General features: G+C 42.9%; 6 protein-coding genes and 1 long non-coding RNA gene across 7 annotated transcripts in view; 4 read left to right on the forward strand and 3 right to left on the reverse strand.

Annotated features, from left to right (window-relative positions):
- Nucleotides 1-19,099: 19,099 nt before the first annotated feature.
- Nucleotides 19,100-29,453, reverse strand: unc119a1 (unc-119 lipid binding chaperone a1; the record flags this gene model as incomplete). Its single annotated transcript, XM_084467173.1, has 5 exons — nucleotides 29,073-29,453; nucleotides 20,497-20,610; nucleotides 20,149-20,242; nucleotides 19,386-19,558; nucleotides 19,100-19,212 (listed from the first exon to the last, which is right to left on the reverse strand). Exons 1-5 carry the CDS (start codon nucleotides 29,347-29,349, stop codon nucleotides 19,100-19,102), a joined length of 771 nt encoding a protein of 256 aa, XP_084323299.1. The 5' UTR covers nucleotides 29,350-29,453.
- A 1,211-nt stretch (nucleotides 29,454-30,664) lies between these two features.
- crybb1l3 (crystallin, beta B1, like 3) lies at nucleotides 30,665-31,948 on the reverse strand (the record flags this gene model as incomplete). Its single annotated transcript, XM_084466344.1, has 5 exons — nucleotides 30,665-30,833; nucleotides 30,939-31,081; nucleotides 31,384-31,516; nucleotides 31,662-31,780; nucleotides 31,883-31,948. 5 exons carry the CDS (start codon nucleotides 31,946-31,948, stop codon nucleotides 30,665-30,667), a joined length of 630 nt encoding a protein of 209 aa, XP_084322470.1.
- Nucleotides 31,949-33,234: 1,286 nt separating this feature from the next.
- On the forward strand, nucleotides 33,235-34,581 carry LOC311341684. Its single transcript, XR_014633354.1, has 3 exons — nucleotides 33,235-33,366; nucleotides 34,096-34,265; nucleotides 34,431-34,581. It is a non-coding gene; the product is annotated as an uncharacterized lncRNA (long non-coding RNA).
- Nucleotides 34,582-35,121: 540 nt separating this feature from the next.
- cryba1a (crystallin, beta A1a) lies at nucleotides 35,122-37,606 on the forward strand (the record flags this gene model as incomplete). Its single annotated transcript, XM_084466680.1, has 5 exons — nucleotides 35,122-35,160; nucleotides 35,263-35,381; nucleotides 36,238-36,379; nucleotides 36,654-36,796; nucleotides 37,289-37,606. The coding sequence occupies 5 exons, from the start codon at nucleotides 35,122-35,124 to the stop codon at nucleotides 37,434-37,436; spliced, it is 591 nt and encodes a 196-aa protein (XP_084322806.1). The 3' UTR covers nucleotides 37,437-37,606.
- A 2,859-nt stretch (nucleotides 37,607-40,465) lies between these two features.
- cpda (carboxypeptidase D, a) lies at nucleotides 40,466-58,608 on the forward strand. The gene is made up of 21 exons (XM_084466758.1): nucleotides 40,466-41,220; nucleotides 41,692-41,939; nucleotides 46,084-46,226; nucleotides 46,803-46,972; nucleotides 47,144-47,589; nucleotides 48,613-48,804; nucleotides 48,970-49,137; nucleotides 49,528-49,637; nucleotides 49,743-49,845; nucleotides 50,378-50,520; nucleotides 50,893-51,062; nucleotides 51,258-51,554; nucleotides 52,451-52,646; nucleotides 52,922-53,057; nucleotides 53,328-53,474; nucleotides 53,620-53,718; nucleotides 53,852-53,901; nucleotides 54,034-54,165; nucleotides 54,443-54,628; nucleotides 56,350-56,452; nucleotides 56,769-58,608. The coding sequence occupies exons 1-21, from the start codon at nucleotides 40,613-40,615 to the stop codon at nucleotides 56,993-56,995; spliced, it is 4,074 nt and encodes a 1,357-aa protein (XP_084322884.1). The 5' UTR covers nucleotides 40,466-40,612; the 3' UTR covers nucleotides 56,996-58,608.
- Nucleotides 55,097-56,043, reverse strand: LOC311341951 (uncharacterized protein; the record flags this gene model as incomplete). Its single annotated transcript, XM_084466759.1, has 2 exons — nucleotides 55,097-55,657; nucleotides 55,837-56,043. 2 exons carry the CDS (start codon nucleotides 56,041-56,043, stop codon nucleotides 55,097-55,099), a joined length of 768 nt encoding a protein of 255 aa, XP_084322885.1.
- A 299-nt stretch (nucleotides 58,609-58,907) lies between the features above and the next one.
- The window catches only part of gosr1 (golgi SNAP receptor complex member 1), a 17,913-nt gene continuing 4,731 nt past the window's right edge, over nucleotides 58,908-72,089 (forward strand). The window contains exons 1-6 of the mRNA XM_084466628.1: nucleotides 58,908-58,946; nucleotides 60,051-60,162; nucleotides 60,714-60,801; nucleotides 61,068-61,175; nucleotides 61,355-61,446; nucleotides 66,251-66,325. Of these exons, the coding sequence (XP_084322754.1) occupies nucleotides 58,913-58,946; nucleotides 60,051-60,162; nucleotides 60,714-60,801; nucleotides 61,068-61,175; nucleotides 61,355-61,446; nucleotides 66,251-66,325 (509 nt within the window). The 5' untranslated portion in view covers nucleotides 58,908-58,912. The remainder of the gene's footprint in view (nucleotides 58,947-60,050; nucleotides 60,163-60,713; nucleotides 60,802-61,067; nucleotides 61,176-61,354; nucleotides 61,447-66,250; nucleotides 66,326-72,089) is intronic.

The following is a 72,089-nucleotide window of genomic DNA, read 5'->3' on the forward strand; positions in this document are numbered from 1 at the left end:
CTATCTAGACCCTCTTTGTGGAGCATGAATCTGCTGCACTACCAACCGTTTTTCTCCTCAATCCGGTCACCATTCCAAACAATCAAGGTCAGCACCAGCTAATACGCCTTCAGCAGACTAAGCAATTAGCACTGCACACAAAATGCATGCAAAATATTATCAGTTATTCTTTTTCAATAGCCTAACTTAAGCAGCTTAAGTGAGCCTGTATTTTGGAGAGTTCCGCTCCGTGGACGTGCGTCAGGTGGGACTCTGATCACTTTTTGGCAAGAGAACCGAGCGACCAAGCGGCTGTCTGAGCAAACCACAGGAGGGATCAACTACCAACTTTTGTAAGTCAAAACCGTAGTCCATTTTTCAATGGAGACAATCAGCGAACAGCGTAAATAGATACTGGAGTGGCTACAGATGAAAATACAGCCTATAGAAACAAGGATTCACTGATACAAAGCATCGGATTTAAAAATGGGTGTACTTTCTGATAGTGAGCATGTATTGAATCAACCAAAATCAAAATCGACCTCAACGTCATTGTTCTCAGCCACTCCCTCTGTTCGTGATTGGCCTAGCCAGAGATTTGGCTGAAAAAACCTGCGAACATACCGCAGACCCAGACGTGGTACTGAAGGTAAATGAGAATTGAGCGGACGTAGGCGGGCGGTGCCAGGCTAACCGCTTTCTAGATGTGGGTCTGGATATCCAGGCTATGAACAATGTACATTTGATTTACATTTTTCTTTCAAATTAAATAAAAGAATGATCTCTTCAATCCAAGGACATCAACACATAGGAGAAGGGAGAGAATGTATTCTGTGTGGATTGTTCCCAGGTTCTACAGAACCTGGGAACAATCCACACATAATGCACAGAATCCCAGGTTCTACAGAACCTGGAAACAATCCACACAGAATACATTCTCTCCCTTCTCCTCCCAGCCTGCTGCTGGGCTTCATGGTCATCACGGCCTTCCTGTCCATGTGGATCAACACACGACCGCCACGGCCATGATGCTGCCCATTGCCCACTGGGTCCTGCAGCAGCTGAGTGCCGTGGAGGGCCAGGCTGACCAGGGGGATCGCTCCAAGACGAGCCAAGAGAACCAGGCCTTTGAGCCGCACGACCCCCGTCGGAGGACCACAGAGGCAATGAGCTTGAGTCTGAGGAGAATGCAGGTGGAGGAGTTCTGGCTGCCTAGATGGCACGTTTCTTTGTCAGACTTTATAGTTTATAGCATACCATGTGTAGCTCAACTGGTCGAGAATCTGAGGAGAATGCAGTCGGCATTGGTAGGAGTTCTGGCTGCCTGGATGTATTTTTTGTAGTCGAGGATGGCCCCTTGCGATGATTCATCTTGTTTTCGAGGGCGGAGTCCAAACTTGAAACTTGGTTTGGCATGGTTTAGTGCTTTGATTACAAAGAGAAGCCGCCAAGCAAAAGTAATTTCTTAATTACTCAATTTAATATGACATCATTGGTCTGGTTTGAGAATGCAAATCACAGATCTATGACATTAATGGTCCGACCTTTCTGGGATATTTCTGGGATTTTGCGAGTAGAAAATAGCTTAGTGTGATGGTACCCCTTTGTAGTGTTGTTAAAAACATGTGTACCCTTTGTTGTTAACTCAAGGGATGATAATGTTGCATCACCTGAATTGAATTGTGGATGTGACTCAATTACTTGAAACACTTGAGATACTTTGTGGTTTTACACTTTCTTTGGCTGTTGGGAGGACTAAGAAACACAACAAAGACATACACAGGGAACATGAATTCACAAGAAGATGGCATGACCCTGCGCAACCCCAGGTAGTTAAAGTGGCATTAGGCTTTTAATGGGATTATGGACTTACTTAATAATTTGACACCATGCTTTCACACGCACCCTTTTGTTTTACAGTGGCTGATGTGGAAAACCTTGATTTAAAGCAGAGGGGCGTGAAGAGAGAACTCAAGTACTTAGACCTCTCTAAAGGCATGAGTCCCTGACAGGGACCACACCCAACGTCATCTTGAAGGGCCAGATTGATGAGTAGGAGCTTTCGATGATTACCCTAACCCTAACACACACACACACAGAAACACACACACACACACACATTCATGCAAATACATGCGTGAATTGGCACACACACAGACAAACACGCATACACACGACATACACATACATACATGCAGGAATACGTAGAGGTATACGTACCCCTACATACTGTACCTTCACACAGTATTGTATTATAGCGTGAAATATACACTTGGTCACTGTAACCCATGCTTCTCTTTCTGCAGACTCTTTCCAGGAAACAGGGACATCATCAACTTTGCAAGTTGGTCCTGCCTTTCGTTCCCAAACATTGCTGATGCTCATCTTCTCCTGGCTGTGGCTGCAATTCATGTACTTGGGCTTTAAGTAAGTATCATCCACGTGGTGGTGTGGGAAACATGTAACGACGTGGCAAGGTTGAACTCCCAACACCATCTACAAACGTCTCACCCTACTGCACATGCTGCCTCAGCATGAAGAAGTCCTTCGGATGCGGCAAAAGGAGCGCGAATGACCACGAGGCGTAACCAGGTGATGAAGGAGGAGTACAAGAAGCCGGGCAGCATAGGCTTTGCTGAGGACAGTGTGCTGGTCATCTTCGCGCTCCTGGTCATCCTCTGGTTCACCCGCGAGCCCGGCTTCATGCCTGGGTGGGCCACCACACTGTTTAACAAGGAAAAAACGTACGTCGCTTACGTACGCTCACGTTTTAGTGAAAACTTTTATGTTTCCAGTTATGTGACGGACGGAACCGTGGCCGTCTTCATGTCGTCTTTATTCTTCTGCATCCCTTCTGAGCTGCCCAGGTTCTCGGAGAAGCATACAAATGGTACGTTCCCTAGTTAGGATTTACACTGTATGTTTACAGGCATGGGCTATGCAGAGGGTCTATTAAAAAGCACAGTGTTGTATCTAATGTTTTCTGGAAGGAGTCCCTTTTCTTCAGTCATCGTAATGAATACGCCCCATATTAGATAAGCAGTGGCATTGGTCTGCTTGAGGTCTGCTTGAAATCTGTCTAAACGGGTTGGCGGGGCGGACGCAAATAAGGGCAATTAAGACATGAGCTTTCAGATTTGTAAAATCCCGAGGCGAGAGTACTGTTAAATACCATGAGCAAAAAAACTACAACTAAGAAAAGCCCCAGCATTTCCATGGGGAAAATAGTTCACTTTGAGCGATTATTTTTAAACATACTCAAGTGAAAGTATCCAGGCCACTTTTTTGTGTTTGTATCATCACTACAGTGGTAGCATGAACTGGTTTTATTCAAACTGATTTCAGTGGGGAAACAATAACCCGTGACCGAACACAAGCTGCATCACAGCAAAACACCCATGTCAGGACTGTCAGGACTGTCAGGACTTCAGAGAGCGTACAGACGTTTGATTGCCCGAGGTGGAAACAGTGCTACAGCATGTGTGTCGGTCCCTGCATCCTGAATAAATGACTCAACACTCAACACAGGCTCTCTCAAGGTAACTTGAGTTGAGCGTTGACTACTGGTGCCATTTCATACTCCGTGGCAAAGCGTGTTTTGTACACAGAGAAGATCAATGGAAGATACGTTAAAAGCATGGTTGCCAATTCTGTGGCGCCATTGATTGCTGGGTACCCTGTGGTTTGTATACCATATTTCTTTGAGAAAGCTTATAGATTGAGTATAATATGGGGTCTAAAGCTAGTGGTAATTACATAACAAAGCAGTTGAATGAAGAATGTACTCCACCAAACAGCCACCTGCGTTTCCGAAGTGATCAAAAGTGACATGTCTATCTTTATTTTATGAGGAACCTTCGCTGTCATGCTGTCTCATCTTCAGACAGTAATCGCTGGATTCCCACAGGAATTCTGTTTATAATCACTTTGTCAACTGTTTTTTGCGAGTTAATAATAAATCTGCATTATGTGTTGAAAAGTATCCATCATTTCCCCCTCTCCATAACAGTAAGAGAGAAGCCCCCCTGGAGAGCCCCCCCAGCCCTTCTGACCTGGGACACGGTCCACCAGGAGATGCCCTGGAGCGTCATCCTGCTGCTGGGCGGCGGCTTTCCGCTCGCCAGAGGATGTGCAGTACGGTGGCTCTATGTAGATGGTGGACGTGTGTGTAGACAGTGACATAGTGAATGTCACTATCATCATCATGGGTTTGATGGTGTGTGTTCATTCATTCCCCTTTCATTCCCTCATCTTTTTAATATGTTCAGTAATAGTCATTAATAGAGTCATTCATTATCCATTTAATCTATTCATAAATAAAGTACCTTTGTTCATTAATGTAATAGGTTCATTCAGTTAACAAATGTAAATTTGTTGTACAGTCATACACTGGCCTCCATGAGTGTTGTGTCTGGAGGCAGCTCTGGTGGTGACTAGCGTGGTTCTGTGTGGACAGACCTCTGGACTGTCTGTTTTGTTGGGTGAAAGTCTCACCCCTGCGGAGCATCCCTCCTTTCACCATCCACTCCTGCTCGGTCTGCTGGTGACTACCTGCACAGAGTTCTCCAGCAACACGGCCACCACCAGCCTGTTCCTGCCCGTACTGGCCTCCATGGTGAGGCTGACATGCACATGACAAGAAGCACAGTGGACAACCCATACCACACTGATTTATGGCCATTAACTTAAAGGTGCTGTAGGTAAGTTGTAAGAGCTGCAAATGAATACAACACTTATCAATGGGGGAGAAGTGAAGGAGGGTCATCTGCTCTCTCTTCACAACTCTCAAATCGTACCTACAGCAGTTTAAACTGACTTATTGATATCAACCCAGGGACATAATCTAACTTTACTCCTTTTACCAGTTCCAATATTGAAATGTACTTCAATGCTAATACTAATATATATTATATGTATTAATGTCTGCATTTTGACTTATTTCAGCCTAATGTAAATTTGCAATAAATCCTAAAATGGAAATAGCAGCATGATGTGGTGTGTTCTTATCTCTTCTGTTTTAATACATAGAATATATTGTTATTATGGCTGTCAAACTATTACACATTCACACTTTTAAAATGATATTTTTAATCCACTCCAATTGAAGTCAAATGAGATTATCAAATGGAATGACACATTATAATTCATACTTAATAAGCAAAAACAAGACCAAGTGATCTTGAGGGAGTTTTATTTACTCACTCAGTGTGGGTTGAAAGTAAGTGGAACTAAAAACAAAAAAGATTTCTGATATGATGTATATCTGATATGTTGACATTCTGTGGGAAAAACCTTTCAAAATCACAGTGAAAAAAAACTGTGCGTTAATGCGTCACTTTTTATTAATCGAGTTAAAACACGCTAATTTTGACAGCCATAATTGCTATTAATTAATATTAAGTGAGTATTTATTGGCTGCTAGGGAGGCCTGACATCACATTTTCATTGTCATCAGGAGAAGCCTAGTGTTGTTGTAGGATCATGTTTACAAGACAAGACAATGTCAGTGTTAGAGTCAATCAAACGTGATTTATTATTTCTTGAGATGACTTGACCTGACTCTCGGATGAATAGTAGCTTTTTCATTGTGGATTAACTCAACTGTTTACAAAAATGTACAATCATGTGTTCAACTTGAATATTATTGTTACACCTAAAACATAAAACAGAAGAATTTCCAAAGACAAACATTAATTTACCATCAACTGTCCTGTGGGAAAAGGAAGTGCAATTGAACACATGTTCATTATGGAACATTATTTCATGATATGAGTTTACCTGGAGCAAACTACTGTATCATTTGTATTATTTCATTTTTCTTTTTCTTTCATATTGAATATCTTTCCTCATATATATAACAAAGAATAATATTTTTTAATCAGGATATGGTTATTTGATGGTTAAGGAATATTATTATTAAAAGCTGTGGTCTGTAATGAGATAATTCAATTTTCACACTTAAATATTAAACTAAAATGTTTGGTGTTGTTCTAAAATGGGGAATCTGCAGTATGAAAATGAAATAAATTTCAGTAGGCCCACTATTATTTTTATTACTATTATTATTACAGTTATTATGAATTTGTTTCTAGACGTTTTGAAAAATACACACAAAATGCCTGCAGGGGCCTTACGTACAACACAACAGCTGTTTACTATTGTCATTTCAAATGGTGGGACTTTTCATTTGCATATTAGCAGAGCCGTCCTACAGTTACACAGGACTACTGCGGATATAAACGGTGGCAAAACTGATCTGATCACAAACCACCAAGTGATTGTTCTACTAAATATTAAAAGTACAACTTTCATGAATTGTTTTTTGAAGCACAAAAGTTAATCGAAGACAACATTTTCTTATTTATTTGTATGTTTGCTTTATTTACCTAGAATTGAATTACCATTCAAAGTGTTGAAGGGCCTGGAGCACAACACTTTATTCAGTAGGAACAGAGCACACAAGTTTGTTCAACCTCTAATGATTCCCACGTCTAACTGCCTCTCACCCTTCCACAGAGGAGAAGGTATAGGTTTAGCTAAAGGTGCTGCCATTTTCCTGGTTCACAATGTGGCCAGGATAGGCATGTATCTGTGTTGACACTCCTCCCCTCTCTCCATTCTCCGCTCTCCCTTTCTCTCCCCTCTCTCACTCTTTCCATCCCCCCACCTTTCTTTCTCTCTTTATTTCTTTCTCCTTCTCCCCTCTTTCTCTCTGTCTCTCTCTCTCTCTCTCTCTCTCTCTCTCTCTCTCTCTCTCTCACTTTCCCTGTCTCTCAATCTATCACGCTCGCTCTCTTCCTTGCTCTCTTTCTTGCTCTCTTTCTCACTCAGTTTCTCTCTCTCCCTCTCTCCATTCCTCTGTGATTTTGGCAAGGGAGGGAGAGGGTGATCCATATTTTATCTGTCACTATAAAAGCCGTGGGGAGGATCCTATCTGTTCATATCTCCAGATCTCACGTGTTCACAACAGATATGAAGTGATCACACACCTGGCATCCAGTCTCGCCTGTCCCGCCTGCAGGACAACACACACGCTACTCACCAGGTAAGTATTGGTGTGTTTATGTTTGGATCTGTCTCTTAATAGACAATATAATGAGTATTTTTAACTGAACACTCACTTGTGGATCTGTGGATCTATGAAGTGAGATTGTATATGGATTGTTCTGTTCAAACCACAACACTGACATGTGGCATATTGCAATTTCCTGTGGTCATTGGCTGAATAGTGATGACAAAGTGTATAGTGAAGACAAAGTATAGTGATCATCTATTGTTGAGTGATTGTCTACAGTTTGATCATACTGTATAGTGATCATACTGTATAGGGATCCTCTACTGTTTAGTGATCATACTGTGTAGTAATCATTGTATAGTGATCATACTGTATAGAAGTGTTTAGTGATCATACTGTTTAATAGTGATCCATTAGTGACTACTGTATAGCGATTATACTGTATGCTAGAGATCTACTGTTTAGTGATCATACTGTATAGTAGAGATCTACTGCTTATTGATCATAGGCTGAAATAGTGACCAGCTACTGTATAGTGATCATACTATATATTAGGAATCTATTGTTTAGTGAAAATACTGTATAGTAGGGATCTACTCTTTAGTGATCATAGGCTGTAGGCTGTAATAGTGACCAGCTGCTCTAGTTATCATACTGTATAGTAGGATCTACTCTATTGTAGATACTGACCAGCTACTTCATTGTAGTGATTCACTGTACAGTAGTAATCTACTCTAAAGTTACCTGCAGAGTGAACCTGTTTAATAATTAATACATGTTCTGAAGAAGTCTCATCTGAATTCTTACAGACAGACCGACCGTGGGCTCCAGGCTCAGCACATTGTGTAGCAAGGAATAGGGAGAAAGTCGATCGCATATAAGAGCACAATTTGCCATGGGTAACCCAAAGGCACAGGGCAGCATGCCCACTATCTGCCCCTGGACGTAATTGCAGTGTATCTTATGTCTCATTTGGTGAGGAGAAGAAGAGATTGACTCCAAGCTGCCAGTGACTCCAGTGTTGGGGCATTAAGAACCTGTTGCAGCAGGTTTTTCCTTCTGTATATTCTAGTGCTTACTTGGACACGTGCCACACACACACACACACACACACACACACACACACACACACACACAGACACACACACACACACACACACACACACACACACACACTTGCCCAAATACACATTTGCCCAAATACACACACACGCACACACACACACACACACACACACACACACACACACACACACACACACAAACACACACTTGCCCAAATACACATTCGCCCAAATACACACACACACACACACACACACACACACACACACACACACACACACACACACACACACACACACACACACACACACACATTTGCCCAAATACACACACCCATTGCAGAATACTAAAATCTGAAACCATCGGGAACTTTCAGACACACTTGGCGGATTTGGTCACACTGACACGCTGTCCACATGAAGACTCCGTGACAACACACACCAGTCCTGCGTGAATAGGCTCGGGGGGCCGAAGCAGCAGGAAGTATTTCAAAGTGTGAGCAATCCTTCTTTAGACACCTGCCAGTCAAAACTGCTTTTGATGCCAACAGAGGGAATAGCTGAGTCTTATTTTCAGAGATTATATTTTTTTCCCATGAAAGTTGCACATTGACCTCATCAGATCGAGTAGAAATATCCAAAGCATGGTGCTAGTTGTAGAGTAGCCTGTTCACATTCACCCTGATCAAACCTCTGACATGAACTCCACCGACAGCTGCTCCCTCAAACAGCATGTTGTACAACAACCATGTGGCTGAATTCATGCAAATTACCCAATGACGCACTGAAGAGATGTCTGTTCTTGTTTCTGATTAGCAACTTTCAACAACAGTGGCTGTTTTTTTTGGCAAGACCCAAAATACCGAACAAGCTTATATTTGTAAGCTTGGAAGCTGCACCATCACTGTGGTGTCCCACACTTCCAGTAAGCAATGTTGAAGATGTATTGAGTGATTGATTAATTGATTGATATCATGATTAATTGATTGATTGAGGATTAAAGCACAAAGATCTTTATCTTTTATTATTATATATAATGACACTGTTTTAATTTCGAACTACTTCAAATAAAATCTTATGTTGAAAAGACTAAGAACCTCATCAACCGGCCAATCAAACAATCAATTACATTTTAGTTGCCTTGCCTATATTATTTAATTTCACCTTTTGCATTTTGCCACCTACTTTCCCTTCTAAACTAGGTGGCAGCCCCTCCTCTTAGGTGGCTCACAGTATGAAGACTATCTAGCTTCTAAATGCTTCTCTGTCTATGTCTTATAAGAACCTCTGTGTTAGAAGTCCAACACCCTAACCTCTACACTGCACTGCTAAAGTGAAATAAATGTAAACTAATCTATTACTTCATTTAATAATATCCAAGAGTAAAGCCTCAAAAACACAACAGATAGCTATTTTATTTCTCAATTGCGGTCTCAATTTCTTGTAGGTTTGCATGGATGTTAAGCACACACACACACACACACAGACACACACACACACACACACACACACACACACACACACACACACACACACACACACACACACACACACACACACACACACACACACACACACCCCTCTGAGGGTCTGATGGCTTGTGTTTGACTCATGTTTAGCCTCTCTCAGCAGTACTTGGCTTTTGTTGACCTACTGGCCATGGTTTGTTGGCAGTTTTAATGAGCTTGCTGTGTAGGGGGTTAGGCTGAGGTTACCCCTCTTTACTCGTGTCCCTTACGGTTGTTTGGATCAGGTAACGGTTCTGTAGAGTGGGGGCCTCTTTTCCATGGAAGTTGTGAGACGTCACGGCATTTCATCATATTGGCAGCAGGTCGACTCCTATACTTGTCCCCACACACACACACACACACACACACACACACACACACACACACACACACACACACACACAATGGCTCCATGGTTAGGTTAGCATAAAGATGCGGTGTTGGGCTCGCTCAACAACTTCTCAGTAGAAATAATGTCAATTGAACCATAGACCCAGAACACATCCTAAAAGATCTTTCACAACCACTGAATCGAATTTGCTCACTGGGAAGATAAAAGTAAATTTCATTTTAATGTCAATGTTCAATATGGTCTGTTATATCCAGGTTTCAATTTTATTTCAGTTAAATCTTCCAAGAGCACAAGGAAAACCAATCCGTATATCAAATATGTCTGTTCAAGACACACTGACATTGACATACTGTTAATTAACAACTCCCCTTCTTTGTGACAGCTCTCAACGTTCTTATTCACGATAGCATAGCTTGCATAACTTGTGTTTCCCCTGCCTCTCAAACTGAGCTTTCATTCAACCATTCCTATCATGCCACACCTTGAACTCTGCATTTTGTTTTACTCAAGCAGCCTCACCTTAGGGCCAAACCCACAACTGCTTGGACCACCTAGCGGCAGATGGCCCAGTCACAGGTACCCCCCATGTCCTTACAAACAATCTCTCTATAATCTAATCTGTAATCTCCTCTACACTTAATCCAATGGGCACAGGATATCCCTTGTCTTCTTGTATTTAATCATGTGTTGCGATGCAAATGATGTTTTTTAAGTAATATGGTAGGTACGTTTCAGCAGCTTTGCAAAATTCCATATTTTTGTCCCCAAACACCCAGAAAAATGGTTGCATGCTGTTATATGATTTCGTTTATAAAATATTTTTTGAAAGGCAAATGTATTTCCCACTAAATCTGTGACAAGAACACTGAATTCAGTGGCCAGAGGAACTCAAAACAACCCCTTTGATCCCGTGTGTTTGTCCCGGTCTCAGGAAGACCGCCGGCCCAGCCTGCCCCACAGGGGCCCGATGAGGATGAGGACCCCGGACCGAAGACACAGCACCGACGGAAGCTGCGGCGCTCCGGGCGCCTCATCGTCCAGGGACGGCTCTTGCTTCCACCCCTACCGCCGACAGCTCAGCGAGGGGTCGGGGCCCGCCTTGGGGGACCCGCAGCACCGTTCGCCGTACTACGGCTGCTTCCAGGAGCCCGGGAGCCCCGGTGCTTCCTCGTCCACGCGCCACAGCCCCGGCAGGGGGAGCCCGTTCTTCTGGGAGCAGTACAACAGCCTGCAGGAGGACAGATTCATGGTACAGGAAGGCCTCCTCAGAGGGCTTTTTTCTTTCTGCTAACGCTGTCATGCAAACGCTAGAAATAGAGGATGACGTAAGACTAGAAATGATGGAACGACATACACAGTTCCATCACAAAATACGAACATACCTGCACAGATGCACCCGTGTGTATATGCTGTATGCATGCACACACATGTACTCTGCACGCACGCACGCGCGTACACACACACACACACACACACACACACACACAGACACGAACACACACGTGTGCAATATCTGGTTTATTCTAGGAATTTCAAACCCGTACAGAACAAAAGTGTACCAAAGAAAATGAACCCTGCCATCACGTTGAGGTTGTTGAGCGTTTACTCTGGGTGTTTGCACTCTCTAAGCCTACAGAGTAAAGTCTTACAACGACAGAGGATTAATCACTCATTGTTGCGGCGCAGGGCCCTCAAAGCACGTATGCAGCACTACCAGCTACACCAGTGGAGCCTCCCTACTACTTGACTCTGAGCCAGGGTTCGTACCAGGCGCTGGGCCCTCAGGTGAGCAGCAGTTGGAGCAGTGAGATCCCTACAGGGAGCGGCACCATAGTGGAGCAGCAACGTCGACATGATCTGAATGCAGCAATTGTAAATGTCTCAGTGTGCACGTTTATTACTGTGCCCTCAACAAGTGCCAGCAAGCATATCCAGAGCAGTAATCCTGCCGTTGCAGCTTATTACTTTGAGCAAAAGTTATTTTTAATTAGGTTTTATTAGGTATTCTTTTATGGACCATTTATATTGATGTGTTTGATGCAGGCAGTAGGCGTTAAAGAGGATATTATAATACTATAGAGTGTGTGTGCGTGGGTGTGTGTGTGTGTTTTCTAGTTTTCCTCAAGAGATGCATGCAACAACTCTGATACGTCTGTTGAATGTCACTCCACTTCATCACACCAGGATGCCCCGAGCCAATCTATCTTTCCCAAGCCCATCTACTCATACAGGTTATCTATCTATCTATACATCTACCTATACATCTGTCTGTCTCCCTCTCTCTCAATGTCTGTCTGTATGTCTCTATCTATCTTTCTTTTGTCCTGTCCATCTGTTTCTATCCATCTTTGTGAAGCATAAAATATTCTGAATTACCAGTTCTGATTCTGATAAAAAAAACTTTTGAGACTGATTGACTTTGAATTGCTCACTCAACTTTGCAAAGTGACACTCACAAACCTGTGTGGTGTTTATTGTACCTTAAAGTGAATATGAAGTCCAACACCGAAAAGTGGATGCATGCATGGACAAATGAACGCACAAATGAAGAAATGCAGAGTACTTGGGTGTCAGTGCTTGTACTTCTCCTCTAGCATCCTGATCTTCATGGCTTTGAAGAACAGCAAGACAGGAAGCCTTCCTGTCAGTGAGATCTACAACTTCATGACTGAACACTTTCCCTATTTTAAGGTATCCACTGCTCATTGACTTATTAGAAAATTGTTGGTATTAACAGGATCTAACTCATTATGATGTAAGCAATGTTAGACAGAAACTTATTGTCACTAAAACTGGGTTTGGAACAGAAACTACAAATCTGCTGAGAGCAAGAAAGTAAGTAAGTAAAAAAGAAAACAATTTATTTGGAGGCAGCTGCAGTTGTGAACTCAAATTTGAACTTCAGTTATATTACAAATATATATCCGCAAGGATGACAGGTATCTACAAATCACATGTTGACTCATCCTTGGAATCAAGTCAAATATTGGATTTTAACATTCAAGAAGGCCTATTAAAATGTCTTCTTCAGAAACAGCTGCTTCTTCACAACCAATAGGCTGCAGGCCATTGTGTTATTTATGGAAAGTCTTTCAGGATGGACAAGTTTCATTACCATAAAATTAGCCCTTTATATCTAAATAGGGAGCAGGTCCTCGGTATGTTGCCATTTTTCTATAATAGCCCAGAAGGGACAAATGGCTCTTGAAGGGGCATGTATTTTATAAAACGCTGCCACAATAGGGTATGTTGGGAGGTATTTAGCCATCCGACTGAAGAAGGAGGCCTTCCGGGGTATGTTATCCCGGAGGACTCCTGACGCAGTTGCAGGGTACCGGCGGGCTCGAAGGGCTTGAAGCCGCTGCCGTGTCAGAGGCTAAGCAGCGGGTGTGGGAGAAATTCGGAGAGGACATGGAGAAGGACTTTCGGTCGGCACCAAAGTGTTTCTGGAAGACCATCCGACACCTCAGAAGGGGGAAATGGGGAAACATCCAAGCTGTGTACAGTAATGGTGGGACTCTGTTGACCTCGACTGAGGAGGTAGTCGAACGTTGGAAGGAACACTTTGAGGAACTCCTGAATCCGACTAACACGCCCTCTATGATGGAGGCAGAGCTCGAGGTTGATGATGGTTCATCGTCAATTTCCCTGGTGGAAGTCACTGAGGTAGTTAAACATCTCCGCAGTGGCAAAGGGATTGATGATTGATGAGATCCAGCCAGAAATGCTAAAAGCTCTGGGTGTTGAGGGGCTGTCATGGTTGACACGACTATTCAACATTGGGTGGGAGTCTGGTACAGTGCCAAAGGAGTGGCAAACCGGGGTGGTGGTTCCCCTGTTCAAAAAAGGGGACCAGAGAGTGTGTGCCAATTACCGGGGTATCACACTTCTCAGCCTCCCTGGGAAAGTCTACTCTAAGGTGCTGGAAAGGAGGGTTTGGCCGATTGTCGAACCTCAGATTGAAGAGGAACAATGCGGTTTCCGCCCTGGACGTGGAACTACGGATCAGCTCTTCACTCTCGCAAGGATCCTGGAGGGGGCCTGGGAGTATGCCCATCCGGTCTACATGTGTTTTGTGGATTTGGAGAAGGCATATAACCGGGAGAAACTGTGGGAGTTGCTGCGGGAGTACGGGGTAAGGGGTTCACTCCTCAGGGCCATCCAATCTCTGTATTCCCAAAGCGAGAGCTGTGTCCACGTTCTCGGCAGCCAGTCAGTTCCGTTCCCGGTGGGTGTTGGCCTCCGCCAGGGCTGCGCTTTGTCACCAATCCTGTTTGTGATATTCATGGACGGGATATCGAGGCGTAGTCGTGGTGGGGAGGGGTTGCAGTTCGGTGATCCGAGGATCTCAACACTGCTCTTTGCAGATGATGTGGTCCTGATGGCATCATCGGCCTGTGACCTTCAGCACTCACTGGATCGGCTGGCAGCCGAGTGTGAAGCGGCTGGGATGAGGATCAGCACCACTAAATCTGAGGCCATGACTCTTAGCAGGAAACCGGTGGATTGCCTTCTCCGGGTAGGAAATGAGTCCTTAGCCCAAGTGAAGGAGTTCAAGTACCTCAGGGTCTTGTTCGCGAGTGAGGGTACGATGGAGCATGAGATTGGCCGGAGAATCGGAGCAGCGGGGGCGGTATTGCATTCGCTTTACCGCACCGTTGTGACGAAAAGAGAGCTGAGCCGCAAGGCAAAGCTCTCGATCTACCGGTCGATCTTCGTTCCTATCCTCACCTATGGTCATGAGGGATGGGTAATGACCGAAAGGACGAGATCACAGATACAAGCGGCCGAGATGAGTTTTCTCAGGAGGGTGGCTGGCGTCTCCCTTAGGGATAGGGTGAGAAGTTCAGTCATCCGGGAGGAACTCAGATTAGAGCCTCTGCTCCTCTGCTTAGAAAGGAGTCAGTTGAGGTGGTTCGGGCATCTGGTAAGGATGCCCACTGGACGCCTCCCTTGGGAGGTGTTCCAGGCACGACCAGGTGGAGAGATTATATCTCAACACTGGCCTGGGAATGCCTCGGGATCCCCCCGTCAGAGTTGGTCAATGTGGCCCGGGAAAGGGAAGTCTGGGGCCCCCTGCTTGAGCTGCTGCCCCCGCGACCCGACCCCGGATAAGCGGATGAGGATGAGGATGAGGGAGGTATTTAGTTGGTGTTCATCTGCAACCTCAATGCTTGATAGCACTAATTCCTCAAATTATGCTAATTGTATACCGATGATTTTATATATATAAAGATGAAATGTATGGTTAGGGTTAGGGTTGAAAATCTCCTTGTTCTAAAAGTTGCATTTTACATTATACATTTTGTTTTGTAGTATATTTGATTTAATTAATGAAACCCAAAGATAAATAAGCCTCATATTTCCCCCTCATACTGCATGATATTCAATATTTAAAATATCATAAAGGATATATGATAAATATACATAAAATGTGTGAATACAGTTGTTTAACCTTGGCTGCCTTTCAACATTTTTTCCCAACATGTTAAAACCTCTTATAAACGTTCTCCCCCCCAAAATTGGGCATTTCACAGACACTTTAATAAGTGATGCTGAGACAATCAACTACATAAAAGGTGCTGCACAATCGTGCCTCTGTGATTGAAGGGTGCTAAATAAACAAACTTACCTAGCCTTGTCCTGCCTTATAATCTGTGTCGGAACCTCACACTCAAACAAGAATTGCCGTCCACTTAATTTAGACAGCTCCGGACGGTTGGAAGAATTCGGTGCGTCACAACCTCTCTCTGAACAAGTGCTTCGAGAAGGTGGAGAACAAGAACGGGAATTCCTCCCGCAAGGGCTGCCTCTGGGCCCTCAACCCGGCCAAGGTGGACAAGATGCATGAGGAGCTCCACAAGTGGCGTCGCAAAGACCCGGTCACCGTCCGCAAGAGCATGGCCAGGCCAGGTAACTGCAACCGCAAGCTCAAGTGGTTAAACCTGCACTATGTAGGTTAGCATCTAGTTCTACAGTTACGTCAATATGATATGGCGATATTAGGCGTTTTGTTTAAATCAAGCTACTCCATTCTACTTTATGTTCATGTTTGTGTTGGGTTCCCCCAGAAGACCTGGACCGTCTCCTGGGGGAGAAGCCGGAGAAGATCTCCCACCGCCAGCCCTCCCTAGCCAAACGCTCCCCGGTCTACGACAGGACGACCATGTCCCTCCACCCTGGCGATCTCCGGGAACCCTGCGCCCTGACAGCCCACTATTCCCCCCTCCCTCCCCAGCAGTGTGGCTATCCTTCCCACCCCACCCCCCCACACCCTGCGGCCCCCCGCTTACCCCTTTACCCCCCCTGCCAACAGCAGCCCTTCTCCGGCCTAGCGGGGGCCTGTGGGGGCCCGAGCTCCGGGAAGATCCCGCTCCCCTACCACGCCTCCGCGCACACAGACTACGCCATCGTCCCCGGGAGCGTGCAGGATACGCACTTCGAGGTGGACGGCAGCTACGACGTGGACACGCTCAACCCCAGTCTGACGGACCTGCAGCTCCAAGGTATAGAAATGACTCAACAGTCTCTGCTCCGTTCATTGTCACTGCATGTGGCTCATCCCTGTATGGACAGAGGGTGAGGCTATGGATTTGTTTATTTGCATCAGTAATTTCTTCATCTGAATTACCTCAGCTCTTGGCTATGACACATACTGTAGGACCTTACTCTAGTCTAGATGCAAGGGAATATAATTGAATAACAGTGAACTCTTGTGGCCATGTGATGCAAAGACGGTGTGGGTCTTCTCTGTTTTAGTTATGTTATGTACTGTTGTTTGCCTTATTTAGGAAACTTTTGGGAGGAATTGAGAGAAGACAGCATGGTACCTGATGCATTGGCAAACACCACCACCACCTTTACACTTCCCATGGACCACATTCAAAATCACAGTCTGGAGGCCTCTGTCAATCAAACCTCACAGGACATTGCCATTGGTTTAGAGAAAGAAAGGGTGCTATTGGACGGTCCCTTGGACAGCGGGGAAATCGCTGACCAGTACCACATCCTCTATCCCATGACGTATTCAGGGGTGGAGAGCTTGGCAGGTTATTTGACTTCATGCCCAACTCCTTAATGTAGGGTCTGTAGATGTGCTAGGGAGGACTGAAATGCACCCACGTCATGGAACAAGTATACTCACAGGGTTTTTAAACATAGACGATCAAAGATTTTTTTTTTCAAAAAACCTCTTTAAACCACATCACCATTATCTCAACAATGTAAATCCAATGTCAGTAACAATTTCTATCATGTACACATATTTGAGTAATTTCTGTTTCATTGTTTTCATTGTATGAAAGCCAATTTAATCTTTGCATTGCTATGTGGGTTAGGTCAAGTCAAATATATTTGTGTATGTTGATCAATTCAGTTTGATAAACAATTCATTTTGGTTGGTTTTATACTTTTTGGGGGCATTGCTTATCCATACTACTATACTGTAGCTTCAATAACCACTCAGCAATTTTACTAAATGTTTTCGCAGTACAACATACAATATCCAGTGTCCATTTGTACATTTGTTTCTCATAAGATGATAGCAGAGATCAATCGAGTCTGCACTTTGCCTTTCAATATTTATATATATATCTATATATGTTTATATTATTTTAAGCTTGTGTATGTTGTCATCATGGAAAAGAGAAACACAAACTTCCAAAAAATCACGTTTATTGCAGCGATGGAATCGAAACTGTCCAAATGTACATGTCTTTTTTAAATACATTATATATTAATCACATTTAATATAAATAAAATAGTTTTTTTTATTAATACTGAGTATGCACTGGATATCAAAACAGGCGTCAGATTTCGACCATTACCTATTCATTTGATCTGACTATACAAAACGTCTATTTAAAACTCTTTGTGACATCCTACTGTAAGAATAAAGACCTGACGAGATATCCACATTGACAAAGTACCTCCCCTTTCTCTGTGATACGTGACCTGACTTTTGCTCTACTCCAATGTTGAAAAACCACGAGTAAGTGAACATGTTCCTCCCCATGTGCCCTCTAGATATTTGACCAATGACGAGCTTCCCTTAGGAGTAAAAAGAACCAAAGCAAAGCTGTTGCTCTGGGATGTGATGTGGGTAGGGGATGAAGGCGACACACACCTTGCTTTATGGTTTCACCTCCCACCTCACTGCCTCCTCTGCTGGTCAACAGGACATTGAACGTAGAATAAGTAAAACCCACTAAGAAGACACACACTATGGTGTATATAAATATATATTTAGTATACACTACACGTGAACCTCCTAAAATGGCATAATTTGGTTGGTTCGCAATCTTGGTATATTGCGCAATATCCCGAGATTGAGATTTCAAACTCGGGATATTGTTTTCGGAGCGCGCGTGAAGTGTTATCTTGTTTATTTTTGGAGTGTTCATGTGTAGTATATACTAAAACAATTATTTACCTCAGGCTCCGTGAATAGTGGGGAATAGCCCCCACTATTCACTTCGCCTTTGGCGAATAATTGTTAAATAAATATATATATATATATATATATATATATATATATATATACTGTATATATATATATATATATATATGACTTTGTGTCTCTGTGTGTCTGCATACATACGATTGCACACACGGATACTTACTGTATGCAAACACACTAAGGCAAACTAACAAATACCATAGGACAGAGTCTGTAGATAAGTCTGTAGTTAAGTTAAGAGCATCCACCAGGATGTGGCGGGGGGGAGGTGGATGGTGCAGAGGTGAGGTCAGAGTTTACTGAATTAAGCATGTGCTCATCTCAGAGAAGTCCTCAACCGCTGATTTTCTATACAGTTGGATTTCATTTAGCTCTAAAATAACGAGTGATCAGGGGTCACAGAGGGATACAGGGGTCACCAGGGGTCATAAAGTGATACTGGGGTCATGGGCCGATGTGGGGGTCAGGGAGTGATACAGAGGTCATGGAGTGATACGGGGGTCATGGTGGGATACAGGGGTCAACAGGGCTCATCGAGTGATACAGGGGTCATGAAGTATTTACAGGTTCTTGACGTAACAGAGGGGTCATGGAGTGAGAGAGGGCTCATGGAGTGATACAGCTGTCATGTGGGTGACACGGGCTTATATTCTGAATTGGGTCGGTCAGAGCAGAATAATAGTGATATAATCATAATAATCCTCATGGTGTCCCGCTGGGCCCCTATGCCCCCCCGCTGTAGGAGTAGTCGGCCTTGTTGTGCATCACCAGCTGGTTGTCCACAAAGTAGAAGCTGTCGGACTGCGTCTCATAAGGGTGCAGGATCATCTCGCGCACTGGTGGTAGGAACACACACTCGGCAACGTCACAACACATACACATCTTGAGGTTTAATTATATTACTGTGTTAGTATTGTTATTGTACATGCATTTATTCTTATTTGCGTCTCTATGTGTGTCTTTGAAAGCTTCTGTGTGTGTGTGTGTGTGTGTCCGCCAAGCTACTCACTGATGTCCTCAGACAGCGCGGGGAACTCGTAGATGTGTTCGCACGTGTTCTTGCTGCTGGGCATGCAGAAGCCAAACTCAAAGTCAAAGCTCTTCAGCAGCTGCTCGCGGAAGTAGTGCCTCTCGATCATCCGGAAGTTGTTGATGGGTGTGTCTCCCACCGTGAACTCCACCCTGGCAGAGGAGAGAACCGTCCAGGCGGACCACGTGAGTACACTACTGTTTGATACAGGTCCTGGGTGCAACCAATTCAACATATAACATAGCAAACCAGTGTGTTGGTTGAGCATTGAGACTAGTTTCAAATTAATTAATGATGACGGTTAAGATTGGTTATACTGACAATATGTTTGAATACATAAGTGTTTATTTTCCATCAAGTAGGTTTAAGGGAGTTGACTCTGATGTTTTGGCAAAAGCTTCAACTTGATAGTGTACTCGACTCAAACAGAAAAACATTACAGAATACTACAAAATATTATTGTATGGAATATGGTGTCTGTCATCAGGTGTGTGATTTCCTCATAGCTACAAGAGGTGAAGGCCTATTGAAATGTGGATGAATGGGTATTCATTTTTTTTATTTGTTGTAATGATTTAACACATTCTCTATCAATATATTAAAATGTTATTGAACACCTGCTTTTCCAATACCATGTGACCCATCTGCAGTTGTATGCCACACACACACACACACACACACACACACACACACACACATATTTTGGTGCAATGGGATGCTATCACTCATTGTCCAAACTTACGTGGCTCCAACCTGCCGTAGGTGAAGGAAGGCCGGTGTGAACTGGTATCGGACAAACCGGCCAGCATTAGGGTCACAGTCCTTTCTACAGCCCGCTACAGAAACACACAAGGATTACATGATCTATTGCTATGAGAGTATATCATTGAATCGATTTTCTATTCTTGACCTGTGACCAAATACCATCATCTACTACCACAATGGACAAAACATTGACTGCATCCAAGTCTGTTTTCAAGATGTTTAAAATTAAATAATAATGGATTTATTATGAAACAAAAGACTTTGCTGGGATCAACCAATCACTGACGTTCTGGCATTTCCACTCCAGTTGTGGTAGCAAGCTCACCTGGCATTGGAGGTTTAGTAATCTCAAACAGTACTGTGCCGGTCTCCATGTCCCGGATCTTAAACCTGGTGAAGTCGATCATGTGGACATTCTGCTCTGGAGAACAGAGGTAATCTGAAACAAACACGCAAACATGCATTAGATGTGATCATATGTTTCAGTGCATGGCATTCTCCCATACATCTATGACACCACTAAAGCTATTAGACTAACTTACGGGATTAGTCCTTTGCACGTTTAAGAACTAAGTATCATTCACACTTAGGTCAGCTGGTAGTGAGCTTGCATCCCTATTTTATGTCTCACAGATGCATCTACTCATAGATTAATCCTTCCCATAGAAAACTGTGCAAAGACTAAGTCACATGTATCATCATGGAGTATTAAACAAATACACTCTATATATCCTATAATACCAGTCACTTGGCAGGCGAAAGATTTGCATAAATTCCCATCTTTGCATTGACTTAGTATGTATTTGCGGCCTGCCTGTGCTTTTGGTGTGAACGCACTATAAGGCTATTTGCACCGGTCCAAACTGTCAAGATGCGATGTTGACATAACCACCCTTCCCTGGTTCCCATGACCAGTGTAATCCATCCTCTGCTCCATCCCCGCCAGACACTCAGTGTGAGAACACCCCTAACACAAAAACATGATATTTTATTAACAATATTGGTGTGTAGTGTGTGAGCTAGCCAGACAAACAGAGAGAGAGAGCGAGAGAGAGAGAGAGAGAGAGATTGAGGGACACATAGACTCCACTGCTGTTCCCGATGGGGTAGGATTAGTAACTAAGAGGCTTATATTGTTTTACCATCACGTGGATTGATTGGTATACACAATAAACGCACACGCACACACACGCATTCACACACATGCACGCACACACACACACACACACACACACACACACACACACACACACACACACACACACACACACACACACACACACACATATTCTCTATCTTCGGTTGAGCTTGGAAGCAGATGGGCCAAAAAGGCTTTAGCCAATCTCTAGGGGATATTTTTAGGCTAGGTGTGAGTGTGTGTGTGTGGGGGGGGGGGGGGAGACTGTGTGTGTGTGTGTGTGTGTGTGTGTGTGTGTGTGTGTTTGTGTATGTGCACTTTTTTCTTTAAAGGATTTGGATCCATAAACTCAAGTCCCAGGGCCGTGCTAACGGTTATTGGTTGTAGATCATTCTGAATTATCATAGATCCTTCCCAAGGTCAGAGGTATCATCATTATAATAATCAAAACATCTCTCAGCCAAATTGGCATCTCCTCACTTATAATCTCTTTACAACACACATTACATTACATTACATACATTACATTACATTACATTATATACACTAAGACAAATAATAGTGTGTGTATCAAACTTTCTCCCCATTTTCTTTTTATTGTTTTACATTACAACATTCAATATTTCTGTCTCATCTGATAATATCCCATTTTATTCGAGCAAACTAATCTCATACTGTGACACTCCAACAAATGTAGCTCCAGTAGACCCTCAGGTGATAAAGTAGTGTATTATAGTGTATATGATTCAATAGGTTGCTCTTCACATCAGTGGCGGCTGGTGGTTTTTAAAGTGAGGGAGGAAGGACTGCGTGCTTGGTTGCCATTGGCCTGCTTGCACTGTTAGTGGCATATGGTGGCATAAGTATGTGAGAATCAAGTTGTTTCAGAGTGTTTTGGTGAACTACAAAATAGCAGAGAGAGATAATTATGTGAATAAAATTTATACAAATCCACCAGTGGCAGCATTGTACTTTGAAAGCTGGTGGGCAGCATGTCTTGGACTACAAGGGCAGGAGGAAAGGATGCAAAGCCAATTAGTCAAACCAGGCCTACTCTTGATTTGTAAAACTAAATAAAAAAATCTGGGCCTATCATTGGGCCTATTTTTGCCCTCAATGACTGAAGCTATTGGTTGTAATTTGGCTATGTTTATTTTCAGCTACAATTGTTTTAAGAAAAATTAAGACATAAGACCAAAAGTGATGCCATTTGCATGCATCATGCTCTGAATCATTCACTAACATCCTTTCCACAATATTAAACAGAACGGTCAGAGTAACAAACATTGTTTGAGGCAAATGTGGATGTTAATGGATGTTTCAGAATGTTGGTCATGGTGTTAAGCCAAATAAGATTGAGGGACTACATTTATAGATCAAGTCAATCCTCCTCGCTGTTTGTGTTGCAAAGATATCAGTGACCTGGTCGTACCAAACAGGATATTTTTTAGAGTGTAACTCCACGTTTTTGCCACCCTTTCAGACGGCTTGGTAACCCAACGGTGGAGTGCTGAAAAATAGGTAGATTCAGCACATTTATTTCAGCTGAATTTTGGTGGTGGAAACGCCAATATAAGCGAACCGAACCGTACCGCTCGGTGGAAATGCCAATAAGCGAACAGAGCCGCACTGTACCGCAACGAACAGTAGCGCACTGCTCAGTGGAAACGAGGCATAGGAGCAGGTTTGTTGGTTCTCGTAGCCTAGAGACTTGAGGGGATAAACCCTCCCTCCGGGCTGCTCCACAGCCAGGGCTCCTGCTTATTGGTTCATAGCGCAGCCAGGGCTCCAGCCTATTTGTGAATAGATGTTGACACGATTCAGATCCCTTAGCTAGTCCCACCCACTCAGAGGAGGACTTTCCTCCTCTCTCCCATTGACCCCCATGTTATCCACCGGCTGCTAGTAGTTCCCGAGAAATGAATGGGAGTCAATGGAGGCTATAAGCGATAATATTCAATAAGTGATAGGGGGTGCTAATATCCCTTTACCCGGGGAAACGAACATTACATATACAAAGGCATTAAAGTAGTCATATTTAAGGGCATTAATTCATTACAGTAGTCTGGGCAATCTACACTTTTTATTCTCAACAATGTTAAGGAGGATCTTCCTCCCTCTCCTCACTGGAGAAGCCTCCACTGTGCAGTAAGTGTCGTCTGCACTGATACCAGTTGTTACGTGATCTTCTCACTGGTTAAATCTCAGCCAGTTGAACTAGGAGGTAATAAGGGAGGTCTGACTACATCACATGCCTGCTGGACTTGGTGTCAACAGATTTCCACGTAAGCCGCTCTGACTCACAAATGGCAACTCTTTCTCCGTTGCCTCCACACTGTAAGAGGGTTAGGCGGTTGCAGTGTGATGCAGTGCCTTTTAGTTCTGCTTCCTATTCCCATGGGCGGCTTATCCTTCTGATAATATCACTGGAGAGCAACTAAAAACTCTGAGCTCCTACTTGAGGCTATTTCTGCTAAATCATTAACAAAAAGGGAGGGAAAAAAGGTAAGAATAAAGAAATAATAAGCATTTCCTATAAGAGGAAATGCACATTTCAACGGAAAGGCACAAGGGACAAAGATGTAACCCTATGATACAACAGAACACTGGCCTCCAGAATTTGTTTAGATTCAATAATTATCATTTCATGATCATGATGATTCAGATGAATGATATGAATCACATCGTATTCATGATTAGCATTAATAATTAGCATACACAATAAAAAGAAGGTTCCATGCTGTGACTCACATTTGTTCTCTATAATGACTTGATGTTTTTAGCATATAAGGGGTGCAACTCTAACTGTGCCATCTGAAATATTCTATCTAATTATAGGCCAGTCACCAGCCACCAATCCTTCATCTAATTCAAATAAAGATTACAATTGTAATTATATTGTATGTATGTTATGTAAGACTGAAACATGCATGTTTACAGCGTTATCGACCCATCAGCTTCAAGTTGTTCCATCAAAACGTTATGTCTGACTTTACAGGCTGACAGCAGGCAGCAACAACAAGACATCACCATGTGAACAAACAGAGCCCTCTGGTCATTATGTAATACAGGAAGTCACCTCAAATCATGTGAGGTTCTAGCTACACTGACATGTACTCAAGAAGTCTACTACAGTACTAAAGTAAAGAATATTGTGTGTGTGTGTGTGTGTGTGTGTGTCCACGTAATGTGCTAGAGAGAGAAAAAGCAAGAGATAGACAGCATAACAAAGAAAAAGATTTAGTGATGGAGAGCATACGAGAGATTAGTAGAGTGAAAGAGAGACAAAGAGAGAGAGAGAGCATAAGAGAAAAAGAGAGAGAGAGAGAGCGAAAGTGAGAGATAGAGTGGGATAGAGAGCGAAAGAGACAGAAAGTGAAAGAGAGATGGAAAGAGAGAGGGATAAAGTGAAAGAGGGATGGAGGGGAATTGAAAAAGAGAGGGATAGTGTGAAAGAAAGTGAGAGGGATAGAAAGTTAAAGAGAGATTGACCATGCATAAATACACATCTTTAGCTGCAGTATTTGTGAGTGTTAACCTCGCTCTATAGGTGCAACTTACATTGTTCTCTGTTTGAAAATTGTACACACATATAACACTTATGGCTTTATCCAGTACAAAGAGCATTGAGAATTCTAAGAGTTCAGTCTTTTGAAGCATTTATGTTTGTTGTTGCCATGAATCATTTTTGTCTCTGCGTCTGTTATTAAAGATCAAACACGAAGGAGATGCTTGTTTCCAGAACATGCTTTAACCAAAACTTTGGCAGACTGCCAAAGAAACCCGTCCTAGTAAAACATAATCACACAGATCAGTTCATATCACGCCGCATCATATGACTGGAAATGCATTTTATTCAATCAATTCAATACTAACAGATTTTCGGAACATTTGCCTGGGTCACAAGTTGTGTTGTTGCTAATGTGGTTGGCAAGTGGCTAAACATTTTTCCATGTGCACTTCACACAACCGTGCATGTACCAACACACACTTGCACATACACGCACACATGCATGCACATTTGCAGACATTTGCACACACACAGACACACACACACACACACACACACACACACACACACACACACACAGATTTTCTCCAGTGTGCACACGTCAAGTGCTCCACTTCACTTCCTTTAACACTGTCACCTAGCAACCCTCTTTGTGATGGTGTGCCAGCTGGATTAGCTTGTCGTTTCCCTCCTCCTCGTCCACCTGGCCGCTGTGAATCAACCAGCTCAGTGACTGGGACACAAAGTTGCAGTTTTTTTGCAAGTCTCTGGTGCCCATACTGTAAATTAGAAAGGGAATGGGGCAACGCTGACATAACTCAACAATTTACCTCCATTGGATTAGTTCCATGGTTACCGACAGTTAAATATTTGAACAAATCCGATTGGCAAAATGGTTTCCAAGTGCTTTTCTGTTCCTCACATTTAAGAGAACAAACTAAGGAAACGAATGACAGGTCTTTAGACGTATATGACATATGAAGACATGCATAATTAAATAAACACAAGGACAGTTATTCCCTTTGGTAGCCACTGCAAGGGGGAGACATGTTCTAGAATGCTGTGTGGCTATAAAGGCACACAATGTCTGACATAACATACATCCGTAAGTAGCATTCATACAGACCCGGGAGGCTTCCGTTTATAGGCCCTTAATCCCTGAGATTAGGTCTAGAGTTAGCGACTTTTCTGCCACAGGGTTTGGCTCCAGATTAGGTTTTTCTTCTTCTCTACAAAATATTATCATGGCAGCTGGTTCACGACCACACATGCACAGGAGATGCATGTAGATATGCTGGCGTTGTGTCTGGATCAGACTAAGATATGGCGGTAGGGAGAGACCGGACGTGTTTACCCTGCATGACGTCAGGGTGCAGATGTAAATGGGAAAGGGGTTGTTCCGTTTCATATCAGGTGCCTGTAGGCGACTGGCATGCTGTTTCATGGAGAGGATGCGGTTTTAGCAGCTGAATGCAGATGAGATCGATTCTCTTATCTTCCTCGGGCTTGAAGGAGAGAATAGACGGAGAATCATTGTGCTGACAACGCCTGGTGGTGCCTGAGGACATATAGTTTGGATATGGTTTCAGAGGCAGGATTTATGTGCTCTCCCAACACTATTAAAGTAATGACATAATAGGTGAGGGTGAAGCTGTTTAACATAATGTTTGAATAGTTCAATCAGAAAAGAGATAGAATATGTGCACTGTCCAGGTAGGACAAGGCCCATATCGAACACTTTATTTTATTATTCTATTTTATATATTCAATGCTATAAAAAAAATTGAGTTTAAAACCTCTCATGCACCATATGGTATTTCTGTACTGATTGTAAATGGGCTCACTTGTTATGAATCAGTGTTCTGACTGAAGGGCCTGATTACGCTGTTTCTGAAACAATTTCCATGTATTTTGCAATGAAACATAAAATAAATAAATAATGTAAACCAGAAAAGCAATGTTACATATAATTTCAGTGTCTGTCTTAGCAGAGTGAAATAGTGAACCAGAGTGAAAGAGGGAAAGATAGTAAAGAGGGAAATAGAGTGAAGTAGAGTGAAAGAGAGTAAGCCCTACGATGAGAACCAGAGCTTCCTGTTATCGTTAGCCGTTAGCATATAAATCATTTACATTTTAAACATTTCTGAACAATGGTCTTCTTAACCTTTCATCTCCTTACCGGAAACCATCCCCCCTCGGCCGTTGCCTATATTCTGCTGTCTGTTGTTTGAGAAGGCCATGGTGTGACTTCAGATGGACATCATAAGCCTGTCTAGTTTAATTCCCTACTGGGTGCCCGAGGATTTGTACTACCATCACAGTGGATTTATTAGGTTGTCGAAGCAGGCGACGGTAAACATCTGACTGTATTTTATGTCTGTGCAGGACATTGTTCTGTACGAGGGAAAAAACCTTCTGCATTTTAATGGCGTCACAAAGCCAGTGGGTCTGTGTTGTGGTGGGTTGAGTGTGATCTCTGGCCCAGCAGTAATGCCCAGCCTGGTGCTAAGGTCTTAAGGCTACATCTCTCACCAGTGCAACGAGAAGCTTGGAGGGGACCATGACAAGAGGAGGATATTACTGCATGCTGCTGCATGCTTTATAAGAATATCTGAAATAATATATATATTTAATCCTTTATTCATATTTTATATTTAATTTTTTATTTGTATTTTATATTTTATATATATATATATATATATATATATATATCATGTGAAACACAATGGTAATACTCAAGGATGCGCACAAACAAACACACACACACACACAGGCACACACACACACACACACACATACACACACACACACACACACACACACACACACACATATGACCATCCACCCTTACACCCAGCGACTCATCTTTCTCTCGGCTAGAGGAATAAAGAAGGCTTCCTTAGGGGCTGGTATATAAATGTACATTTTGTACAACTATTTGAACAACAGTTTTCAACAGGACTTCATATTCATTTGAATTGTATTCAATATCAAGAAACTTTGAACGTAACAACACTGAAAATTGTTGTAAGGAAGAGATTTTGATGTATTTGTTGTGATACATTGAGTTTGGCTGAGAATGAAAGGTGAACCAACATCTTTGCCCGCCAATCCAGTTGCTCCAATTCCAACATGGCAGCCGCTGGTTTAACAACAGCAAATTCTGCTTGGATTCCGACATCATAAATGAACTGAAGCTTATCTGGTCATACAAAATGCCACATTTCAAATGTGTCACATGAGAGTAGAGATAATACTGCCATTATACTCGTTTTTTTTTTCTATCTCACTGCTGCAGTCCTGTTAATGTATTTCCACAGAGGGGTTCCTCAACCATCAGGACCATGTGAGTGCATGTGTTTATCTGTGGTGTTTATGTGTGTGTGTGTGTGTGTGTGTGTGTGTGTGTGTGTGTGTGTGTGGTGCTTGTGTGCATGCGTGTGTGTGAGCACAGTGTGTTGGCACGCTTTCATAGATTTGTGCCATAGGGGATGTGTGTGTGACGGAGGGGGGGTTGTATGTGTTGTGTGTGTGTGTGTGTGTGTGTGTGTGTGTGTGTGTGTGTGTGTGTGTGTGTGTGTGTGTGTGTGTGTGTGTGTGTGTGTGTGTGTTATCCCGGTACACTCTGTTGGTGATAAGCTGACTGCTGGTCACTGCTCTCAATGTGAAATGAAATGAAGTCACTGTTCCTAAGGAAAAGACTGACATAGGGAAATGAAATGTTCCACCACAGTCTCAATATGTCAGACTTCCTCGTGAAAAGTCTGACAGTGGACCGTTTTGAGACAATGATCAGTGAGGTATTATTTAATCTTTAATAAATGTACTTATTTTGAATATATTGCAGGCTTTTCACGGGCTAGCTCAAGCTGTTTTTCGCTGTCCCCACATCGTGCAAGTTATGGACCCATACACGCGAAGAGAGAGAGGGGGGGGGGGGGGATCACTCAACAAGCTGTTAGTCCTTACTGTGATATATCTAACGTCACAGAACGAGTTGCCCTTTAGTACGTCCTCCAGCTCCTTTTATTAAGTGTCGCTGTCCATGGTATCGACGTACCCTACCACTCAGAGGTATCAGACGTATACATGAACCGTTCTGAACCAGATGGCAGAATATGGACACTTCACGACCACCCCAGCTGATCGAGGGCACCGTGGATGCTCGACTATTGTATGATCTACGGTATATACGATTGAATATAAAAGCATTGGCCAGCCATCCTTGCTAAACTAATGTTAGTTCACTTACTTTGGGTGATCTTCTGTAGCCCGAGCACATCATCGGGCGAGATGATAGAATTTGTGAGCAATTCGTCCTCCTTGGTGCTTGGCACACCCGTGTCCGAATTGCAGCCTTGTTTCACTTTCATTTCTGCGGGCGCGTTTTGCTGCAGCCGATCGGGACAAGGTTTGCTGGTGCTCTCGGTGCCTCCGTCGCCACCACTAGTCGTATTAGCTCGGGCCGATTTAGTGGAGTTGGAGCTGTTAATACACACAGCTTCTGAGCTGTTACAAGAATAGCTCATTCTCCGTGCCTCCTCCTCCTCGTCCTCCCCCTTCCTCCCGATCTGCTATGGATGCTAATCAGCACCGGGGCTCCGAGCTCGACTCAAGCAGGCCGTTCGTCTCTTAACAGGTATTTAATCTTAGTCCGTTTGGCTCCTTGAAAACCGACTGACCCTGATTTGGTTGGCTACGTCTGCCCGATGCACCTCACTCCTGCAGCGCGCGGAGTGTCCGCCTGGTGGAGCCACCACTGTAGCAACTCAAGCGGTGATAGGCTGCCCGAACGTCATCCTTTCTCCTAGTAGACCATACTGACATTATTCAAAATATAGCTCCTATACCTTTTATGTAGGCTATTAGGTATTTTCTTGCTTAATGATCCAACATTATTTAACTTTTACTTTATTTAGCTGACTTGGTTATCTAATATTATTGTTGTGTTAGTTTCTAATGCTATTTATTGGCCTACATTCGTTTTTAATTAATTTAGAAATGTGATAGGGAATTTATATTTTCAGCTCAATTAAATAAAAAAAATGTTTAAAGACATTCTAAGATAAGTTGTAAATATGAAACAGAAAATCAAATGATACAGCAAGTATTTTCTTTAAAATGTTTTTTATTTCATTAATTTAATTCATTTTCAGTGGAAAGTTGCTTTCCAGATGCCAGCATCCCTGAGAAAGTGTAAAATACGAATCTAATGGCCTGCCTCATCAATGAGGTGGAGGAGGTCAGCCAAAAGATCATAACAGGTGTGAAAACTACCTTGAACAGCAGTATGTAACAGGCCCGAACCACAGGCTTACTACCACATCAACGACTAGATGTCGAGGTTCTGTAGTTGCCCTGATGGACCAGAGACCGTTAGGGTATACTGCCCCCTTTCTGCATGACAGTCGTACTGCAGGAGGGTTGAGGAGGGCTGAGAGCTGTCCATGGTAGTGTAATGTGTGAAGTAAGTGACTTAAGTGTCCATCCCTTAAACTCGGTGCATCTCAGTAGAAGGAGAACAATTTAAAGAACATGCTCATGGTTCATCTATAGATACAGCAAGAAACGCATTCGCAAAAGCAGATGTAAAAAAAATCAGGTTGCGTTAATAAACACAAACGATTTTAACAACTTCATCTGCCCAATTCCACATAATCCCTTCCCCTTCATTCTCTGAAATGCATATTTGTGCTAAAATGGTGTGAGGTCTTCAGACAAAGAGCTTTGCTGTCACTTTTCCCGCTGTCACCCTGAAAAGTCTTTCTACAGAACACAGGTCCCAGGTGGTCCTCCAGGGTGGTGGCACCCTGGCTTTTCTCTCCTGCTGCTGCTGTTGTGCCTCTAGTTGCTCATCTCGAAGCAGCCCCTGCGGTGTGTCTGCATGTCCCTCACTCTGCGCATGGACTGAATCTGGGGGTGGTTGGCGCCCCACTCATTCCACTGCTTGTAAGATCCCATCTCCAGCACATACTGGTAACCACGGTAGCCAGGGTACTGGTAGCCCACCCAGCTGTTGAACAGAGAGAGAGCGAGAGAGGGAGATTGCGTTTGTCATGGTGTTTCGATCTCAGGTCCATGTTTTTGTATTATCTCTGTCATTTCCTAGAATACTTACGTTCCACCGGTGACCTGGATGCTAGAAACGCGATCCTGGAAACCGTAAGACCACAGGCTGGGAATGTCCTCGTCGCTAACCTCCATCTTGCGGCCCTCGAAGTTCATGGACTCGTACAGGCAGATCTTGTGGTCCTGGGGGTCCTACAGGGGTCATAAGAGCAGGTTGGTTACACTGTATTGATGAGGATATTTACACCAGAACATATTAGTGGTGGGGCAGAGGTAGAGTAGCTTTTGTTTTCTATCATTTTTCATTTGAGCCTCACAACCTCATTCAAACATGCACAGAAGACACTATCACTATGGAAATGTCCAAAGCAGATGTTTGATGAATAATGTTTTGATGCATTCATCGAAGAAGTAATGCAGGAATGAGAGATTGGATTGGAGGGAAGGAAATGCAACACAAACAAACAATGGACAAACGTAGCAGAATGACTCACCATGCGGACGGGCCTGACAGACATCATGCGGTCACACCTGTAGCTGTTGGACCAGGTATCCCAGCGGGGGTACTCTCCCTTCTCCAGCATGAACATCTCTCCGGTCATGTTCTGCATCTCATAACCCACCCAGCTGGTGAAGAGGAGGTTGGGGGTGGGGGGGGAACAAGGACATAAGGATGAATACACAAACATTCAAATACACCCAGACTCAGAGTGATCCCAAACAGGGCTATAAAGGAGCAGTGGCGGTGGAGGGTTGGTGCCGGCTGACTCACGGTCCACACTCCACCCTGATGGATCCGATCTTGTCGAAGTTCTTCTCGCACAGGTTGCGGCACTCGGCGCTGATGTCCATCCTGCGGCCCTGGAAGTTCTCGTACTCGTAGATGTACATCTGGGGGACAAACGAGCATGTCACTTCCTGTTGCTCTCAAGCGGAGTCACATGGCTTCAGGTGAGGTGGATTAGTGGAAGGGGTGGATGTTGGAGGACCTACCTTGTGAGAGCGCATCCCCATGGCGGAGGAACTGCCCATGCTGCCCTGAGCTCCAGAATGAGACATGATGTGATCTAGTCTGGGGAGGAGAGACAGGGAACTGTCGGTTACTAGATGTGTATATTCTGGCCATTGTTTTAAGCATAATTGAAAAAGCATGCAAAAATCAGTCACTGTGTTTTACAGCAGTGTTTATGCATATATCTTAGGCAGGATAGGCATGTTTGAGCTATATGCCTACCATTATTCCTAGGATTTCTCTACAGTGGAATTTTGGGTCTATTTTTCTACTCCTAAATTTGTATGTTCAATGGTCAAAGTAGAAAATTACCCTTTTTTTTAATTGGAGTAGGCCAAATATTGAACTTCATGAATGTGTTATATTCCAATCAATAAATTGTACGAATTTTCCAGTGTTCTTAAAACCAAATGCACCACATCATGTTGCTTGAGCCAAACACCATTACTCACAACATCAACAATATGTGACAGTAATATAAACTGTCCTACACCTGACCTTTCCCATTTTGTCAAACCAACATTTGACGGCAATATTCCAAATCCACAGTCCGAAATCAAGAAATACCGATAGATCCTTTCTCTTTGCTAGGAATGAAACTTTAAATATAGATCCACAAATAGATCACATTTCGACTATCAACTCAGTATATTTTTAGTTCCAAGTGTTTCTGAGAGGAGAGCTACAGAGCTGAATTGAGCTGAAACTTACAGAGCAGTGCGTGTTCAAAGTGATCGCTGGTAGGGAAGTGATGTACTTTGGCTGTTTGGGGAGGGATATATATATGTACATTACATATCCAACCACGTTCTATAGCTCTACACAATCTCTCTCCTGATTGGCTGAGAGGAATTGGGTGCATTGTGGGGGGTGGGGGGGGGGATGAGAGGGGTCATGGGTCACGCTGTTCACTAGTGACTCACTACCGCTGACACAACCGCTTGTTTTGTTGTGCAGCAGCGGGGACTCACTGTCAGCAGAAACAACTCACATCTCCTTTAAACCTGCAGCACAGTCCACACACACACACACACACACACACCACACACACACACACACACACACACACACACACACACACACACACACACACACGCATACACACATGCATACACCCACATGTGCCCACACACATTCCCACACAGACACACCCCCACACACACACACATCAATGAATCAAATGAACCAAGGTTATTCCTACTCCTGATAATGTGTTTTTGTGTGCATGTGTATTTATTTATCTCAGCATTGTTACTTTTGACTTCCTAGCCATGTTGCCATTCTCTTTTCATGTGTGTCTATTTCATCATTTCTGTGTTTTGTATTCTCTCCAGCAGGACCCCATTGTCTGTCTCTCTTTTGGGCTGGTGCCATTGTGGGGCGGCTGGGCTCAAAGCCTTTGATCCATGTGTGTGTTAATGTGCTGACCTCAGGCGGCCACCCCTCTATTCTGCAGTAACCTCTGGTGGGTTTGTGCCTCATTTCATCATGGGAGCAAATGCCTTCCAATACGTACTCACAAAGCATATGTTGACAGTGAATGTATGCATCGGTAGAAACAGTCACGGTTATGTGCAAGAATGTGACCCGCTACCTTTTTAGGATGTTACTTTATGTTGTATTTATTTGTCAAGACAAATGTTAGTTGTACACCTTGTCATTGTTTTTTTTGTCAAAAGTAATGCTATCAGATTCTGATCATGTATGGTGTATGGTGAATGTTAGACGTATTGTCAGATTTGTGTAATCAGACAGCACAAACACTTAATGTATTTGTAATACAAAAAAAAATTAAGATGTTTTTAATGTAATTTCACTGTCATTCTATATTGTGAAAAATAATCAAATCAAATGAGGTAATCATTAAAATCCAAATATTCCCAAGGTAACACTCTATGCTTTAATTGCTTGTTAACACATTCCACACAATCTATTTAAATTATCTATTTACTTATTCAACATTAGATTTGAAACAAAGCGTGATCCCTGCCTGGGATACGCCTCCTTCATCTGTGTGTGTGTGTGTGTGTGTGTGTGTGTGTGTGTGTGTGTACGTACGTACGTACGTACGTATGGCCGTGTGTGTGTGTGTGTGTGTGTGTGTGTGTGTGTGTGTGTGTACATACGTATGTATGGCCGTGTGTGTGTGTGTGTGTGTGTGTGTGTGTGTGTGTGTGTGTGTGTGTGTGTAAAGCATTCTCTTGGTAGGGAGGCGGGCCTTTGTGTTCCAGGCATGTTACTCGCATGGCTGAGCGTGGCATGCTCAGGCACATGCGTGAAAAGCTGAAAGGAGAAGGTTGAGGTCAGCTGAGGTGATCACACTCAGATTAAAGACAGGGTAAAGAGATGGGCCAATATTGCTGTGTGAGTACCATCCTACTGTCTGCACGAACCTCCCACTATTAGCCACTATTTACTGCTGTTCATTACCATTGAATGTATGCTATACTATATGCCCCTCATTTCCTTTATATTTCTAATATTTTGTGTGTACTAATGTTTTTCTCCTCCTCCTTCCTGTGCTGGAAGGAGGCTGAGATGGGATATTTTCTGGACGTATTTGGACCTGGATGGCCACACCGGCTCTGGGCACCATGCCCTCTGGCCAGTCCCTGCAGCCAACAACCCAAAGCCCGGTGGCTCAGTTCTAGACAATGGACAGCCAAGCAATGTGCTGACTCCTTCCCCGAGCCCCAGGACCGGTAGGCTTCCAGGACCGACATGTATAAATAGACCTGTGATGTCGGTAGGTCAGGACATGGTTTGACTGTGAGCACTGAGCACCAATTCAGGTAAGGCCCCTTCACACCGTTCAGCTCTTAGCATGAGAGGCATGCCGCTGTCAGGTTACAATGGACGTCAGGTGTCTTTGTCGTTTTTGTCGAGTCTGTAGCGCGTAGAGGGAGGTGCTGTTGCATGGCTGGGATCTGCTAGTGACACCTCTGGATGGATGATAGTATTGACACTGCTTTGTTTCTAACCTTAACGGGCAATAGTATTAACGTATCAGTTGCAGTCAAAGTAAAGGTACAATTAACATATGCTTCACACTTTGGCTATTAATTAAAACACGCTTTTATTTGACACATGTAATTTGTATATTACGTTTTAGTGTAGCATATTCATTCAATTGCAAAACCGAAACCACCATGCACCCTTGTAATTCCTTGTAATTCCTCTCTTTCCACTGTAGATTAATCAGCACAAGAGTTGTGACAGAATGGCTTTGACTAATCCCAACCCAATGGGACCATGGAAGGTATGTGTTTATAATAATGTTAATGATTCAATAGATGTATAAAGTTCCACCCATCAGGGTATGCAGGTTCCATGTGTCATTCCGTACATGTGCGTTCTCCAGATCACTGTGTACGACCAGGAGCACTTCCAGGGCAAGCGCATGGAGTTCACCGCCTCATGCCAGAACGCCATGGAGTGTGGCTTCGACAACATCCGTTCCCTGAAGGTCGAGTGTGGAGCGTGAGTCCAGTCTGATGCTCTGAAGACACCCTACACTATAGGACAGCATGCAGACATAAAACACCACCTCTGGGTGGATTAGACATATAATATAAACTCCATCCATTCTCATCCTCACCCCCATCCACATCGTCAAACCGCTTATCCGGGGTCGGGTCGCGGCGGCAGTAGTTCAAGCAGGGGGCCCCAGACTTCCCTTTCCCGGGCTACATTGACCAGCTCTGACAGGGGGGATCCCGAGGCGTTCCCAGGCCAGTGTTGAGATATAATCTCTCCACCTAGTCCTGGGTCTTGCCCGAGGCCTCCTCCCCACTGGTCGTGCCTGGAACACCTCCCCAGAGAGGCGCCCAGTGGGCATCCTTACCAGATGCCCGAACCACCTCAACTGACTCCTTTCTAAGCAGAGGAGCAGCGGCTCTAATCCGAGTTCCTCACGGATGGCTGAGCTTCTCACCCTATCCCTAAGGGAGACGCCAGCCATCCTCCTGAGAAAACCCATCTCGGCCGCTTGTACCTGTGATTTTGTCCTTTCATCATCACCCATCCCTCATGTCTGGATATAATATGCCGATGCCAATGGGTTCGGTCTGCCCATAGGCATGACTGAGCAATGGGCCTTACTCCCACCGGCTGGGCTCATTAATGAGCCATATCAAAAAACAAGCTCAAGTTCCTTCTGAGAAAAAGCGTCTGCTAAAGGTCTTAAATACTTCAATAGTATGAATCCATATTTGATAAGCCAACTCAATTCTTTCAACAACTCACAGATGCAGCCTCCATGTTCTGTAGCTCCACTAATATCCTCTGTCTCTACGTCTCTCCGTATGCATGTGTGTGTGTGTGTGTGTGTGTGTAGCTGGTTGGGCTATGAGCACTCCAGCTTCAACGGGCAGCAGTTCGTCTTGGAGAGGGGAGAGTACCCTCGCTGGGAGTCCTGGAGTGGCAGCAACGCCTATCACATCGAGAGGATGATGTCCTTCCGCCCCATCTGCTCTGCAGTGAGTCTCGGCGTGGACCTTTGGCGCTTCCTCTCTGCCACCCTTCTGCTATTCATGAAGTCTGAAAATATACCATTTGCATTTCCTCCTCCGCTCAACAAGTTTGGAGGAAATGCAAAGAGGCGCCGCAAGACGTTTCTTTGTTTCATATTGTCGATTCAAAATATATTATTTAGAGTCCCATTCACAACATCTGACTAAAATATCTGGTGATGTCCCAGAATTCATCCTACGTGGAAGTGTAATTCTGGTCTTTGCGCACCTGTCCTTCCAGAGCCACAAGGAGTCTAAGATGGTGGTGTTCGAGAAGGAGAACTTCATTGGCAAGCAGTGGGAGATGAACGACGACTACCCCTCCCTCCAAGCCATGGGCTGGGCCAACAATGAGATTGGGTCCATGCAGGTGCAAAGTGGAGCGTGAGTATCCGTCCACCTGAAGTATCGCTCTCATTCAGTTGTGTGGAAATGTGTCCTCATTTTGTAATGCATGCAAAAAACATTGAATGTGCAATCCGTAGATCTTATAATATTATAATAACATTATTTTTCACAAACATTGAACAGTGAACTATAGCAAAGAAAAGAAGAAAATAAAATAATATTCTAGTCCAGAAAACCAATGGGTTTCTATTATATAATAATTTAGTGTTTTTTTCTTTTACCAATATATTGAACTATATTTTATAGGTAATAGTCTAGTCTCTTTTGGTATTCCTCGATCAAAATACAATGTGCCACTTGTTGACACCAAAATGAGCAAAGTCAATGTACATCAAGATGAAATGCAGTATAGTAATCTAGAGCAGCTCTATTTTTTAAAACAGTTATTTTAATACTAGCTCTGCATTCAATATTATCATTGAATTGATCCCTTTCTCCTGCCTGGTCCTTCACCCGTCTGTCTTTCAGCTGGGTGTGCTACCAGTTCCCAGGTTACCGTGGTTACCAGTACATCATGGAGTGTGACCGTCATGGTGGAGAGTACAAACACTACAGGGAGTGGGGTTCCCATGCTCAGACCTTCCAGCTGCAGTCTCTGCGCAGAATCCAGCAGTGAGCCCAGCATCCTCCTGTCCCCTAACCCTCTCATCTGTCCCTCTACCATCTTCTCCTCTTCCTTCCTCCGATCATTTTAGGGCTTGGGCAGTTCTGTCAGACCTCTGTAAAAAGAGGATGACTGACACTTCTGCTGTGTTTACATTCCCTTAAGCTGTGTTATTACAAAAGGTTAATAACGAAAGAGTAGATGCCAAAGAACAAGCTAATTTGATGGAATTAAATTGCCAATTACCCATTTAGAGGAGAAATAGCGCTCTCTGCTGGTGGTAGTGGGATAGTGAGGCTAACTGCTCATGGTTTTGATGCAGAGCACGCTTCTCTTGCAGAATTCACTGAGCAAAAACAAATTAGCAAAAACAAAGTGGAAAATAAAAACAAGATATTAACTTTCTCTGATGTCATGTGTCTTTCAGTTTGTTTAGGGTATAATAAAATATTGCTTGCTTTTGAAAAACACACACACACACACACACACACACACACGAACAAACAAACCTAATGTTGAGGAAATCCATTACCGTAAGTGTCTTCACTTTAGCGATATATTCTGCTGCTACTTTTTTAATTAATAAACTACAGGTATACCAATTGCGGTCATGCTCCCTATAGGCCAATATTACTATCAATTATTCTGCCAGATCACTTTTAAGCCTTAGCCATAATCACACATCAATATTACATTACTATTACTCCATTTGAAATCGGTTTGGACTGAATCCCTTTAGTTCAGCTATTCTATATTTTTGAAACTATTTAACTAATTAGACAAAAATATTTAATCCCAAAGTAATAACTAACACATCAATGCTGACACTCCTATAAGGCAAATGCTAAATTGAATTAATCCATTGTTTCAACAGATCAACACTTTAATTAAAACACAACAAATGGTTGCTCGTTTTAGCAGTCATTATTGTTGTTGTTGTTGTTGTCGTCGTTGTGGCTCTTCAGCTCAAGCCAATTCACTGTTTTATGTATAGCCCTTAATCCCACAGTTACAGTCTCAAAGGATTTCACGGCCACATTTAATGACACCCCCTATGCCCCCCAAAGAGCAAGGATAGGCCTACACTCCCTTAATTATCATGGAAAGACTTGGGAAGGAAAGCAGAAAGATGGATCGCTCCTTCTAGGGATGGTTTGGAGTGCATATTGATAGATTGTTTGGAAACTGAAAATTTAACATGAGTGCCCATGGTGGTGAGGTAGAAGTGCTGGTGAGTAAGCCGGTAGCTGTCAGGTGGGGTGGCCACACGTCCAGTCATGATCACACCAACTAAACCAAAGAACGCCCAAGGGTCAGGGGAGACACTTACACTTCATTAACACTTTTTATCTTTCTCACATTTAGTTCAGCTATTCAATCCTTTTTAAACCTCTTTTACATCATTACACTTATTACAGTTGTTGTCATACTTAATTCAAACTTTCAACTTTGTTCAAACGTTATCACTTTAGCTATTTGAATAAATTGTTTTATACTTTATTTGATTCCAATTATTTTAGCTTTTTAAAACGGTGTGCATGTTTATGTTGTGGTGTGCATGTTCAACCTCACTTTGCACTACGAGACTCACCGCATTTTCTGCAGGCATTGCATTCATATATTATTCAAATATGTAATTAAATTAAAGAGCCAGTGAACCATAAACCGTTTTTTTAAACGTGGTAATATGTGTTATATGATCGTCAACATAGTAACGTGGAACGTTCAAAAACAGTTTTGCAGAGACTGGCAAAAAACGAAAGAATTTGAATCATGTTTTTACGGTCTTATTTTAGTAACAGTGACAAAAATGCAAAGATGACTATGTTGACGATCATATAAGACATATTGCCCCGTTAAAAAAAAAGAAAAAACGGGTTTTGGTTCACTGCCTCTAAAGCTGACCCCACACTACAAGATAAATGTCCCGATATCGTGGCCGATTTGCCCCTTACGAGAATCGGGGTGGCGTTCCCATGGCAGCCGAATCGGGACGAAAATCGGCCAAGATTATCCTGTCTGCCGTAGTGTTCTAAGATAGAATCTCATAAACTTAAGACCTCCCGATCTCAAAATCGGGGTTATCCAACATGTTAGATATTTTCGGCATGTTGAGTGTGTAGTCAACATAATAGCGACGCACGCACACACAAACACACACGCAAAACACACACACACACACACAAATATTTATTTAAAAACGAAAATATCTGTTTTAGTGCATGTGTGTTAAATTAAATGTTTTTAAATCTTAAACAAATTCCGTTGCAAATAGGAGGCGCGCAGCATCAATATCCTAACACAGACACATTTTGCAGATTGTAAATTGACATGATACATTGTAAACGTTCACAATCCTGCTCTATGCTCTGTGATATTTTGTTTATCATCATTTCTATTAACTTCTGCGAGGCGCATAAAGTGGTCATGTTCATGTAGATCGGTCGTCTGCCCGTCTATTGCGCGTATCACACATGAGCAGATATTGCACACAACGTCAGTCGTGTCCCTTGGCTGTCCTATTTGTTGTATATTTGTTGATGTTGTTATTGTCATGCGTGTTCTGGTTATTTGCGCATGATTAAACATGAGTCTTTATATGGCGATAAAACAAAGCTTTGTTGCGTTTTTTTTCCTTCTTTTTGAAGTGGGGATCGGGGGTGCGCCAACCCGGTTGGGACGTAAAGGGGGTGCGCAGGAAAAAAAGTTTGGGAACCGCTGCTCTAGATCTACAATCTCTTGTCTCTCGATCTCTTGTCTCGTGCTGGATGACGTAGCCTACACGGCCGAGAATCGGATAAGATTATCCTGTAGTGTGTGGTGTTCCGTCTTGTGTTCTAATCTTATGTAGGATCGGAGAGCAAAAATCGGCTGCGATTCAGTGTGTGGTGTACTCCGACTCAAAAATCGCATAAAATTATCGCATTAGATAAAAAAATCGTGTAGTGTGGGGCAGCCTTAAAATGATATATGAATGAAGCTCCGCCTACAGTTGACGTCACACGGAAGCCGCCTCTCCGAGGCTTCAGGGAAGTTGTGGCAGATATAGGCTAGGTTGTTGTCTTTGTACAAGGAGACATTAAGCTAGCATACCAGCATAACCTTTTCTCCCTACACGTTATATACCTACATGTAGTGTATGGTTCAATAGCTAGGAGGAACGGAAACACGGCGAACCAGGTAGTAGTATGGCGCCTCATATATACGTTTCACTCTTCTGCCTCTTTATTGGTGTCGTTTCTCCGAGGACCGGGGAGGCCAGTGTGGACACTCGTATCAAACCGGGAGTGGAGGACTACAGCAAATATTACAATTATTCGGAGTTGACGGGGCTTCTTCAATCCATGGCCAATACATATCCTCACATCACGAACCTGTCCAGCGTAGGGCGGTCCGTCCTGGGCAGGGAGCTGTGGGTCATGCGGATAACAAAGGACCCCAACACAGACGATCCGGGGAAACCCAGGTTCAAATACGTTGGAAACATGCACGGCGACGAGACTATATCCAGGCAGGTGTTGGTGTACCTTGTGGACTATCTGCTGACCAGGTACGGTGAAGACCCTCGCGTCACGGAGCTGGTGAACACCACGGATATTTACATCATGCCCAGCATGAACCCAGACGGCTTCGAGAGGTCCGTGGTGGGCGATTGTGGGGGCACCGATGACGGTCGTGTAAACGCAAGAAACATCGACCTCAACCGAAGCTTCCCAGACCAGTTTGGAGAAACGGAGGTTACTAAAGAGGATGCCCCAGAAGTATGGTCCGTTATTCAATGGATTTTGGCCAAAAGGTGAGCGGAGAAATCATACACACACACAAGCACACGCACGGGCAAAAGTAAATACACACCGATCAGACTAACCTGATACCTGCTCCCATCACAGTGTTTTGTGGGACCTAGTCCTAGCTGAGCACTTTGGAATTTCAGTCGACCACCAATCCAGTTATTAAGTGTTTTTAGAGATTGAAAAACGGTGTGGTCAGTGAGAAAGTAATCCATGATCTCCTTTTCAATCCTCATCTTCCTTTTCAAGCTGTGACCTAGACTATGGATTGTGATGTGAGATCAGCCATGTCATTTTTAAAAGTTTAAACATTTTAACAGCCACTATCTGTTGAGGCAGGGCAATATATATGTGACTCACATTAAATATGCTAAATAATGCACACACCTATAGTAATATTTTAACGTTTAGTTGAAATGACTTGTTTGTCATTTTCAACTGGCCCGGTTTAAACTATTGAACCTTCTTCCCTCCAGATTTGTGCTTTCGGCCAACCTGCATGGTGGCACCGTGGTGGCCAGCTACCCCTTTGATGACTCGGCCACCCATCAGATGCAGGGTGCATACAGCCGCTCAGATGATGACCGTTTGTTTCGGTACCTGGCCCGTGTCTATGCCAAAAACCATCCCGTGATGAGGACCGGCCATCCCAACTGCCCCGATAATCCAGATGAGACCTTCAAGGAAGGCATCACCAATGGAGCCAGGTGGTATGATGTACCTGGTAAGATGCTTCCCTCCTCTCCTCCATTTTATTCAGGTCAGGGTACTTACGGGAAAGGGGTGTAGTGGATATTCTCACGCCCTGTCATTATTGTTCCCCTGTTCCCTGTGTAGAGTGGGTAATTGCAGCACCACTTTCACTTTTTTGTGCTGAATCACATTTGGGCCGAAAAGGTTGATGACAGAATTCTGTTGTTCAGCTCAACCTTATCTAGACGTCTTGTCATTGAGGGAACAACCAACCATAGATACCTGCGTGGGTTGCCATGGAGATGAAGTAGTGAAGGCTGTGTGATATTCTGTATATTGAGGTGACATGTTGCTATAGGGATCTGTTGCAGACGCACCAATTAATGAGTTGGATTGTTTTTTTGTGAAAGCTATATTTATTTTCACAAGTACCTGAAACATCTCCCTAATTTTGAATCCAGTAAGAACAATCCTAGACTTACCTAAGCTCCATTATTTGCCTTTTTATTTGAAGATGGCATGAAAGGTTTTCATGTTCTCACAGTACATATTTGTATAGTCCTTTCATAACTTTACTAATAACAAACCAAAGTGTCTGCTGCTGTTTTATACAGCCAAATTATCCTTGATTATCCACATGGAGCTTGCAGTCAGCAACAGGCAAAACAACGAAAGACAAACCCTTTGCATCGGATAGAGTCTAGGGGCAGTTATTGCAGGAAAGCATTCAAACACTCCAACCAGGCCTGAAGACAAAACACTGTAGTTGTAACAAAGTCTTTAATCTTAGAGGCAGATTAGGAGTCTGCGGCCTGCGTTTCTCAGACAGGCGCTCACACCCCACATGGACGCATGGCAGTTGGACACGGTTGCACGATGTGCCATCGATCTATCTATGGAAATACATGTCTCATATCCAGCCACCCTCTAGATTGTGGTGGTGTGAATAGGTTGCAAGTGTCCTCCGAGCGGACAGTAACTGGATCTGGGTGATCCAGAGGGGGAGGCCTTGGTGAATGGTGACGTAAGAGGCACCTTTAGTCATCGGCATCAGGAGGATTTGGTTACATTTCTCTCTCTCTCTCTCTCTCTCTCTCTCTCTCTCTCTCTCTCTCTCTCTCTCTCTCTCTCTCTCTCTCTCTCTCTCTCTCTCTCTCTCTCTCTCTCTCTCTCTCTCTCTCTCTCTCTCTCTCTCTCTCTCTCTCTCTCATTTTCGCTCCAAAAGCATGGCAGGATAATCCTTGTGTTTTGCTCTTGGATTAATGCGCAGTCACCTGGATTAGATCACGGAAGATGAATCATTGCGATTTTAAAAAGTTCCCCCGGAAAATAAACTGTAACCAGATGATCCCTGGTTTTGTTTATTTTCTCTGTAATGTTCACAGACCATCTCCTTTATGTTCAAGGGGGGGTCCATGATCTGTCATTGTTTGATTGTAAACATTTCAGTTATGTATGCCTAATTACTTATTTTGCCCCATTTGGTCTCAATTAAGAAGTTGTGGTAATTCTTTGTCGTCCATATTATGCCTTTAACACTGTGCATTAGACATTGACTCAAGATAACTCAACTGAATAACGCTGGGCTAGGCTAGTACACTTCAAACTCACCCACTCTCTCCCTCTCTACTGGATGGTCTTGTGGGTCGTTTAAAAATGAAAAGCTTGTGAGTCAGGCCTAGAAGATTAGGCCAACAGATTATGGAAATCATTGGTGCCTTTTTTTCTCTAAAACAACAAATCACTTTCTTTAAATCTGTTGCGGAAATATTAACATATGACTTCTAAACATTATTTTACCATAATGCCAGTCAACAGGAATAAGCACACATTGAAGACTGGAAGTTAATAATACATCCTAACACTTAGTAACAGAGTGGCTACGGTCTGTGGTGGCTAGTAGAACAACCCTTACTGACCTCTGATGGCTCTGCCAGTTTGGGCCGAATGTGGTCAGTCGCTGTCCGAATGAATTTGAATGCATAACTGGATGTAATAAGATAAGTTAACACTTAATTATCTTATCTTGGGACCTCCTCGAAAATGTGATGGAACATCTCAAGAGGTTTATCCTAATAAATACATTTCAATTTAATTATATCTTATTAAGCATGACCAAGCATTTGTGGGAAGCAGCCTTTGGTAACCAGACCCCTAGACTAGTTTTGTTTTATTAGCTCAAGGGATGTTTTGTATAAGGGCTGGATGGCGCCCAGAGCTAGCCACACACACATATTCAATCATGTGGATTTTAGATTACAAAATCTGTCTCATTTCTTTATTGTACATATCTTAAATCTTCCTTTATTGTTTATTGTTTTCCCTTATTGTTTTTAATCAAGAGGTTGTTACCCGCTCACATGGCGCTCACAAGAGATGTGGCAATCCCTTTTATAATTCATTAGACTTGGTCTTTGAGTTGGCTCATCTCACTTATGAATTGGCTCTAGTATGGGTCGCTTGTAAAACCAGATTCATTTGACAGTTATCCTTAAATGGGACTCAGTGACATTTTGTTCACCCACAACTTGCTAGTGATAGTGGCTGATTAAAGCTGCTGCCTTGGCCAAGGCAGCCGTTTGTTCGGAGCTCAGGGTGTGCCCATCTGGATCCTGTATGCAAGAGGATATTTACGTTTAGGGAAGGCATTGTTCCCCTGAAAAAAAGAGGATGTTTGCTTTTAGTCTCAGCAGGCAATGACGCCTGATACAGCCCAGTTTAATTAAATGTTGAGCTCTTGAGCATGCCTGTGGTATACGTCCTAATAATTGTAGCTTCTCTGTTCTGTCTAGAAATTATATCATCAAGTTGAGACTAAGGTCATTACTCATAGGAGCAGGTTCAGAATGCTCTGCTGCCTCTGGGTGAGGAATCCATGAAAATTAATTCTAAGAAAATTGCCTGTCTTGTTTATAGTCAAACATGTTTATAGGCGTAGTGCTTCAATTTCAGTGAGTAAAATAGCCACCTCCTTTGGGTGCTATTTACTACCTAAAGGTGGGCCCTGACTCCCCATAGTCTGCTCTTTAGTCCAAATCAAAATTGTCTCATAACTAGGCCTGGGCAATAAAACAATAAATTATCGTATCGTGATAGACTTTTGATCAATATCATTATAAAACATATTCAATATATATCGATAAGAGACTGGACCACCGAATCTAGCAGCTGGATTTGTTACACAAACACAGTTCCATACTTATTTACAATATTTTAGTGCTTTTCATTGTTGTATCGACATTGGAGTATTTATCAATGAAGAACAGTGGAAGGTCATATTAAGTGTTAAACAGTGTTTAAAGTGTTTAAATCCAGCATGGTAATTTCTAGTATTTTTAGGTCATTACAATTATCAATAGTTATCAATATGATTGATATTGGTTATATGCAAGTTATATCGTGATATGTCTTTCAGCCATATCGCCCAGGCCTACTCATGACCCACACTGTGTTTTACATGTTGGGTCTAGTGGAGCACAAGCACATGCTTGTCTATTGTTTGACTGAGCAGACGCTAGTGTGTTGCTCAGTCAAACTAGGAATGCACTCATTCCTTATCAATGCAATGCATCATGGCTAATCTCTGCCAAGAAAGATTGTGTTAATGGACCTTTACAAATTTAACTCAAGCCATAGAGATTGTGTTAATGTAACTTTACAATTTGAACTCAAACCATAGAGATTGTGTTAATTGTACTTTACAAATTTAACTCAAACCATCGTTTTTGGGTTAGTGGCATATGTAAAATGAAAATCAAAAAAAATAATTAAATACCTTCTTTGATATTTTCAGAATTATTTTTAACAATATATTTTTTATTTGATATTTATTTTAGAGGTCTGTTTACATTGGAGAATATTTGTCCCAGAAGGTAGAGGTTTGTTTTACATTGGGTTTCATTTGACATCTTCAGCTATCACACGGTCCTCTGCTTTGTTTTCTTAAAGCCACGTAAGTTTGATGTTGAGTTTCAGCCGTGTGGTCACGTAAATATTATTAAAGAGGATGTAAAATGTAACTGATGTTGGCTGTTTTTACCGTGTACATACCCTTATATATATCTTATATTTGGGCACCAGCTCCACCAGGCACGGCAGCTTATGTTGTTCCTCCTCGTATAGTGTAATAACAGCGTGCTGATTTGAAGAAATGCTCCTGTTGTGTTGTCATTCAGGAGGGATGCAGGACTACAACTACCTCCACGGAAACTGTCTGGAGATCACCATGGAGCTGAGCTGCTGCAAATACCCCCCTCCCTCTGAGCTCAAGAACGAGTGGGACATGAACAGAGAGTCGCTGATGGCCTACATGGAAAAGGTAGGGAGTAGGAGGTCTAACCATCATGTGTATGTATGTATTATGTATGAATACACGTATGTGTATGATGATTTGTTTGATGATATATTGTCCCAGAAATAATTGCGTCATTTTGGTTTAGACTATTTTATGCCACCGATAATATGATAGCATAATAATGATAATGGCATAATAATTCAATGAATGCAATACAACATGAACAGTGACCCTGTTGACTACCTGATAATGATTCATCAAACTGATTTATTCTCAGACTAGAGCTGTCATAATAGATCAACCGTGGTGAATTTAAATGAATGTTGCTTTGTCGCAAATAACCTTATTATCATGCAGGCCAAACTGTAGCACGCTCACAGTCTAAACTTTGTCTTTGTTCTGTCCTTTAACTGCATTGTTTCACATGTAACTCAGGGACAATTTTATAATGGCTTGGGTGTTCTACTCTCATTTCCTCAGGCTAACCCCTACCTGCTCCTGTATCTGAATTCTCTCACAATTCTATACCATAGCACTAAATTAAACAAAACTCCAGTTCTACCAAGTCGTCTCGGTCAACATAATCCTATCTTCTTGAAGGTTCACATAGGGGTGCGTGGCTATGTGACAGAGGCCAACAGTGGCTCTGGCCTCCCTGATGTCAGCATCGTGGTGGCAGGCATCAACCACAACCTGACCACAGGACGGCACGGCGAGTACTATCGCCTCCTGCTCCCTGGACAGTACAACATCTCAGCCATCGCACCAGGGTAGGCACTCTGGTCCCCTCGTAACTATAGATGGTTCTGCTTTGATTTGCTTCCGTAAGAAAGAACAACTTGTTTCTTGAGTCACTTCCTGCTTGGTTTTTGGCTTCTGTGTTTCCTTGTCTTAAACAAAACTAGATTGACATTGACATGGATTATTTTTCCTTCCCACAGGTACACGACCCAAACGGTCCACAATGTCCAAGTGACCGAGGGCAAAGCCACTGAACTCAACTTCACAGTGAAACCCACGGCCAGCGAGCCGGTGAGCGTTGTCCCCCTGACGACCAAAGCCCCGACGTCCACACAGAGAACCGCCCAGAGCACTGCCCAGAGCACCGCCCAGAGCACCACCCGCACACCTGAACCCACCCCTTCCACGGAGAACTCCAGCGGGAACGGCAGCGACTCTCCCCCTCCTACCGCCGGCCCAGAGGTCACGCCCCCGCTGATGCCGCAGGACTTCCGCCACCACAACTACGCCGACATGGAGCTGTTCCTGCGCAGGCACAGCGTTGAGTTCCCCACCATCGCACACCTCTCCTCTGTGGGCAGGTCCGTGCAAGGCCGTGAGCTGTACGTGATGGTCATCTCTGGCAACCCGACGGTCCACGAGCATGGTATGTCAGGGAACAGGGATATGAGGGCAACGGCTATGTTTCCATTCCTACGGGTACGCCCCATGCCGGCCGAAAGGCAGGGTTGACGTTGAATAATGCGGGACCTCTGGGTTTGATAAACCACACCAGATAGACACGTACCTTTTCACCTGAAAGTGTTGACAGAAGCTCTGTGATAACATAACACATTTATCTGAGTACTGATTGTGATCTATTACTGATGGCAACAGGCAAGTTCTCTCATTCAAGTACTTGAGTTAAGATTAATGTGCAATATAAGAAGGGTAGTGGTAGTATATTGCTTCACGACAAACACTACGGCTATGTCAGCCTAGAACAATGCATCTTTTGTTATAGGCTCCGGTTGAAATTAATTACTTTGATTGACAAGCACCACGAGTTGGTTTGATTGGATAAGCTCTGTCAGAAAAGTCATGCTGTGCTTTCTGAACACCAACGAGTGTTAGTGAAGGCTAGTAGTTCTGGAACAGTGCGTGTCATGTTTTGGTAGACTTGAGTTAGTTACACAACTGATCTGAATGAAAAGGTCTGTGACATTAGCGGCCGGTGGGGGGAATGGTGTAACACGTACTTCCTCGTTCCTGGTGTGGTTTTCATCATTTACCAATATTGTAATTTTTTAACCTGTTTTACAACTGGTTTGGTTGATTGAGTAATCTAAGGCCTCAGAAACAGATTTTATAGAGACGCAAAGATCATGTTGTGGCAGCAATTTAAAACATCGGAAGCAACATCATTACTCCTCTTCGTCCCCTATAAGGCTATGGGAAGCAACATGCCACAGGTAAATACATGGTCCAAATTAACTTACATAATTTGGCGTGTCTACCTTCCTGGGTGGAGAAATCGTCCTCTAATATGTAACCCTGAATTTTTTTACCTGTGAAATGACCAAACCTATCCCACCACCGCACTGGTGGGTGGCAGGGATTGGACCCTGGACTTGGACCCTGGGTACTGGACAACAACACGACATGATGTCTGCTTATTTCCTCCCACCAGGTGAGCCCGAGTTCAAGTATGTGGGCAACATGCACGGCAACGAGGTGGTGGGACGAGAGCTGCTGCTCAACCTCATCGAGTATCTCTGCCGTAACTATGGCAACGACCCAGAGGTCACCCAGCTGGTCAACAGCACACGCATCCACATCATGCCCTCTATGAATCCGGACGGCTACGAAGTGGCAAAGGAAGGTGGGCTGAGGCTGTCACTCACACGGCAGAATTTCTTTTTTTTTACTAATGTCATGTATACAGTCGTACCACACTGTACAGCTCCTAATAGAGAACAAGTTCAACATTAACTACAGGAAACCAAACCCAGTTTGAACTCTTTCTTCCTTTTTGCTTTCCTCAAAGGGGACGAGAAAGGCTACAGGGGACGGAACAACAGCAATAACTTTGACCTGAACCGTAACTTCCCCGACCAGTTTGTCAATATCACGGCGCCGAGGCAGCCGGAGACGTTGGCCGTGATGAGCTGGCTGAAGAGCACCCCCTTCGTGCTGTCAGCCAACCTCCACGGAGGTAGCCTCTCAATCTGCTAAGATTATGTCCGATCAAAGTTCCGACTTAATGAATACCACAGGCCATTTGCTGTTTAAATAGTCATGTATGAAGTGTGTTTGTGTTTTTGTCGACTTTTTGGACCTTTTCAACACATCTACAAAGACAGAATTCTTGTGTTGCTCAGTTTACTTTATCTTTATCATTACATTGGTGTGGTTAGGGTTAGGGTGTATCTGCCCATTAATCTAATGTAAAATGTGGGTAAAAATGTCTGCTAAATGAATAAATAGTAAATCGATAAAGGGTCTGTACCTCTTAGTTGAGGTTTCAGCAGGATCGCTGTTGATGATTTTTTTTTTTTTTTTTAAACCTGCCTCACTCCTCTCCCCGGCGTCCCTTCTAACTCAGGCTCTCTGGTGGTTAACTACCCCTATGATGACGACAGAGAAGGAATCTCGGAGTTCAGCAAGTGCCCCGACGACGAGGTCTTCCACCAGGTGTCTAGAGCCTACTCACAGGTAACCCCCCTCTGCTCCATCGGTCAGATTCTACGTTCAGATACTAGCTCTCTCCAAAACATGATATGGAAATCATTTGCCTGTGTGTGTGTTTGTGTGTTGAAGGAGAACGCTCTGATGCACAAAGGGCACCCTTGTGAGAAGCTGTACCCTGGGGAATATTTTGGAGAGGGCATCACCAATGGTGCCAACTGGTACAATGTTCCCGGTACGTCCCTCTGTTTTGACAAAGACTCTATCCTCGGCCCAGAGAACTCTGGACATTTACATTTACATTACATTAAGGACATTTAGCTTATTCTTTTATCCAATGCGACTTACAATAAGTACATTTGTCAGTAGAAAGAAAAACAACAATTTGTTGCGGTCGGTACATGATGAAGTGCAGAGCACTTACAATTGCTAGGTTAACCTGTTCCCTGCATACAACAAAGATAGCTAGGGTCAGACAATGAAGTACTATATTTAGACACTTGTGTCGACTCAGAGGAATCTGTAGATGCATATCAGCTAACATGACTATGTAGGCAAATATCAGCCCATAGTTTCTTGACAGTTGACACTTTCCAGTCTGGCCATGCCAGCAACACACATGTATATTAGAGAGTGATTATAGAATAACATGGCATTTAGGATAGGTATACTGAACACAATCTTGAAACTGTGGGCTAAATGGTTTTGGTCTTATTTTTAAATAATGTGAGTGGATGTTGTTCTGAAGTATGTGCGTTAACTTTCAGGAGGCATGCAGGACTGGAACTATTTGAACACCAACTGCTTTGAGGTCACTATTGAACTGGGCTGTGTCAAGTTTCCCTGGGAGAAGGACCTGCCCAAATACTGGGATCAAAACCAACGAGCCATGCTACAATTCATCCACCAGGTGACACACTTTACTGTGTAGGAAAAAGTTATCATGTTAGAATCGGGATACTTTGCCTCTGCAATATATATTTTTATTTTTCATTTTTTTTATATCAAATCTAAGCCAAAAAGGTTGTCAATGTTATCTTAGTGGGAGACGGAGGGAGCTGTATTGTTGATTCATTTGCATCAAGTAGGTGCTGTTCTGTTCGACCACATTCATAAAAAAAATACCTGTAGAACATAACCTAAAAAAATCGTTGGACTATAGTAGCGTGAGGTCCCTATCAATTCCCGTTCTTAAATGTACTGCGATTATTTATTGTATTTCAGTATTTTCTCCCCCCTCATTCTTTGCGTTGTGTGTGTGTGTGTATGTGTGTCCCACCAGGTCCACAGGGGAGTCAAGGGCACCGTCTCAGACATCCACGATGGTTCTGGCATCCCCAATGCCACCATTCACGTTGAGGGCATAGATCACAACGTCACTACGGCCCAGACGGGAGACTACTGGAGGCTGCTGGTCCCCGGGACATTCAGCCTCATCGCCTCGGCCCGCGGGTAAGGAAAGAGTCATGGATGTTGGCTGTGGGTCTTACTCACCTTGTGGAAGATGGCCGCTAGGGGAATAAGGCTCATGCTCCTTGTCTATTTCTTGAATTTCCATTGCAAGTGGATTTCCATTGAAAACCCGCTTGCAGTTGAGCGGTACTCATCATGGTGTTTTGTACAATCTCTGGTCCGTCTGCACTCTAGGTATGAAGCGATGAAGATCTACGCCACGATCCCAAAAGACAGAGTAGAGGTGGTGGACTTCAAACTGAGCCGCGTCGGCACCGGGTCTGAAGGCTCCGTGGGCCCGCCGCCCACCCAGGACCCCTCGGTGGAGGAGTTCCAGAACTTTATCCGGTACCTGTCCGAGGGCGAGGGGCTGGAGGAGCTGGTGAGGAGCACCGCCACAGAGAACAGCTACCGCTACCGGAGTGAGAGAGAGATAGCAGAGTCCCTGAGAGGCCTTCTCCTCAACTTCCCCAGGATCACCTCCCTGCGAAGGTACCTGCCCGGATTTCCTAATACCCTCTTCAAATTCTGGTGGCTTGAATACGTTTAGCCCTCTGCCAACTTTGACCTAAAGTGTTTATGTAAGGAAGTAAATGTCACTCACACAAGCTAGGTTTTCAAATTGTGATGCCTGATATTTTCTATCTACAAGATGTGTTTTGACAGATTTTATAGTGTGTTAGTTATGCCGATAGTGAATGTCTTTATCCATTGCTTTGTTTAATTTAATAGGATAATTTGATAATAATTTTGATTATTTGATTTTCTGTGGAGCTGGCGCCACACTACACGATTTTCAGTCGGCTGATTCCACAATCTGGAGAGCCAGTCAGCCAGACGTGCGTTAGAGTCGGACCCCGTAGTCGTTATGTCTAGTGAAAGATGCCGATCTTTCTGTATATGATCCCTGTCGGCATGGTCCAGATTTGATCAAACAGGTTTGATTTTATCAGGCAAGTCTATCCATGATCGGGTGCTGTGTGCAAGTCAAATAAGCAAATCCACAGGGGTATTTTCAACAGTTAATGAAAAGTGTGTATTCGCAAGGAGAAGCCAGAAAAAACTATTTTTTCAAAACAAACAGCCATGTGCGTGATGCCAATTAGCAACACTTAGAGGAGGCTGGTTGACATTGTTTGTATTGTTTTTGCCCGTTTATGCATTCTTTCCATGCAGATCATTGCACAAATAACCACAGAGGGGTACTGTACGGCATCCATGTTTGTTTGTTTACGCTACTCAATCATTCAGAATAATTTCAGATTGGAAAAAAACACTAAGTGTGGCCCCATCTCTTAGTATTTTGCTTTCTTGAGATATTCTCAAATTATTCCTGACTGTGAGGATTCCTAACTTTTCCGTTGTCTTTCCATTTGACTGATGTCTAGTCTGGGCCAAAGTGTTGAGTTCCGAACCATCCGGGCTTTGGAGATCTCCAACCAGCCGGAGGAGGCGGAGCCATCTGAACCCAAAATAAGATTTGTGGCAGGGATCCATGGAAATGCTCCAGTGGGCACTGAGCTTCTGCTGGAGTTTGCAACCTTCCTGTGTATGAACTATGGCAAGAACCCAGCCATCACCAGGGTGAGGGCCTCAGGATCATATGTTACACCGGAGCAGTTCTAGTACATCTGTCCAATTTTACATCCTATCTTTGTAGTGCCAAAACCTTGTATGCACATGGTAGTGTCACATCTGCTTTCCTGAATGTACATTGTGTCTCCTATCATTAAGGTCCTATAGCATTGTATGCTAGCTATTTATCATGGATAATCCATGTGAATTCCAGTAATCAATGTTTTGAGTCATATTTCTGGATGTCTAAGTGTTCTCCTTTGCTCTCTCTCACTCCATGCCAGCTCATTAACAGTACACGGATTGTCATCCTGCCCCTCATTAACCCAGACGGTAGGCAGCTGGCCGAAGAGAGGCAGTGCACCTCCTCACGGGGCATGGTCAACGCCCACGGCAAAGACCTGGATACAGACTTCTTTGGTCAGTTGTGTGGAACCTTACAAGTGGGGTGGAGGGTCAAAGGTCAACAGAAAGCTCTAAATTTATGATTCGAAGAGTAATGATATGGATGGATTACTTTGTATTTGATCTACGCAAGTTTAGATATTCTTGCATATACTCTCATTATAAATGGCATGAAAGCCAACTGTATTTTACTGCTTTGATCCCAGCCACATGCATTTGTTCAGCACATTGAGTAAGTCGTACAAAATGTCATGTGCTTTATAAATAAACTTGCTTTGACTTCAGGCAATGCTTCCCAGCACGCGGTGGAGGCCCAGCCAGAGACCAGAGCCGTGATGAAGCTTATCCTAGAGAGGGGCCAAACGCTGTCTGTGTCTTTAGATGGAGGCGCTCTTCTGGCTACCTACCCTTACGACAAACCCGTCCAGACTGGTAATACAACCCAAACAGTTAATTTAAATCCTTTTACATTTTAACTCCATACATTTTAAGAAAAGGAAGAAACATGAATGACGGCCCATGGCGTCCTTGTCATTAACAACCTTTTTTGAATCCGTCGTATGTTCTTTCTCTCCAGTTGAAAAGGAGGGCACTCTGAAGTACTTGGCTAATGTGTACGCCAGAAACCATCCCAAGATGCACCTCGGGGACCCCGGGTGTCCAAGCACAGGGAAAGGTATGCAATAGCAACTAATGCTATAGGATTAGCATCATATAATTCACAGTATTGATCATGATTTGTCTTTCACATTATTAAGCATTCTTTTGTAGCTCATTGGTACATTGTTTACGATCCTTGCCCATTCCAGGCGGGGTTCTCAGGGCAGCAGAGAGGCAGAGCCACATGGGCAGCATGGAGGTGGGTTGTAGTGTCTCACTCGCACATTAACACGCAGAGGAGGCCTTTCTGCCTCGGTGACCACCTGGTACTGTTGGAGACAGGGAGGCGGTCGTTAAGATGTGAGTCATGTGTGCGCCTGTGCCCTTCTAGGACTTCAGTGTGGACTTTGGCCATTGTCCAGAGATCACTGTGTACACTGGCTGCTGTATGTTCCCTCCTGCCGAGCAGCTGTCCACACTGTGGGCGGAAAACAAGAAGGCTCTTCTCAGCATGCTGGTGGAGGTAAGGTCCACGTCTCTCCGAGGAGGAGCCCATTACGCGGTCTTGACTGGGCAGTGGCAGGTGCAGCATGGGGGAATCTGCTAGGCACACATATACGGTTGGGGAAAGTTGTTTACGTAGGCATATGCAAATGCTTACATGCAAGTAGTAATTTACCATGATACAATTTTTATAGTTGAAAACATATAGCATTTTGCGTGTGTGTGTATTGTGTTAACCTCACTATTCCCAATCACACAATATTGCTCAGTGAATGAACAATTGCGTTCTCTCCCAGGCCCATAAGGGCGTGCGAGGCGTGGTGCGGGATAGGAGTGGGAAGCCCATCGTGAGGGCCATGATAGTGATGAACGGGGGGATGCGGGTCTACACCGCAGAAGGGGGCTTCTTCCACGCCCTGCTGGACCCCGGCAGCCATGACATCGAAGCCGTCGCCGATGGATACCAACATCAACGCCAAAAGGTATGTGTACAGAAGCACCTCATAAAGCATTGGCTCTGGATTGTGGGTCAGATCAGAAGTTAAGACGGTTGAGGTTTTAGAGTAGAACAGTCCTTACAGGGAAGAGAGGTTGGCTTTCATGCTAAATAAACCCCTCTTAGCAGTCTTGGGGATATATGTAATTCAATTTTTAAGTGTTTCATCATTTCAACGTTTAACACTTCCAAATAAGCTTATTATAAATATGTGCTTCTCTAAATATTAGATGCACAAAGGTAAAAACAAATGAGATGTTAAAAAGGCAAACTTTTTCATGTTTAATAACAGAAATAGACCAACTGTTATCAGCCCCAATTTGTCACAAATTTGCACCAAATATTTATTTAAGTGTTTATGAAAGGAAAAGGTTCCACGAAAATAATGTCAATAATTTTGACATTGTAAATATCAACATTGCAACAAAAGGAATGTAACAAAGTAATTTTTTTTTTACTGGCTATATTTGGACGAATGGCACGGCGGCTCCCCGTTAACGTCCACCACTATGTACGGCGTGGGGCGGAGCACACAGAAGCGCTCCACCACCTCCGTCCTACCATCGGGCTGCTCAGAGATGTGCAGGGTAGGGTAGGCCAGCTCCTCAAACAGGTGCTCCTTAATGGTCCGGCCCAGCTCCAGGCTGTAGGTCTCCCCACGGGGGAGCAGAGAGTCCACCACAGAGTGATAGGCGAGCTGGTACTCGGGCACAGTGTAGCCGTGGATCACCAAAGGCTCTGTGGTCTGCCCATTGGTTGTCAACACTTCCTGGGCCGTTCCAGCTGCAGGGGAACCCTGAGAGGGCTCCAAGTCTGGGAGAACGGCAGCGTTCCTGGAGAAGCGTTCTGCCGTGGGTTTCGGGAGGCTGGCTTTGCCCTGGGGGGGCGTCAGTGGGTCCAGATCACACGTCACGGACAGCATGTCTGGCCTCTCCTTGATAGCGTCCCCGTACTTCTTAGGACAACGAATGCTGCGTCGTAGGCCATAGGGACACATCTCACTCCTCTGGTGGCACTGGACGGAGGGGGGGAGGGTTTAAGGGGTAGAAGGGATTTCAAACAGGTTGTAGTTTGTAAAATATATATATTTTTTAAATGGATTAAAAGTGAGGATGCACTTACAATTTGGCAACACTGTATTTGTGGTTGCGAGGACAAAAGACGCCACCATTTTTCTTTTTCCTCGGAAATCACCCTGGAGACTGCATGACATGGGAGACCTAGCCGATCTTTCCCCATTAACTGCTTTGTCAACTGTTTAGGCTGCACTTCACTCACCAAGTGAATACAGCGTGCTTTGCTGCACCCCTGCAAAATATAGTGTTGCAAATTGAAATACAAACTTAGAGATTTCAGTCTTCCCAAAACAAACATAGGAAATGTGTGGTTGTTAGCAGCCATTCTACATATCAACTGCTGCTCTGATCACTCTGTTCACACCTGCAAGCATTGAGCCCATTTAACGAGGCGATTAGACAGGCGCGTGTTTGTGTGTGTGTGTGTCACAAGTAAGGATAGCTGCATGTTTGACTTTGGTTTCAGCTTTTTAACTTTTTCATGTTTTTGAGTTGGTTAAATGTTACAACACATTGTATGCATTTGCCATTCATACAGGAAATAGTGAAGATAAAATATTAATTTCAATTAGCGTTCAATTGTGAATGCCGCAAAAACGGTTGACTTTGAGCGCTTTGGTCATCTTTACAGGTGGTGGTGTCGTCCCATGAAGCAGCCAATGTGGTCATCATTTCATTGATCATGGACAACCGTATCTTCGGTCTGCCCAGAGAGTTTGTGGTGGCTGCGGCAGGTAAGAATGTTAAAAGAAATGTTGATCAATTTTAGGTTTAATTCAAACAAGTTATCTCAGAGCTAGATTTTCTCATGGTTTGTGTATGGGTCAGTGTATTCTGGTGCCAGGCCATGTTAAATTGAATCAGACAAATTGTTTGACAAATTATGGAAAGGAATGTTAAGCTTACCAGTGTGGATATATGATATTGTCAATCATCATAAAAATATTCAGTCATTCAATTGATCAGAAAGTGAAAAACCTGAAGTCGTGTCTATGTACATAGCTTGTGATTCATGCGTGTGTCACACATCCTCCTCTTCCTTCTCCGCAGCGGCCTCTATGACGGCCCTGGTGGTGACCGCCTGCATCATCTGGTGTGTGTGTTCGGCCAAGTCCAACCAGCAGAAGGACGGCTTCCACCGGCTGCGTCAGCACCGGGATGACTACGAGGACGAGATCCGCCTGACCTCCATGGGCTCCAAGAAGGCCCTGCTGGGCCACGAGTTCCAGGACGAGAGCGAGAGCGACGAGGAGACGCTGTACGCCAACAAGCTCTGAACCACCACCAGTGACGGCAGACACACCCCGTCCCTGCACTCTGCTTGTTAGCCCGCTGTTTTCCTTTTGGTTGTTTGTACATTCGTGAACTCTTGGCCCGCGATGAATGTCATGGACCATTGGGCTATGGCACCCGTTTGTTTTTCGACTGACTTTTCAAAAGTGATTGCGTCCCGCGCTCTGGCTCTCCCTCGCTCTTTCTCTCGGCCATCAAACTCTGAATATGTGTGTATTATAGTAATACTATGAGAAGAGGAAGCGAAGCGCGTCCCTGTATAGAGAGGACACTGGGAGTTTACAATTCAACGCCTATCCGTCCAGTACACACTAGAGGTCACACCTTTTTCACATCCCATCCCCCCCAAAAGTATTGTTTCATAGAATACTTTCCAACCAGTCCGTCTCATGAGAAAGTGTTTCAGTCCAAACACACAAATGATGTTCTCACTATGCTTGTAATGAAGTTTGCATAATCAGAGAAACCTGCCGTTATTGAACCTATGCTGCGATGCTACTGTACATCTAACAAAGTGAAAGTTATTATTTTTAGGTTTGGGATGGAGAATCCAACACTGTGCCTTGGCTGTGGTCAAATTCAACAGCATGTTGAAAGAGTTTGTGACGGATTATGAATGATCTAAAATCAGATACAGGCTTAACTAAAGGGTGTACATTAATTGAACTATTTGAAAAGTTGCTGAAATCAAATGTTTTTGTGCACAGAGGATTGTAACCGGTTGGTTGTATTGTCCTCCTCTCATTTCCCTGACGCAAGTCAAAATGGAGAGAGCTTTAGGTGCAGGGAGCTCTATGCATAGGAAAGCAATGATGAAAGCAAATAATGCTTTTTAAGATACATCCATAGATATCATACGTTGGAAAGTATGATCCTCAATTGTTGACTTGTTGGATCATCTTTTTTTTTTACTTTGCAACTTTTTGGATAGAATATAAAATTTGTTTTTACATTTATTTGGCTTTATGGCTTTCTGAACATAGACTATTTAACATGTTCCTTTAAAATGCTCATGTCATGAATGGTTGTTGCCATATCTGGCAATCTTCATATAAACTTTAGATCTGTTGCACACACAATGTGCACATATCAATGATATGACCACTTATGTGTTTTAAAAAGAGGCCCACTTTTTTTGTGGTGGTAGCCTCTTGCTATGCACAACATTAGAATGGATATGTGACCTGCCTTCGGGTGGATGATAAATATATCTGAGAATAGCGATTTGTCATTGTAGGCCAATATCCCAAAATGCCACTTAAACAGTGCAGCAAAAGGTAATTATTCATGTGTGAAATGTTGGTAATTTATTTTCCTTAGTAATACTCTTCTGGAGTGTTTGTGTGTGTGCAATTGTGTTGAAAGTTGGGTACGAGAAGTTAGGTTTGTTATGATGTTGGTGTAACATTTTATAAAAACTGGAAATTGATTGTACATATTCAGATGTTTGCCAAATGTAGATAAAAAAAAGAAGTGCAATTTAAACTAAATAATTGCTCAACTGCAAACAAATCGTTTAATAAACCTTTCTATGCGTGGTCATAAGACATGTTACCATGAACACCGTCATTAAATTCAATAAAAGATGTCAGATGTGTTTTTTGCTTTGATTTTCATGTTGTATTGTCTGTCATAGTGTTTTGCCCCTTACCTATTTCTATCCAGAATATATATATTTTAGGTTTCGGCTTGTGTAATATATTTATAATGCACAATATATTTGTAATGGTATTAACTCAAGTAATGTAGCCAGGAGTACAGGAGTAGCGACCTATCGCCACTGCGGGTCAGCATGGAGTCAGCAACCTGTGACATCTATGGCCACTGCGGGGCGCCGTCGAGTCAGCAACATGTGTTTTCTGACACGTGACGTTGAGCTGCTGACGTTGCCGACAACAAAGATGGCAGGAGTAGGAAGCAGCAACTACTGGGAAGGTGAGGTGGCATTAAGAATACACAAACTCACTTTATTCATGTTTTATGTGTGGTTTCTGAAGTATAATATGATGTCCAGTCATAAAGCGGAGTGTTCTGGCAGCAGACCAGCAGTTTCCGGTGTATAACCCATGTCTCTTCAGGGCTAACCGAGCTCAGATGGATGCAAGCTAACTAGCCGCAAGCGTATAAGAGGACGTTCGCGTTTTGCGACGTCTTCTTAGTCGCAATTCCAAATAATTAATAATTAATAATAATTAATTAATTATTAATGTCAATATAATTCGTGTGATTGTATGTAATGGCGATAAACTCCCCCATGATGCACCTATACTGACAACTTGGGTCGTCGTCTTTGTATCTGCATGCCTTTTTGGTTTCATAAATAACAACGTTTGTCATGTATGAGCCACTTTCACTTTGACAAACGGTGATTTTTGTGAAACAATGGCATTCAGATACAAAAAGGAGTACCGAAGCTGTCCACAGAGGTGCAATATAGATGAGGTTATATCCATTAAGTACAACCAGGTGAGACTTATATTTTCATGAATAGGGCTCATAATAGCTACAAGCTACCTGTGCGAAGACAGGGCAACACTGGACACCTGTTATTCAGAAGCACAGATTATATAACACTTCACAGCCACACTCTGAACCCTGTAGGAAACAGCCTGGTGTTGCTGGTTTCAGGATTAGGCGTCATTATATCGTACATCAGTGATGTCCAGTCCACAGCCATCTTCTGGCGTATCAATAAGCTCTGGCCTTGGAATGTCAAACATTTTACAATAGCATATGTTTGAAATATACAATAGCTTAGTTTATTCTTTGTGATGGTGGAAATCTGAATGGATCTATACAGTACACACCTGCTGTATGCCCTCAGAAGTTTACCTAGATGAGGTCCAGCCTGGTGCCTTCCAATAAGATGATTAGGCATTTACCTTTTTAATACATGTCCATCTCCAGCAGAAAACTGCAATGAGAGCAGGTCTTTACCTTTTATGATAAACGTCCAGCTGAAACCAGCGGAGGGACTAGCCTAAATCGATGTGATATGTTAACAGTCGCCATGTTCTCTAATGCTCTTTGTGCCCACAGATCTGCGGAAGCATGCCAGGCAGCTGGAGAATGAGCTGGACCTGAAGCTTGTGTCCTTCAGTAAGCTGTGCACCAGTTACACCACTTCCAGGGATGGACGCAGAGGAGATTCGTAAGGCCACACACATCATTTTCCATTTTTTTCTCAAATAAGTAACAATTGTTATTGTTCCATTATTGTGACATGCAACAATAAAATACTGTATCACTTGATATTCGTTGTTAAAATACAATGTGATAACTTGGTGTAGTGTGTCTGTTTTGGGGGGACAAAACACCATGGTAGTACAGTACAGTACTTAAGAAGTGTGCTATGGCAGAAACTACATAGACATAATAACATAATTCACCACAGTATTGTTACATTGTCTTATATGGGCTCCTACTGTACTAAGTTGTTGTTCATTGTATTTCCTTGAAAGGAGGTAGAGTAATTACAAAATCCATGTCTGAAATTTAGTTAATTGAGTTATTAACTTAATTGTTCGCAATGTAGATAATCAGCAGGATATATGGCAAGTATAATTTTACATTGACAGATTAATCCAATAAAATTAATCACAAAATGAAATATGATATATACATTTAAATTAGGAATAACATGGCCAAGTAAACATGTCATTAACTCATCCTTTAAACAAATTAATTTTTTTATTTCCTTAGGTCAGACACCACCCCTCTACTTAACAACTCAAGCCAAGACAGAATGTTTGACACAATGTCAGTTGAGATTGAGCAGCTGCTGGCAAAGGTAATTGTGTTAACAATGAAAGATTGAGCTTTCCTTTTTTCAAAGGCGGAGCAAGATACGTACTGCTCGTTTTACACCTAATGCAATTTTTTGCTACTGGGGGACCATAGGGAGGCTAGGGGAACTCATATTAATGTTAGAAAACCTCATAAAGTGAAATTTTCATGCCATGGGATCTTTAACCTCGAGTTTTCAACCTCCACTGGTGATATGTCTTTGTTTTATGAGCCCTCCAGTATTCAGTCATCTTCCCATCCCTTTCCCAGCTCACTGGAGTCAATGACAAGATGGCAGAGTACACTAGCACCCCGGGTGCAGCATCTCTCAATGCTGCCCTAATGCACACACTGCAGAGACACCGAGACATACTGCAGGTTGGTTTCTGTCTTGTGTCTCTTGTTTTTCTTGTCTTGTTTTCTTTCGGAACTTTTTGAAACACAATTGAAATACAGACACACTCAAATTCAAGACTTGCCTTCATCAATATATTTATTTGTAAAATTGAAGTGATGAATATGCTAACTTCTCTACCCTTTGATGTATTTTCTCTCAGGATTATACACATGAATTTCATAAAACCAAAGGAAACTTCTTGGCTATCCGCGAAAGGGAAGACCTTCTTGGGTCTGTCCGGAAAGACATTGAGTAAGTGTCAAATCATGAACGCTTCTTACTAATTGTCAAGCTTGTGTAAGCTATCAGCTGATGATGATGGTCATTGATGTTCCTTTCTATCAGGTACAATTAGTAGTTCTTATTTATTCTCGGATTTGCTTTTATTTAATTTTTTTAATGGCCATAGGTGGTTACCAATTACCAACATATATTAGCACAGTGTTTGCATTTAATTAATTAATAATTGATCATATTAGTACTAAATGAATCCTAAACATTTATTCACTCATAAAACCCCTATTAGGTCACAGGTCAATGGCACAAGGGTGCCGTATATTAACTCACACATACTGTCCATAATGTTTTCTGCATTGAAAAACGTAAGAAAATTGCCAAATTGATTGAATGTCCTGCCGAAGCTTGAACATGTCACTGAAAATTGCAAAGTTACTCTATTTAAACATATTTCATGTTTTTGCGAGCTATCTTTAGTCACAATCTACAAGCTATACAGTTCTATGTCAAAGGAAATAAGCCAGCTTGCAATGCTTTTTGAGGAGATACTCGTTTGTGCATCTCATTTCAGCAAGGGCAAAATACTGGATAGTGACCGACAGCCAGTTGTGTAAATGCAGACAGTGCAGTCGCATTGGGGCCCGGAGCTCTGTAGGGCTATTGTTTGTGGGCCACACTGTGCGTGGTCACAGGCCCAGTGATGGGAAGTGCACACTTGGGTTTGCAGTGCCTGAACTTGAGCACTGATTATCACGGAGATCCTCCCAAGTACCTAAAGTAGGGCTAAAGAACCTTGGTTAAAATGGCAAGTGTATTTTCAGGGTTTGCATATAAAGTACCCTATCTGCATATACACCTATACAATGGTTATTTTCAGCTTATAGGTTTGTAAGTGTATATTTTATTTCTAAATAATAGGTGATTTGATGCCAAAGTTGTGGGGATTCTTGGATATTCTTGACAATGACTGCTTGTACGTCAAGGGTTTATACACCTTAAGGAAGCACTTTCAAAGTTGTTTCTTTGATTTTAAAAAAAACAACATGTTTTTCTGTCAGGCTACTCATTCAGTAGAGATTAGGGTGGCTGCTACTGACCATTCATACAGTGAAATATGAACCTCCGTGAGCACAGGAAGGTGATGGGGAACACCTGGTCAATAATAAGCTGAGGCCTTGATGAACATGGTGCTCTAGTCAGAATGACTGAGTTGAGAGTGAAATGAGAAAGGAGTCTGAGTTGTTTTTCTGGTAATGACTTATTGATTTCTGAGGCACTGTAGTGAGCTGGAAGAAGACGCTTCTTCACGCTTCCTATAGATCCCTCAACTGAGCTCCCAGTGACCCAGCAGACAAATCTGTTTCAATCTCGTTAATCTTCAAAACTTACCTCTCATTGTTTTGGATCCAATATTGCCTACACTGCCTTTGGAGAAAGGTGTTTGGATTTATTTCAACACAACCTAAAGGGAGTTAATTTCAATAAGGCCCATTGACCCCATTAAGTAAAAGTCTACCTGGCCTGAAGGGCCATTTCTCCAACACCATATACGTTTTATTGTACTGTTATTTATGATGGACACCCAATCATTTTCAGGGGTTGCACCAGCTAGAAATAAGAAAGGGTGGCCTGTAAATGTTTCCCTAAGCTGACATAATAGGGGGGTATTTATCTTCGAGTTCATGATTAAAGAAAGTGTGTGAGAGACTCAAGCGCTATTATGCAAATTTTGTTATTTGTCTATGACAATACAATTCTTAAAAAAGGTAATCCTACAAAAAATACACTACCCTTTTCAGAAGGCTGAATGACGTTTGTGGGGCCAACAACCTCATTTCCAAAATCTGGTGAAAATGTGTTTCAATTCCACAGGGCCCTGTTTGACTCTAGGCTAGTGTGAAACCTGTCAGCCCTTACAAGCTCATGATAGCCACTCAATCAGAAACTGGACATCCATCCAGTCAGTCAAGCAGAAATCTGTCGCCGTAGCACAAGGTGTGTCCCTTCTTTGGCTGACACAGCGTTTCTGTCGTCTTGGTAATCACGTTGTCACTATCATTATTATTGTGATCCAACAAAGCTCTCCCAAGTCTCTTTTTTTTGTTGCTTTTTTTAACCACATTTACTTTTGATTTAACCAACCCCCAACCATTCAGTTCAGGACTATAACCTTACCGTGTCATGCATGGTGACACTTTAGTTATTTAAGTGCAACAATTGTACTGATGCAGAATTGTGTTTCTTAAGAGCCCCAAAGACACTTAACAAAGGGCGGTCCAACATACGTTCTTCCTGTGCAGCCGGTTAGGGTTCAGTAAAGATTTTTATCTGTAGTCATTAATAGTCCATTAGTCGACCAGAACATTTGGATGGTCCCATACATCTTGGCATAACCACTCAATCAAATTAGTCAAGGTAATTGGCCTGGTGCTCTTGAATCTAATGCATTGAAATGAGCTGGTGTTGTTGATGGTGCACTTGGCTTAATAATGAGCATCAGAAGCAGACAGGTGCCTGCCTCTCCACAGTGCTAGGGGGGTTTAGTTATTCATATGATGCAAGGTCAGTTCTCTTGTTGCTTCATAGGGTCTTATTGGTATGAAGAATGCCTGCTTACTAGGGATCAACCAATATGGATCTTTTTAGGGCCGATACCGATTTATTTTCATCAGCCTTAGCCAATACTTCTTTTGCTCCCTCAATTTACATCATAAATATGACACAATGATGATAACAAATGTTACAAGTCTCATTTCAAAAGAGATTTATTGTAAATCATGGTGGGGAAAAAATTAATAAATAAAATCAGCGAAAAAAATCACCCCACTTACCGCAGAACCAAGCTGAAGCCAGGATTTATGAGCTGTGGCCAGGTCCTAGAGCAGCTTGATGGTTGCAGTATTAAAGCCGCGCCCAGTCCATCCTGAGAACCTCTCTGATGAGCCGTTGACCAATAGTTTGCACGCAGAGCCAAGAAATGTTCAAAGTGGAAAGTACTAAACAAGAAAAAATAATGCAATGTCTAATGCATGGGATTAAAACCAAAAAAAAAAAAACAGACATGAGGAGGAATAGGTTAATTAATTAAAAATCCATATGTGGACCTAATGAGTTACCAGACCAGGCTTCTTAAGGCTTTATGGACAATATTTATGCCTAACTGTAATATATATAGTAGTTTAATCTTTTATGGGACGCATCAACGTTTCAATTTTGATCGATTGCTGTTTTACACTATTTTTAAACATTTACGAATAAACACCCACATGATTGCTTCTCATGGCTATGCCCTTACCATCTTTGACTGGCAGAGGTCAGTAGAGTCCTATGCTCTGGAGTTCACATGCAATGAAGCTGCTGCTCTGCGTGTGTGTTTGAGCCAATAGAATTGTGCATGTCCATCCCTCATTCCTTCATTTGGGATGCAGAGCTTTTTAAATGAAACAATGTTTGTGGACACCTTAATATAAGTGGTAGTAGGCCATCTTTGTCCTGTGAACAACTATTTATGAACGTTAAGCAATATTAATCCTGGGAACACCTTTTTACTCTCGGTACTTTGCCGTATTGATCCTGCAAACACCTTTTTATTATCAGAAGTAGGCCATGTTGGTCCTGTGTGCATTCAAATCCCACCCGACATGCTGTGTAATATACACTGACATCTCAATCTGTATCACGGTACAGCCCAGTCCAGTTAAGATCTACTGCACCCACTATTGCTGCTGCACTATAAATGTCAGCGGCACATGATGGCTTGACTGTGAATCACATGGCTGCCCTTTTAAAAGCCTGGCCCGGAAGATCAACATGTCTGTCAGCGACAGTTTAAATAAGACCCAGCATGCGCTAGCATGGCTGGCTACTAGCATGTATTCAGTCCACTGGAGAGAGACAGCTTTATCAGTGTCTTTATCAACTCGTGTTGTATCCTCCTCATGCTGGTTTCTCTGCAAACCACAATCAATACAGCAATACAAGACAGTCTTGTGTGGTGATTGGCTGAGAGATGGGAGCATACTGCATTATTCGTGCCCAGCTCTTTAACATATGATTGCTTGGTGCTGTCGATATTGGGATGGAATCAATGCACACATAACTCTTAGCCCACAGAGATGCTAGGAACGGTCGATAAATTATCAAACTGCAATCAGATCTGCAAATGTTGAGGCATTTTATTTCACCCGTACCATATAGAATTTCAAGCCTATTATGAAATGCCTAGTAGTCTTCATGAACACACTACTTGGTTTGTTGTTCATTATCTATTCCTATCAATTTTTTACTCTTGCTTCTTATATTTATTATTTATGCTGTTCCAAAGACCTCTTTAAGGGAGATGGTATGGCTGGCGGTACTGAAGGATGAACAACGCTGGTGGTTACAGAGGTGTTGCTGCAGCTAGGAAAACCTCGATTCAGATATGGGCCTCTAGTCTCAGTGTAGTCAATGGTTAACCAAATCGATTTGATTATTTTAATTAACTTATATTGCTTAATATTTGAATTGCCCCAAATGTATTGACACACAAAAGCTGTTCTGTTCTGCCTTGTCATGTTAACTGTGGTCAACGGTCATGTTGTCAAGCACATGTTATGCCAATTAGGATTGACCTAGTGATTCATTCATGAATGCCTCAAACTTTAAAGATGAGCAAACCGACTGCTGAGCATAGCTGAGGGAGAATAGTGGCTTTTATTCATCATGCTCTCGTTTATTTGTACACCACTCCAGTCCTCTATGGTCCATCACCCTGTTCCATGTTGGTGCACAGTGCTGCAGCTGATTATCACTAACCCTTAAATGTTTTTCTCCTTAGAACATACAAGAGTGGCTCTGGGGTCAACAACCGAAGAACAGAGCTGTTTCTGAAGGAACATGAACACCTGAGAAAGTAAGTCCCAGTTACTTTAAGTGTTCTCTTCGGCCTGATGTCTATCTTGAATAACAATTGTTTTGGGCTTCGATCTCACACACCTATCTCGTGTTCATAACCTCATGGTGTGATTTATATAAAGGAAGGTTCCATGTGTGTAAATGAATGGCGCTGAATCATATCGTGAACCCCGCTGTTTCTAATTAAGTTCCAAATGTCAAAGTGTGTGTGAGAGAAGTGGATCGGTATGGCAGCAGGCTGCACACAAACTGCTCGGATGCAGCACTGACCAGCATTCATCATGGGCAATGTTCTGTAGCCTTGAGAAGTTTTATCCCAGCTGATAAATTGGGCGTAACCAGGAACCATAAAAGCGTTGTGTCGCTCCTTTCTCTACGGCTCACCATTTGTTTCCTGCCACGGCCCGTCGGAGGAGTAAAGCCTCAATTCCCCCTCCCCCCGTTCCACACCAAAACTGGCACATATTGTTTGTGTCTGCATATTGTTTGTGGGGTCCACAACACACAGCTGTGCAACAATGGATTACACGCACACACTTGAAAACGGAAAAGGTGTGTATATATACGTAATGTTAAATGCATAGGCCATAATACACACACGGATGAATGCAAACTGAAGGTAATTAAGGCCAGAGTTTCTATTTTGTTCACATCAGGACCACCCAGAGTGCAGGTGTCAGGGGACACATTAGGCCGTAACTCAGGATTACCGTACTCAGACTCATACTTCGGCCACATCAATCATCCTCCCCGGGCAAACCCTGTGGACTCGAACAGGGTATAAAAAAACAAATGAGTCTATTAAACCACCGCCCATCCAGGGCCTCACCCTGACCAGTGGCAGAGAGGAAACGGCAGAGGCGGGTTGGGTTACACTTGATCTGTCCTATTAGAGCCAGAGAACCGGAAGGAGGGAGAAGGGAGGGGAGGAAAGAAATGTGTTACACGCCACAATGATGGTCTAAACGGGTTTCTGGGTTTTCTCTCGGGGCTGCGTTCTCTGGCTCTCGCTCGCTTTCTCTCAGGTTTAGAGTTTTACTCTCTGTGTACCGTGAAATCACTATTCAGGGGAGCCTACCAAGGTTGTAATTACACCAGCCAGGAGAGGGAGTGGAGGCTTACTGCTGCTATTCACCACGGAAACCCGCCCTTTCCCCATGAGTTTGTCATAATGTCGCCATCTTCCATATTTGCTGTTACTTCTTGAGTCATTTAGGGCAGGGGTTTTCAAACTTTGAGTGTGTGTGGACCACTTTTTATAATCAAGAATTTTCGCGGACCACCTTATAATACACATAATAAAATACACACAGTCTACACACAGTCCTACCTGAATTACCCGCACCTCTTAATAGGCATTAGCACTAAACATATTTAATGTATTTATTTAAAGCGCCCGAGGGCGTAATCAGGTTCATTTGAACACCAGGCTTATATCCATAGCAATGATAATGGAGTATTAAATATGTACAGTAATCACAAACAAACTGAACTGAACTGGATAAAGTGAAATATCAAATCTTCTCAAAGTCCTCAACGAACAGGTTGGGAGTTTGTCCAAGTAACATATGCAAAACATTTCAGAAACGGGAGATCAAGAAACTTCTAAACGTTCTAATCTTTGCACTAGCCTATTTTAGTAGTCACACAATACCTTCAATTAATTTAAATTGTATATCATACATCCATATTTTTAATTTTTTTATGAAAAATATTATTTTATATTTTAGTTTGCTTTTCCACGGACCACCTGCAGTGGTCTGCGGACCACAGTTTGAAAATCACTGATTTATGGGATGCGTTTATGCAAAGGTTCTAACAGTGAATTTGATTGTCATATTTTAGGTGCATCCCATCAAAGAGACTGTTAGTATTAGGCATCTTGTGCAGCGATGCCTACAGGTACACTGGACATTTTTTTTTTCCCCAAATGTTAACATTGAGTGTAGCAGAGAACCTTTGTGAACCTTTCCTCTAACCCCGCCCCCTCCTTCTTGCATGGTACGTGTCTCCCTCGCACTGTTAGTTTTTCCATTTCTCTGCCGTAAAGTGTTGTCATGAATAAATCAGAGGAAGGGAGGAGCAGGCCCATTAAAAGTTCATAGTGGAGTAGCCATAATGGCTGTGGTCACACTGATCGGGGCTTCCTGTCAAATGGATCTCTTCTTTAAGGAATCAACCAACACACTTGCTTACCACGAAGTACAATAGAGTGTAACACCTGGACTTTATGACAACAATGATTTAGATGTAAGATATGGTTTATTCTTTACATTATGCAACCTCTTGGAACATAATGACTCTCAGAATCAAGTTTTCTTAACCGACAAGGCTGTGGTACAAGGAACCACTGGACCATGACGGGGTGTCCATTATTGTCAGCCTGGAGTCCAGAAGTTGCATACCACTGTTTACATCAATGATTTATGTTGCTTAATTTCTTCTTTAATGTTATTTTTTATCAACTTTAACGAGACATCTGGTGGATAGTTGTATTTTACAATCGTTTTCAAAGTTGGATTTGCAGTTTATTGATTCAAATTTTTTTAATGGCATGTCCCGTCAAAACATGCCTACGCCCTTGGAACATTACTGACTAGTCAGATTCAAACATTTAACAATGCTGTGGCACAGACGTTTATAAACTCCCGTTCCGATTAGCTTATGGCTCTTCCCGTGCTCTCCTTATTCTTTCTCTGTATGCATTGTGTGAATCCCTCCTACCTCTGGACACGTCTTTATCTTCCCCTCTGAAACTTTTTATATACTTTTGGCTGTACGTCATTCATTTTTAGTACTAGTATGCTTTCGCTATATACTATAAAGCTGACTTGATACTCCAAAGACAGTTAAGGGCCACATTACATCAGTGTTTTCCATTTAAAGGCTTAACTCCTGAAGCCTCCCCTCACTTTAAGAAAGCCAAAATATGATTAACTTTTTAATTGGCCTGCCCTTCAGCTGTCCCTTTCACACGCTGCAGATGTGCTGAAGTCTTAAAGCGCACTAAATGCTAGTGTCACACAATCCTAAGGGAGACACTGCATCGCGCCTTACCATGCACCTCATGCTCCAGGCTGAAGATTAAGTGCACCGTCCTACGGAAGGAAGTCTGCTGGTATCGATTGCTGCTCCTTCATTGTGTGCTGCACATAAGACACCGGTGTTGTGTTGTGTTGCATTTAGACTGTGATTGAGGATGGATACTCTTAGACTCCATGTTGAACAACAACAGTCTCTTTAAAAAGGCGATCTTGACGATTTCTGTTTCGTTACCTTTGGCAGCACCTTTGGCGATAAGCTGTAATTTATCCAAGAGATACAAACGGTGTTGACACCAACGACCGTTTCATAACATTGATACGATTGCAAATTCTTTTCTTTTTTTTTTTTTGAAAAAAAATTATTGAATTTTTGAATTATTGAATTGAATTATTGAATGAATTATTGAATTATTGTTTTAACTCATTCGGCAATTGATAGTTTATTAATGATTTTCTTCCACTGGGATTCTTCTAGCATGAGTGGTATTGAAGATTGAATAGTGTTTCCTCAAAGTATTTTATTTTTTTCCTTTCTACAGAAGTGTAATAAATGAATCGTTTTGGGAAATGGATCAATTGAAATTGCAATTCATCACCATTTATGTCCTTTTAATGAAATCATTACAATTAAGATTGATGCATAACAACATGCAACACTATATATGATGGATGTTAATGTCATTATAAAAGTATGCAAGCATATTCATTAACTAAATAACTAACAACGTGGAACATGTTTTTATTTCAGACTTATTTAATCTGCAAGAGCTACCATAAAGTTGTACCTGCAGAGAGGGAGAGAGATTTAATTACTGCAGCAGAACATCAATGATCAGGGGAAAGCCAAGCCTCCCAAAGCTGTAGATTTTGAAGGACATGCATTTATCCGTAGGCGTCGGAAGCTCGAGTACCACCAGACTCTTCGGTCCTGATAAAACTGTCTCCCCACACATTAGGTGGGGAGACATATCTGCAACTTACGCTTTATGAGTGTGTGTGTGGTCAGCATGACAACTAAACCTAATAATGTGGACAATAAAATGGAGGTTCCCTTGTTCCAGTAAGATCTATATCATAACCCTGTCCATGACCACCATCCTTCCTCCTTTCGCTGAGAAAAGGTCAATTACCATGGCTTGTGCTAATATGTGATTTGTCGTCCATCTGTCCGACATGCATCTTCGTACATGTGGGCGGACACTTCCACCCATTTACAGACGTTGATAAACTCCCCATCTGATTTGCTTTTGCTCTTCCCTCCCTTTTTTATTCTCGCTCTTTTGTTTTGTGTGAAATCCTTTTTCCCTCTGAACACTTCAGCCTCCCTCTTAATCCTGTGAACTGTCCACAGTCATGGCAGTTGGGGCTGTTATTGGAAAATTAGTTTGGAAAATGCTGAATGTCACATTCGCTAAAGCGAGTGCAGTTATGCACGTTCTGAGACGAAGAGTTTCATCTCCTGTAACTGTAACTTTCCACTTGGCTTTGAGTTTGGCTGGTTGTGTTGGATGAAAACCTGCAGAGTCACAATGCTGCATACGGCCAATGAGCATTCTGCTTTGATTAACCAGAGGAAGCCAAGAAATCAGGAAGTGTGTGCTCAGCAGTGGCCTGGCATCATTAGTTACGATTAGCTGGGGCTCGGCTCGTCTCCACGGTGTAATACATCTTCAGAAACTGCCTCTGTCTCAGAGATGAATTAATGTGGCATCACTGGGGCCACTGCGAAACCGAAATAAATGGTGTAACAGGGTCTGATTCGGCGAGATTGTTCCAACATTGGTCCTGCCTCACTGGTTAAGCTAAGGGAAAATAATGATGAGCTACTACTTGTAGTGTAACCTGTTGTGATTTGATAAGGATTTTTTCCAATGAAGTCAAAAGAACACTCTTAAGGTGGCTACAAAAGCGCCAAAGCGCCGCATCAATCCAACCGCCTCCATTATTTCCCACATCGGAAATAATGGAGGCGGTTGGTTTGACGCGGTGCTTCGCCGCCGATGTGTAGCTGCCTTTATGTATGTAGTTTATAGCATCACTAATTCTCACTCTAATACTCGAACCATACTGCAGCTGGTTCTCCTTCTCCTACCCCTTAATACCACAGCAGGTTCTCTAGCTCTACCCCTTAATATCACAGCAGGTTCTCTAGCTCTACCCCTGTGTGTGTGTGTGTGTGTGTGTGTGTGTGTGTGTGTGTGTGTGTGTGTGTGTGTGTGTGTGTGTGTGTGTGTGTGTGTGTGTGTGTGTGTGTGTGTGTGTGTGTGTGTGTGTGTGTGTGTGTCAATCCCAATATTCCTGAGTAGACTACAAAGGCATGGCCTTTAATAAATGGTTACTGTGTCTACCTAGTCAGTGTTAATTAAATGAATTGACGTTGAATTGACGAAGTGTGTAGAAAAAGAATCATAGAAGCCTATTGCGTCGCTAAAATGTTTTATGTAACTCCCTACAAGTTTGTTTGTTCATCACTTGACATCATTAAACACTTGGTAATGGTTTAATACTTTTGTTTTGTGTTTTTTTTATTTTGATTATTAAAAGGGAAGGCCCTTTTAATCACCCCACGTTTTTATCAATGCCGTCATGTGCTCTTAAATAATCTTTTATTTATTATTATTTTTTTTATCTTTTTCAATAAGTCTTTTCTTGCTGTGTATGGGGGACCCAGGAAGATGTGTGGTCTAATGTGACCACCAACCTGCTTTAGAGCTCCCT

The sequence above is a fragment of the Micromesistius poutassou genome (assembly GCF_964030765.1).
Source record: "Micromesistius poutassou genome assembly, chromosome: 4".
Classification (NCBI taxonomy): Eukaryota; Metazoa; Chordata; class Actinopteri; order Gadiformes; family Gadidae; genus Micromesistius; species Micromesistius poutassou.

Bases quoted from the DNA above. Each gene is read 5' to 3' on its own strand.
- cpda (XM_084466758.1), top strand. From the start codon at position 40,613: ATGGCGCCTCATATATACGTTTCACTCTTCTGCCTCTTTATTGGTGTC. The intron at 49,138-49,527 runs GTAGCCTCTCAA...CTTCTAACTCAG, and splicing joins GTCAGCCAACCTCCACGGAG to GCTCTCTGGTGGTTAACTAC. The intron at 49,638-49,742 runs GTAACCCCCCTC...TGTGTGTTGAAG, and splicing joins TGTCTAGAGCCTACTCACAG to GAGAACGCTCTGATGCACAA.